Raw genomic sequence first — 72,089 nt, 5'->3', positions numbered from 1 at the left:
AGAAATTCTCGCAAAATATGGAACAACTTACTGGGTGTATTGTGGAAGGTTTTTCTATGCTTCGCCAAGTAATGCTGCATCCTCAACCATTACCTCCCCAATTTGCAACTCCGCTTACTGGTTACAACAGCAACTGGGACAGACCACAGGCTGCACAACCCATGAATGTAAACAGTTGGAATAGACCACAGGCTGCACAACCCATGAATGTAGAAAATAGCACATTGCACTTTAGTCAGTTTACAAATGAAAATTTTGTAAATAGTGAGATAGTAAAATAGTGAGATGAAAATAGTTTGGGTTAAAATAAAAAATAGGTTTTGTTAAATCATTGTTCATTGAAGTTTTGGTTTGTCTATGGATCAAAGTACCTTGTCAATATCCTTCTGATTTTTTTACCTTCAGCTTCATTACAGTCAGTTCTGAATTTATTGTTGGCAATAACTGGCTGAAATTGTTTGTCATACTCGACAGAAGCAGTGACCTTTTCTTCTGCAATTCTTTCACCACTAATTTCACAAAATTATGTAGTACAAAGCATGCATACACCACAAAAGGTAGCTCATCAAGATTAATATCCATTGGACGCTTTAAAGCTGCAAAACGAGCTTTGAGTCTACCAAAAGCACATTCAATGACCATCCTTGATTGGCACAAAGTCATACCGAAATACTGTTCCTGCTGATTAGACCCACCATTTGAATACTCCTTCATCAAGTACGGCATTAATGGATATGCAGGGTCGCCTAATATAAAAATAGGAACTGGATCTTCATCAGTTAAAATCTTGCGTTGACATGGTGATATCTTGCCATTCTTCAACAATTGGTTTAGGCTGGAATTTGAAAAAACCCTCGCATCATGCACACTTCCAGGCTATTTCACAACCACATCCATAAAACAGTATTTATGGTCACATATAGCTTGCACATTCAAACTGTAAGTACCTTTTCGGTTAATATAGTCAGTAGGATTTTCTCGTGGCTGCTTTATTGGAATGTGTGTTCCATCAATTGCACCCAAGCACTGTGGAAAACCATGTGCTCTGTAAAATTGTTCACTTCTTGCACATTCTCTTCAGTAAATGGCAATGTTACATACTTTGGTCCAAGGTGTATTGTTATTGCCTTGCATACCTTTCTCACAATTTTGGAAACGGTCTGTCGAGAAATTCCAAACGCATTTGCAGTCTTTCTCATACGACCTTCATCACTGAGATAATATAGTGTGATAGCAACTTGGGTCAACACATCAACAGGAGATCTCATGATAGTTTTTTCCCCTTGGATGTAGGGTCTTAATTCTTCGGCTAGTCTGTCAATGGAAACTCGAGACATTCTAAAATTTTCTCACCATTCTTCTGGGACTACTAGTTCACGTATAAAACCGTTCCACCAAGCATTTGTTCTTCCAGGTCGAATCCAAAATCTTCGTTTTTTCCTTTGACTCTTCTTGCCTAACCGCTTGACAATCCCCCTTCCGGTGCAAGCAACGAAAGCTGACGAATAATATTCATACGATTTCGAATATATTCTCCGTGAGAATTCAACACCGCATTATAAAGCTGGACGCATGATATTATGCTTGAAATAAGGCAAATCAATATCGCAACAACCTTTCGTGTTTCCGCCATGTTTGACCAAATAATAGTTATACGTCATCGTTTCTGTATTTTTACGGTTTCACCCGTCCACACGAGACTAATTTTTTTCCGTTTTCCAAAAATTCCACTCTGGACAGCGTTTTCAAAAGTATACGGTTTGTGTGGGCGTTTTATCCGGATACGTGTGGACGGAACGTACATCCGTAAAAAAAGTTTTGCGTTTCCAAATTTATCCGGATACGTGTAGACAGGGCCTTAGTCGTCCACTCCACAAATTTTCCCACCAGCGATCTGTTCTGCCAGGATTAACCCATCTACGACGTCTTCTCCGAATAGTTCTTTTCTTTAAGTGCTTTAACAGGCGTACACTTTTCATCGTATCAAATAAAAGCATGTTTTGAGAAGCAGCTATTTGCTGCTGCTGAAGAATAATGAATTATAACATGACCCCATACATTCTTACTATAGCTGACAGCAGAAGTAAAACAACAAAGGTGGATATTATTATTTTTTTCCGTCGCTCATTTGGATCCATGCTGTGATTGTTTTCCTCCTTGATCAATCTCGCTTCGCGCCAAATAAATATGAAAAAATAAGCATAAATTACAGCATCAACCCGGGTTGGCTAAAATTGTCCTCAACCCGGGTCCATGTAAACGCACTCGTAAAATCATTCCCTCTTGCGCATTGACCCGGGTTGCTTGTCAACCCAGGCTCGTGTAAATGGCGCCTTAGTAGATGGGTTGACGAGCTAGCCCGGGTCAACAGTCAACCCGGGCTCGTGTAAATGGCACCTTAGAGGCAACCTTCAAACAAGTATTTTCACGTCGGTGCGGAGGCCCGACGGCGTAAACAAAATACATAAAACGCAGAACGGAAATAAAAACAACTTCCTCTTGCCGTTATACTGGAAACAACATATCAAATTTCCGGACGTGTTTTGCATTAGTTACTAGGCCTCAATCGGAATCAGCCCATCCCTTTTTCTCCTCATCATTATTGTGGATTGTGTGGCTTGGTTGATCGTGGGTTGTTAGATTGTACAAGTAAAATCGGGAAAACACAACAGTGTAGGTTACAAGAAATCATACTGTGTCAAAGACGTTCAATGAGAAACAAGTCCACATCATTGTGAGAAGCGATGGGCTTCTTTTGAAAGCAACAGATGAGGTAAATTCATCAAAATGTATCGAGCACATGGTAAGGCAAAAGGCCAAAGCAGATATTACTTCGAAGGAATGTTAGAAAACGACAATGCTTGACGATAACTGCTTATAGATCCAAAGCTGTATTAATTTTTTAATCGTTATAAACAGAAATAGACGAATACGATTATGCGAGTATCCAAGCCATTTGGAAAAGTAAATACTAGCGTTCATCAAAAGATGGCGCCCAAAATATCTCAATTACTCTATAATTGTATGTTTCAAAGTGTATGTTTGACTTGAAATAGCGACAAAACTTTAGGAAAGTAAGCAAGTTACCAGAGAACAAATTCTCTTCAATTATCTTCATGAATTGTGTATTTCGTGCAATATATTTTAAAATAAAATGATATTCGATTGTAATTGCTATTAGTGTAGTTAAGTAGTACACATGTACAAAAATATGTTACAATATTTGTAATTTTGGTGTTTCAATAGTTTTGAAAGTGGCAAGCAAATTAGGGAAAGTAGGCGGCATATTGCCATCTATTAGAGGTGGAAATACACAACTATAAAACTTCCTATTTAAAGTAAGAATTTTAATAAGCATATTGGAGATTTCCCTGACATGTGTGTGAAATTTACACTGGAATTCTATTGTTATTCTCAGCTTTAAGTATTAGCAATAATTAAGACCTTACAATTATTTATTGTGCCCAAGGATAACTTTATCTAAAAGCAAATGCTTTTAAACGTTTTCACTATTCTTTTCTGAGGTACAAAAGCAAATGTGTATGACATGCAAAACTTAATGTTTCCTAGGGCCTTTTTGACCAGTGCCACACTTGGTGAACATTGATAAGGCAAAGTAGTGAAAAATACATGAAATGGTAAATAAAAGACATATTAGCATACATAATAACACATGCAGGTAGCATGAAAGTGTTACTGTGCAGGCACAGTTTCTGAGAATTGCCCATTACGGTAATATTGAAAGCATTTTACAACAATTGCCAGTTGCTGGCCTTTCATGGAACTCCAATGCTGTCGTAATTTGTCATGTGTTTTTAAAGTTGTACTTGAAAGCCCACTGTATTATAGTATCATATTATTTATACTTAAAGACTGTTTAGTACAGCCACATACTGCACTTAGTTGGCTATAAATTTGTTATAAGAGATTGATCATGAAATCATCCGTTTCCACATTTATTTTTTGTACATATGCATAGTGATATTTTTGATTTTGTGAAGTCTGATTGGCTGGCACAGCAGGCAGCTTTATAAAATATCTTGATTGTGGTCCAATACTGTTATTTTTTTGCAATAAATTTGTTTGCAAGTTGAAATTAAAATTTGTACAATTGATTTAAAAGCCATGTAAATTGTTCAAAGAGCTTTCTCAAAGGGTCCTTACTGAAAAATTTTCCTTGGCCTTCATCCTAAAGTGGCTTTTGAAACCTAAAATTTTTTTTTAAACAGACCTCCCAAGTAGTAGATAACATATCAATGTTTTTTTAATATTAATTCGAGCTTATGGAATTGATTTGAACAAAATTGAAGTCTATCTGTTTATGTGCACAGCAAATTTTTCATGTTCTTCATAAAATTTGTTATTTTCATGTTGTTCAGAGTGTAATGTTTGAAAACAGAAAAACCTGATTTAGTCTAAGAAGGAAACGCACATTTAAATTAAAAATTGCTGGAAAAAAGCTTGTGGACGAATTCGACTTTAGCAACCTGTTTGTTTGGCGATGACCAAATCTTATGTGGCAAATTTGAAATGAATTTTTATTTGTATAAGATTAACATACCACACCAACTAAACGGTTATCTTGAACAACCTCCCTTGCTTCACAAATCTAGTTTAGAATGTCATTAACATATATATAACATTGACGTTTTGTAGGAGTAGTCTAATTCAAACACTTTTAAATTAGTTTCAAGTAAATTGGAAGTAGAGTAAATCATTTCCATAGCAGCAAGTACACTATTCAAACAAAGTTTGAACGGCAATTAAACAAGGTAACAATATTACCTAGACAAAGGATTTAATTAAGTTAACACTTTCTGAATAATCCACAAGAAAATGAAGAATAAATATTCGTTTAACTTATGCACACAATATTAAATTAAAAATTTCTTTTTTAATGATCCAATTCCTTCATAGCCCTCATTAACAATAATCAAGCAATATAGAAACAAGAACTTGTAAAATTTTATGTCAATTTGCTACATATACTGATTTTCATAATTATTTTTATTGGTTTGTATAAGTTGATGTGGGGTGAGTTGGTAGTGATGTGAGACAAAGTATGGTTTAGATTTTAGAAATGTCAGACCGTATACTGAGGTATAACAGAGAGTTGAAAAGAAACTATCCCAGTACATTTCATGTAGACAAAAATTTCACCAACAAAGATTACACTCGCAACAATTGGCCATATTGCAACCACAAATGAATATATTTTAGTATTATCTTATTTAGTACTTAGTACATTGCTGCATTATCATCCAAATATTTTCATGTTTGATTAACAGCTACAGCCATTGTGGATTTATTAGCAGTTATCTTTTTTCAAGTTATTTCTTCATTGACTTTTCCAGGTTGAAAGAAAAATACATGGAAGCAAAAGAACCAGTAAAGCATAACAAACGTCTACTCTATAATGTGAACTTCAGTCGCCATTTTGACCATATCAACGACTAATTATTGATGATAATCACAATGCTATTTACTTAAAGTTTCAAGCCACTTAGTTCTTTCAAAACGAGGAAACAAGCAAACACGTTAATTATGAAGAGTCGCGAAGACAAAATAGAATAAATAAATTGGTGAGTGGTTAGTAGAAATAATTTATCTAGCTTTGTGTTTGAGGCATGATGATCATCTAATAAAGTTTGTATCTCCATTTGGTCTTTTTATGTAATAAATGTTTTGGTAATCATCAAGAATGTATTACATACGAAAGCTTTATTAATTGGTTTTCCCAAGAAATTAATCTGTGATATGTGCCTATTGTTTTGCAGAAAAAATGGTTGATATCATCGTCAGAGAACGATAGCAGCTTTCCAAAATGAAATGGCAGATCTTTCCGGGGTTTCTTCAGATGTCATTATTTAGAGATGTTTGGTACCCCTGCTACGTTATTAACCGTCGTTACGTGGAGTGGCATTTCCATGCTGCGCAAGAATTTATCTATGTCATATTTTCCTAAAATTGTTTTTTCCTCAAGACCTATTTGAGATTTGATGATGAGTAATTGCATTTGTCTTCATGCATCATTCAACAAAACTGGTTGTATGCCATTGATTCGGGCGGAAGAAGTAAACACTGGAAAACAAGCAACTTAACTGGCGTTAAAAGATCTTTAGCATTTTGTATGAACGTGAGTTAATCCCCGTACATATTCATGCAAGGTATTACTGCAAATTTTAAATTTTCCAGTGGCTTTTTATTTTCTAATTGTATTATTCCTGTTTTGTATTTCATAGGATTAGTATCTGATCCTGCTCAATAGTCTATTCCATTAGCTACGTACGTCGAAGTTGCGCGGAACAACAAATTTAGATACAAGAAGGCATAAAATCTTTCCGCCTATTCACAATGTTTTAGAAATTAGAAAAATTAGGAAGCGGGAGAAAAAACTAAGAAGGTAATGAGGCACTTTGTGGAATTTTAAAATTTTCGTTGAGTTTTTAGTTCATGCTTGCTCAAGAGATATCCTACACATATATTGAGCTATGGTTGGGCAGTTGGTTCTTTTCTTTTTTGGTGCGATTATGAGCTTCCTATAATGTTGCATTAAATTTTGTAGAATGCAAAAGTGGAAATGGGGAATATTTCAAAACGTATCTTGGTCGTGCAGAACTTCTCGCTGGCTGGCAGGGAAGGTAGGATTCGAAGTTAGATGCACCTGTTATATATTTTCCCTTTCTATGGTTTTGACAAAGCGGGTCAATTTATTCTTTCGCCATTTGTTGTTATCGTCATGTATTTAGTATTGTTGTAAATACACAACAAAGATTGCCGAAGGTAGCGAGAATTAACTTTGCCGTTTTTCCGGTTTATGGGTGATTGTTCGTAGCTAAGTAGCTATAATTGTTAAAACATGCTTTGACCATGTTCTGATTTGAAATTTCGATGAAGTATTTGTATTTCAAATATTTCCAAGCTAGATTCTAAGAAACAAAAGTTTGTTTTTTGTGTGCAATATTTATGCATGCTTATTAAATTAAAAATCACTCCAACAACGGTTGGTGATAGGCTCTTTTTTGAGTTTCAATCAAAAGTTCATCGTCAGAATCGTTCACTGCATAAGGGAATAGACTGAAATTGAATTTGACAAAAAAAAACGTTTATAACCGTGGAGCTCTAACGTCGGTGTTTCATTTCACGATCCAAGCTGTAGATTTAAATAATATAACTAAAGCTTGCGGAGCAACTGAAAGTGCTGAAGTGATAATACTATTTTAATATGTGTCTCTTCTTATAAACTGCTTATCTGTCAAATATGACGATGTGCGCTCCGATTAGCGAAACTCGTTCCTCGACACTTTAATTTGAGTTTTTGTTTCTTTATCTTCCTTTGTATTGGTAAATGTTGGTATTTTTCTTAGAATTGCAATTAATATTTCAAACTTTACTTTTCAATCGTATACAAAGAAATCCAGCTTCTAGAGCTAAAACTTGTCATTTACATCAACAGTTATCAATTGTTTTTGATTAGACATATTAGAAAACCTTGACTCGTCATTAGCCATAAAACACTGTCGTTTTTCCTGTCATATCTTAGGGTAAGCTGGAGCAAAGTGGGACACTTTTTCATTCATTACAATATAGCCGCCCAACGAAAAACATTGTTCATTCAGGTGTGTGATCCTTAGGTGTCTCATTTTGTTACCAATTGGAAATTAAACGAGACTTACTTTAAGTCGAAGTTTAATTATAATTCTATTAGTCATTAGCGAGGAGTGGAGGAACTGTAGGAGAGAGAGTACTGTGCATGAATTAACCAGTATTTAGAGCACGAGTATTGGTACAATGGCTAGAGTGGAGGAGAGGGGATGGGGAAAATATGGGTTGGCCTACACGTCGAAGCTTGTATGACAGCTCTAAAATTTACATGCACTAATAAGGTAACGGCATCAAAGAGCGTAGTCTTAATGGCGCAAAAGTCCGGCAAGACTTCGTCTCTCAGCATTTTAATTGGTCATCGACAGTAACTGAGAAAGGACTTGCCACACCCACACTAGAATCTTGTAGAACTGCAGTGCGCAAATCTCGCTGACATGGAAATTTTTAAGGCTTGACTATATAAGCTCATTGAGTTTGGGCACAGTAAGTTTGTCGCAATTTTGCGGTGGCTAAGATTTCTCAATTATTTTTCTGCGCTCTTCAAGCCCAATATTTGAAGAAAATTTTTCATTAGTAATCTAAGCGAATTTGGGATGAATCGCTGAGCCGCATGCATGGGAAGGTCTTAACTAACGTCAATTTCTTGCAGAAACTCGTCATTCTTCGAATCAATATTATTAAAATGATTTCCACCAAACAAACTAACAATATCGTCATAATTATGCTGCATATCAATGACGTCAGTGGCTGAATTATCTAAAACGTCCTCTGAGTTTGGCGCACTTGTTTCCTCTGAAGTTGGTGTGTTGCCTTCTTCTGAGGCTGGCATTTAGTCTTCTGACTCGACATAGAAACATTTTTGTTTTGCTGCAAAGGTTGTAAAGCACTAAGTAATTTATTGGTTTCTGCCATGGTATTTTGTATGGCAGAGAACATACTAAAGCGAGACACCTTAGTAACTGGCATCTTATGTTGAGAACGCACCACAGTCAGTTGTATCAAAGAACAAGAAATTTATTAAAAATTCTGTATATCATCTTTACTAAATAAACCTTTTCCTCATCGCTCATCGTACTCATAAAAACACCAAGGTAATTTGTGCTTAAAGGAGTAGTCAGACCTTAACACAATTTTCACTCATATGGAAGTGTATATTGTTCTTACTAGTCCGGCAGATGGCGGCAAAAAACTCACCATATCGCGGGGCAATTCCATTTTGCTTTAAAATTGTCCGAGTACGGATATAGAACACAAATCCAGATGTTGGCCTTGGTAATTTTTCTTGTGAAATCAAGCCAACACGTTTTTTTGCGCTAACTCGATGACTTTTGTGTTATGATGAAAATTGAGTCGGAGAAGAAATAAGCCCGCGATATTTCGACCATCGCATATGTAATTTGGCGGTACTTCAAATAATTTCATTTGTTGTGTAGCATGCATAACATCAAAATTATTCTATCACACAATTTAATTTTTGAATTTTTGCGATTATGCTAGTAGTTCATTGTTTGCAAACTAATAATGATTTCAAATAGAGAATATATTCTTACTCCACGTCACTGTCAAATGAAGTGTATGTGTCAAGATCATCTTCATCTTGTGATTGGTTTGTGCACGTGGTGCAATTACATAAGTCGGTACATTTCAAGACGTTTGCAATGCATATACATCGGTTGTTTTGGCATCTTGATTTTTTGCAGCTGCAGGATAAGAACTCCACTAAGGAATCTGGCGCAGGTTTTTGATTCATCTATTTAGGTTCCAATATTCCATTAACCTTTTGCCAACCGTGTCCTTCAGGTGTGGGAGCATAACAGTTAGGGGTCAGACCTAACTTCCAAATGCATGTCACATAGTTTGCGCGCTGACAATGAAGGAGCAGACGGTGGGCAGCAACTGTGTGGCTCAGGGATCTTATTTTTGGTACAAAATTTTTGATACCGTGCTTTGTTGATACTTGTACAGCGTTTGATGCCATAGTACTCACCAATCATCTCTTGAATTACGGGAAAGAGAGCTTCATTGAACTCGAACGTTTCTCCCATTTTTGATAATGCTTCTTGGAACCGTTTGCAGATCTTTACGATCTTGTATGCCTTCTGTTTGCCTATACCAAAAAACGCACTAGTTGAATCGCAACCAGTTAATGCATATAGAGCAGGAAGAGCGACAGCCAGTTGTTCACCAATGCAGTCAAAAATCTTCGAAATTGCAAGGATTCTTTTGTTCCCCTTTATTCCTATCTGAACAAACAAATTGCATGGTATTTGTGCTTTGTAATACACGGCTAAGATAGCAACATCGCTGTCAACATTCGATACACAAATATTTGGATGTGGAATGAGCTGAGTTGCATGGTTGCAACAGAGAAACATTTCGGTATCTGCTTCTTCTTGGTTAGAGCAAAGGTCTTCTTCTAACGTCTACTTTGTTGTCCACGACTCTAAGCTGATAACGTCGACTTTCTAATGTGAAGAATATAAGTGTATCTCCGATAGTAGATTTGAATCGCTCGGGATCTGACCAATCGTTTAAAAAACTTTACAAGATCGATTTTGTTTACACCATAACAAAGAAACTTTTTAAATTGCTTCGGCCGTTTCTGTTCTCTTCTGGTCAGTTGAACACGAATACAGCCAGCAGCTGCACGTCTTTGCCACTCGCTACCTTTTAACGATTGGTCATGGTATTGGTCTGTGACAAAATAAACTATACGTGCTGCGTGAGATGTAATACGCTTTAAAACGTACTCGGACATTTCACCAAATGTTTCCAAACTGAGAGATGGGAGCTGCTGAATGATGACCATACCATCAAAACTTGTACACAATTTTCTGAAAAGTATCAAGCAAAGGATCCGGAACATCTTTTTCTAAAGAATCAAGCAATTTAGACTTTACAGTTTTAACCAAACCACCATCGGTTGTCGCTAAGGACCATGGAATAGGGCCCAAAGAGTAGGCGAGTACTTCTTGTAATGATACATCGCGCTTACCACGTATCACCAGCAATCGAGCAAATATATCTCGGTCAGCTTTCAAAGTAACACTTTTATCTTTAATCTTACAAGACTTCTTCGCCTTCATCGCTTGAAAAGTCTTGAGCTTCATTTTTGGAATAGGATCGAACAAATGGACATCACTGGACTCGATACGTTTTGCAAAGTTATGAAGAGCTTCTTTCCCTCTACTTTCAGCGTTTACCATGTCAGCTTGAACTTCAGGACTACATTGCAATCCAGAGCTGAGATGCACGAGATAGCTATTTTCTTTGAAAGGTGTTCCCCATTCTTTAATAAGGTTGTAGCCGCGAGTGACGCATTCCTCGTCGAATAACACTCTCTTTCTTCCCATGTCTTTCGTCACATTCTTAACATCAGAGATTCCAAGGAACTCTTCCATTCTTGACTGACATTTTGCTGCAACATGAGATGTAAGTGCCCATCTTTGTACGGTTCCTTCAGACGTACAGAAGCCGACAATGCCACCAGCACACTTTTGTTCCCTATTGATAGTTTGTTCAATAGCTTGGTCTGATGCTATTTTATTAAATTTGCCATTCTGTCTTCGTACAGAAAAATGGCCTGCTTCAAACTGTTCATAAACTGCTGGATGCGTTTCGGGTAATTTTTGCATATTGACTAAGTAATATGTCAGGAAACGTGCATAATTTGGACGGTCGTAGCCAAATAGCCAAGGGAGCATGTTTTCCGTAGACTGCAGATGCATTTTCCAATCACCGAGTTTGATAGATCGCGTGAAATCGAGCAATATTTGTACCATTTGCAAAAATGATGACCAAACTGAAGCTGTTGGACCAAGTGATCCTTTTAAAAGATCTCTTTGATACTTGTGTATTTTATCAATAGTCTCTTTATGAACTTCACTGAGTGTAGACAACGATTCATTTGTGTGAGATGACATAAAAGTTTGCATTTCCACGGAGTTAACTAATTCATCGTACCTTCGAGATTTTTCAGGTTGATCATCGAGCCATTCTATAAAACTGTCAAGCATGAGCCTCTTGACCGCGTCGTAAAGATACTTCAGTGCTCTCATTGCATTGTTGAAATGTTTACCTTTGAGCATTTGATCAACAGACGATTCGCCAAGTATGTTTGATTCGATTATAATATCGCGAAGACCAGCATCTGCAAATCTCTTTCCAATGACAGAGATAAAATACACATAGCATGGAAACCACCAAGACGCAGGACAATGAACTTTTTAAGATCAATATGTTTAGGATTCATCATGATTTCAACTGCTTTAGAGTAGATCGCCATGTCGAGAACGACATCCGTTTCATTTAAACCAAGTTTTGTGCTTTAAGTTTCGATTGAGTTAGCAGCTCTAAAACAGTATCATGAGAAGTCGGAGATTGGTTGATAGATGGCAGGTATCCAATTTTGTCATAATTATTGCTGTCATTCTCACACACCATAAAGTTAAATCCTGTCCAATTAGGTGTTTTCTGTTCGAAATTCTTCTTACTTGCTTGACTTCTAGCAATGACCCATATAGTATCAATCACGTGCGAGCGTTGGACTTCCTCTTGGTATAAATCAAGATTAACTGTAATACTTTCCTCTGTATTCTTTCGCTTTACCTTTACATAAGATGGTATCTCGTTAGGTAGCGCATGAAACTTCTTACGTTTGGTAGTTGTCTTTGAGACTAATGACACAGTTGTAAAAGATGGCTCGGGCGTATTAAAGAAAACGTTAGAGGATTGTATCACAATACCATTAGTGCAGTGCAAGCTAAGTCCTTTGAGACTCTCGGGATTAATGTCGTTGTTATCCCACACAAACGTTACAAATCGAAATGGTTGTATTATAGATGGAGTAAAGGATCTGTGGATCTGATTCTTGGCATGTTCCATCGCTAAATTTGTCTCGATCATCAGGACATCGTCGTATGATACTCCGTGACCAAACTTGTTTATCCAATTTATGACATCCTTGGAACCGGTTTTCCTTTTAATTGTAAAAGGAAAACAGATATGTTTTGATGTTTTCTTGGTCCCGTTATTAGCGTGGTATATCAAATCTTGGCCAATAGAAGAAATCAAACGCGAAACTTTTGCAGACTTTTATGCTTTTTCCTAAGTATTTCCTCCAAAGGCATGTTGTTAAGAATGGAACACTCGTGTCTTTTGAAAGGAGCTCACTCTTCGATGGTGGCCAACTGCTGAATGTGCTGGTACTTTCCAACAATTCCTTACGTATTTCACGCCCAACTTCTTTTGTTTTCTTCTAATGTCATTTCCCATCGACTGTTACCAAGTTTTGCCCTGACTGCTACTTCGATCAACTGCCCTTTTCAATGCTGTTGTTATATACATAATCGCTACCATACTTCGGAGACCAGAATCCAACTTTTGAGCCGAAAAATTTACGAATATTTTCTTTCAGTCGATGAGGTGCTGGCGAACCAATCTCGTAGTTTTCTCCAAACAAACGAATTTTGATTTCCGAATGCATTCTCAGTAAATCGCACATCCGAAAAACTTTGCTAACTGTGATCACCCTGTTTTCGATAACAGTGCAAAGCTCGTTAAAGATTTTCTCACTATCGCTTGGAAGTACATTCTTTACATCCCGTTTTCTGCTTATCATTCTGTAACATGTCCTATGGTAGAAGAATTCTTTTGCAAGTATTACCTGCCATTCGCACTCACCAACCATGGCCTGCAAATGAGGGTAATTCAACGAGAAGGAAGCTCCTTGTAAAGTTCGTGCTCCATGTTCTGTTTCACATTTTTCTAAGATCTCATATCCGCTTCCACTTCTTGCTGTTTTGTTTTTACCACATACACAGCATTCATTGTCTGCTAGTATTTTTCCTAAGTAACAACATAAATATCATGAAATAATGTTCCCTTGTACAAATATAAATATGGCATGATAAAAGTAATTTTTCAGTTGTGTATATCATCAATGAAGTTTCTGGAAATTATTACCATTATTTTTTGAAAGTTTTTGCTTCATACCTTTCCGATTTTTCCGTTTCGATGTAGCACGAAGACTCTTCGCTTCATTGATGTTTGATGTAGCCGATTCTGACACGCTCAATTTTCTTAGGGCTTTACCATGCGTATAGCTTTGATAGCATTTTCTGTGGTATCCTTTTTCTGCTGAAGGCAAATCATCTCGAAAGGAGTCGATGATCGAAATAACTTTTTGGTCATTACGAATTTTCGCCGCGTTGTACACTGACTTTATGGATGTTTCGCTAAACTTTGTTATTGGTTCAGCACTTTTTTCGGTACAGTTTAAGATACAATTACTTATTTCAGCCGTCTTTGGCTTTTTCGGAGGTGAAATATTCACATTGACTTCAAAAGATGATAATTTTTTTGGCTTTTTTGACATTTCAGACAAAATGTGTGGCAGTTTTATTGTTTTTCTCTCAATTATCGTATTTGAAGTATACCATTCACCGCTACCCAAAAGACTGTTGGCTCAATTCCTCCCGCAAAATTTTCAAAACAAAATGGCGAAAACTTAAGAGTATTCGAAGCTGGTTGACAACATCCTTTTATGGCTTTCACAAGAAAATACACACTGGCAACAACTGGAAAAGGACTAAAAAGATGGTGTTCTACAATTATAGCATAAAATCAAATTGCCCCACGATATGTTGAGCTTTCTATCATTTTTGAACCACTATCTGCCGGACTATACCCCTCTCGCGAAATCCTAGGTTTTCAATTCAAATTTAACTCGAGAAATAATGCTTAAATGTGTGTATTTTTGCCTCTTGTTCCATCGCCATTGTGTACATGCAAGCGAAGCCGCAGTCCAGCAGCGTTTTTTCGTCGTTACGTCACGATGATCGTTGTCAACATTTAACAATATATATATATATAGGAAGTTTACATTTGATGATTTTCCGTATAAAACAGTGCTCGATGCCCGAGAGCAGAGCGTAAATATGTGTAGTGGTGTTGAGAAAAATCACAAAACTACAGATTCATATATATATATATATATATATATTTAATCTTTATATAATAGCACACAGTAAGGTATAAACGCACCCATGAATTACAAACTTACATCAAAAATCGGCGAACAGCTACATCAACACCTGCGTCCGATACACTACATGAATGAAGAGTAAAAATCAATGGAATGAAACGCAACCGGAGATTAAAATATCTTTAAAGGCATACAAACCCGCAAATTTTGCACTTGAATTTTTCCCGTGACTCCATTAACAGGGACAGATGTACTGTGTGGCCACATTTAGCCGTGATATAGAAATCACGACAACGATTACATTTTTCTGAAAATTAGGAGATAGATTCTGTTGAAGATAAAAAACATTCGCTAATTTGAAATAAACAGAAAGAACTCGCACTTACTAATTTCGGGGTATTCGCTTGATGTTGGCTTCGGTGTTGCCATTCTTCCAGACTTTGCAACTTGCGTGTCTTGATTTTTTGCAGAGTTTTTATCGTCTTAACACATACAAAACACTTTTAGTATTTCAAGTGGTTGAAGTACACAGCGCATGCGTTGTGAATAGAAAATTACCATTGAACAGTGTGCCTTGAATATTGTGTTGTGGTTTCATCTGGTCTTTCCCCCCAAAAGCTTTATGAATGTTTAAAAGTGTAGTTTGTGGAAACTTGTATTTGCAAGTGTATGAATGCGTATGTGCAATTCGAAAGGCCGAAAGCTCATGATTTCTCTCCTTTTAAAGTATCCGAACTTATCCAGATACTTTCATTTAATGGCATGTTAATTAAAACACTGTATGTATACTTTCCGACGATGGTCTAAGTAGATAAGGTGCAGCTTTGTCACACTTTTGTCACAGAGGTCTTATCCGTGCCAGTTAGTATCCAGTCCCCTAAAGTTGAAAGGTGCGCGCGCATGTCAACCAAAAATAGGGTTTAATAAACATGGCATGGCATTGGATGGCGTGAAAATCGGAAATACGACAAAGCTGGAAGCTGCATGCTATTGACAAAGTAACATTAGATCCGTTTCGTTTTCACAATCGAAGGTAAAACGGTAGAAAACGAGGTAATTGCATTTTATAGCTCATACTTTATCGAAAGGTTTACATTTTATCTCTTGAAACAAATGGAATTGAATGTAGACATTGATCAGGCATTAAGAATGAACAAATTGCCTTTGGAGTCAGAAAAGAATGAAATAACTGTACGTCAAAGTTTGTTAGAAAATAAACTTTTAGACTGCTATGCTGAAGAAATTGTTGCAATGATAAACGCTAAAGTAAATAAGAACTGCAATGGATGCATGATTGATCACCCCTCTCAACGCGAGCATGACTGTCTCATGATGGAGCATGACGAGCGTATGATGTTGCATTTTGATGATGCCTTGGAAAATGTGTCCGAAGAGATTGTGATCAAAGATTTTATGAAAAGCATTGAAGATGTCAAGTCCCCCTTTAAAGGACTTGAGATACTAAAATACACTTGTAACGACTGGCGTAAAATATTTGTTTCGGATAGATAGATAGATGATTTATTTCTTAAAAACTGGCAGCCATATTGCTGAAATACGTTTAAGATTACATATAATACATACATAAATAAATTAACTAAATTACATCTTCAATGAGTTAAAAGTTATAAAACTATTTCTAAAACGTTTGGTATTAAAGTTAGTATTGAATGAAGATTGAGTCCTAAGTTCCATAGTTGAACGTTCTAAACGAGGAGGCAAAAGGTCATGAAGCTTATGTGAGGAATCTGCTACTATCTTCTGAAACAACGCTGTTGTTATATCATTCCTCCTTTCGCTAAGGCGTTGTAAATTAGTAAACTGCAGAGCGTTTTCATATTCTTGATGAGGCAGGATTATTTTTAATGCTCGCTTTTGGACTGACTCTAGGTTATCTGACAGATACAATGTCAGACTATTGTGGAACACTGGGCAAGCATACTCCAAGACAGGTCTTATACACGTTTTGTAAAATTGGAGCAATTCCTTGACTTCGATATTTGCTCGTTTTAGTTGAATAAGATAATAGAGGCGTTTACGGCATTTCTTAATTATTTCATTTACGTGGATGTTCCACTTAAGGTTACTGGCTATAACCAATCCCAAAACTTTCGCGTGTTGGACAATATCCAGTGTAATGTTATTGATGGTAATTGGTTGAAGGTCATTGGTATTAGATCCAAAACAAATTCGCATCTCTTTACATTTGGTTTCATTTAACTGGAACTTATCACGCGAGATGCTGTTCGCTAATGTGTCCATTTGGTTTTGTAAGTTACTTGTTTGATCTTTCTCAATTACTTCACTAACAGTGGTATCGTCCACGAATTTCCACATTTCATTATTTGGTAACTTGAGATCGTTAATCATTATCAAAAATAGCCAAGGTCCCAATTTTGTGCCCTGCGGAACGCCTGCAGGTACGAGTTCCCACTCTGAAAAGCAATCGAATTTCAGCTTTACTCTTTGTTTCCTGAAGGAGAGGAAATCCGTAATCCAGTGTAGAACCCATTTCGGTATATCAAATGAACGTAGTTTTTCAACCAATAAGTTATGATCAATCAGATCAAAAGCTTTCTTGAAATCCAATAACAACACACGAACGGCCGCCCCGTTACCATCAGTTGCTTTATTCCACGGCTGTAACATACTAAGTAAAGCTATAGTTGTGCTTGAATTTGGAATTGCCCCATACTGATTAGAGTCTATCTTCTTAAGTACAGCTGGCTTGACATAATTTTCAACAACAAACTCCTCGGCTACTTTTGATACAATCGCTGTAAGTGATATAGGCCTTAAGTGTTTATTAATATCTCGTACAGGTTTCTGCTTTGGAATCGGTGTAATATTTGCTTTTTTCCATGATTCTGGTAACCGGGCCTCTTTAAAGGAGCTGTTTATAATATCTGCCACGGGAGCGGCCAATAAATCAGCATTCTCTTTTAAAACCCAGGCGGGAATACCGTCTGGGCCAGTTGCTTTCCTTGCGTTAAGAGCTGACAACATCTTGGATAAAAAGAACAAACTTGAAACGCGAGTCGTTAAGCTTTTGTAAATATATATTTTTATTTATTCCTGTTCGATTCGTAAGGTCAAACCATTACACATTGTTCTAAAAGAAATATAAGAAACATGTATGAATTTACTGCTTACATGTTAGCACTTCTGTATACATATACGTAAGCGATGTAATATTACATAGAAAAAAAAACATTTTACGACAACTACAAACGAATTAAAACTTACTCGATAAGGTCTTTTATTAGACGATCCATCTCTGAATCCGTAATTCTATAAGAACAAAAAAAAGTTAAATGACTTTAATTGTAATGAATTAATTTTACCTTGAAAAAAATCTTTATAGATGTACATACCCGCAAACGAGACATTAAAACTGAATGTCCGTCTTGTTGAACATATTTTCGATCACAGCGGCAAGGTGGCTTACATGCCCACACGAGGGCTTAACAAAGTAATCTTCACAGTGATCACAATTTTCTAAAAAAATAAAATCGACGTCTCTGTTGAAGTTAATACAAACACCGTAAGGAACAGAAAAAAGACAAACGGTACTATAAAACGACGATTGTGGCGAGGTCATCCTTCGCTTTGCGTGTTTGGATTTTTTTTTTTGCAGAGTTTTTATGGTGTTGTATCTCCACAAGCGCTTTCAATTTCGTAAGTGGTTGAGATGCACTGCACATGCGCCTGAGATGCGACACATCACTGTCATTTAGAAACTCCGCATTTGATTGTCGTTCGGAAAAGACTTTTATCTTTATCGGAGTCGGTTATCATTAAATCAATCGACTCGCTAATTTCGTCTCTGTCCATGCCATTTTCTTGCACAATTTGATGGAAACAAAATATCATCTGTCACCACATCGTGTAAGGGAAAAGTCTGACGATGTGAACTTTAAGTGTCGGAAATCAATGATAGCCACAAGGAATGGTATCGGCACCTTCGTCTATTTTTATTTGTTATTCAGAGACAACTTGATATTTTTTCATTTGATTTCTATTTACAAGTTTGCGCGACCATTTTTCTCAGACTATTTTATATTCTTCTATTTCTACAGTTGATGGTTTTTCTACATAGTGTTACGAACGTCCCGACTAATAATAAAATGGCCGCTTTTGGTTCAATTGCTCGTAACAAAAGGAGTAAAACCTTGTGGAGAAGTTGTTGTCAATTCTTAAAATATTTATTTAATATACTAATAGTTTTAATATAAACGTTATAATATAAATGTTAAATGTTCAAACTTATCTAAGACAACTGCTTTCAGACTTTCAGTGACTCTTTCGTTGATGGATTGGATATATATCGGGATTCTTTGGTTATCTTCGTAAATAGTTCGTTTTCTTTTACATGAGGCTTTCTTCTGATGTGGACTTCTACTAAGCACCAACATAACTACAGCTTTCGATTCTCGGCTTATATGTGATTGCACAATGACGTACGATTAACCGCTTGTGCGTAAACTGTGGTCAATTGATTAACCATGTATCCTGTACGTTGTCTGTGGTCAGTAGGTTGACCACGTCCTATACGTAAGCTTTTCCTGTTATTGTGGTTAACATACACATGCATGTATGAGTAAGGCATTTTATAAAAATCACTAACTAGTTAACTAATAATATATTTAAGTATATAATAATAAGTATAATTTACATGATTATGTATTATGTAACAATAGTTATAAATCATTTCTTTTAACGAATCAAAGTTTAAAAGCTCCTTTCCTCTTGTAGTCATTCAGTTAAACCTTTCTTTTTTTCTTAATGATCTCGCTATTCGTAGTTACCCTCCGCCAATGGAAAAAGCTACATTTTTCTTCGTCGGCGATGGATTGACATCGAAAATATGGCCTTTCAGGACTATTACTCGATTGGGAGACCTTGAGACTGCCTGGATAACTACATTCACACAAGGGGAACTTGTTAAGTTTGAATTCTTTCACGACTTTCGTTTCGTAGGCATCCATTATGATATGGTACCTTTCTTCGAGGCAGAACAATGTGCATCCTTCACCTCTACATTTAACATATCGTCCTTCTTAGATAGGATTCTCTCGAGGCCTGCACCGCAGAAACATGGGTATTTCTCAATCGAAACCATGATGCTCAGATTATTTGCTCTCTTATCACAGATTTAACTCGTTTATGAAGCACTGTTAAAGCTAAAGTGCAACAAGAACATTTTCCCCCTTTTTTTAAAGTGTTGGCCTTCACATGAATAATCATTTACAAACGCATGATTTTCTTTGAAGAAAAATAGGTCTCATTCATACTTCGAGTAAAGAATTAAATAGAATCACATTCAAATGTAAGACCCATGCTTGTTCAAATCAGTAACCCCTTTCGGTACATTGTTTGATATCTTTCCAGAAGGAGCCCATCATTCATTAACTGCATCGCTTCCCTCTATGATACTGCCTACACCATAGGATCTTATCTTCCCAACATGATTTTACTTTTTAATTTCTCTTCAATATTGAGTCATGATCAATATTGACTCACCGATACTTTATTCACATTGTCAGGCATCTTTCATGGGAATCATTTACTGCATCATGCCGGTCGGTAGGTCTTTGAAGGCTCTTTTCATTTCCCTTCAATATAGACTTATGTTCATCCCACTCCTTTATTAGCATTGTTAGATATCTTGCCAGAGCGTTCTTATCATTTACTGCATCATTTCCCTCACAACCGGCATTGAACTTTCATTTCACAGACACGTGGATCCAACAAATATAATGCCAATGCAGGTAAATTAAAGTTACATACATGTATTGTGCACATTTTTAACAAAAAAATAAAAAATGATGAATAGTTAAACAGTTTTTAATCAATGACAAGCAAACTAACAAACAAATATACATATTTTTAGACTGATGTTTTTGACACATTTCTACACGGGACAACACCAACAATGATTGAACACGATACGCAGTCATTTCTATGTGATTGGTATGTACAGATGAGAAACAGCGACGACAATTGTGAACTATGCAATACATCAACATTATAAAAACAAATATTAAAACTATCGTAGAATAAACTAACACATAAAAGTTGACAGTTTTTTCTTTCGCTCGTCGAACAAAATACATAAACGAATAAGACAATACCATTGATTCTGACGATGATGGTGATAACTGTAAAGACCAAGACGATAGCTGCGATTGTAACGGTTCTGATGCTGGTGATGAGGGTGGTGGTAATAATGGTGATAACGACAACAGAGGTGATGACTTTGACGTTGAGAATGATATCGCTGATTGTGGAGAAGTTGATGACGAAGTTGCGACAACAGCAAAGATGTAGACGATAATAACAGTGACTGTGATGAGATTGAAATTGAAGTAGACATGTTAAAAATCACCAAGGGATGAACGTAAAACTTTGGGGGGGGACGGAACGTGAGATGATTTACGTAGGGTGGACATAACCAACGACGATGGAAGAAGAGAAAAACTGACGGACGACCGAGGTAAACGATTTCTTGTGGCTGAAGAAAAGTGGTGTCACAGACGAAAATGAGTTCACAGGCATCAAATATAAATCTTTTTTTCTGGTTGGACACGGATCATACAGCACATTTAACATTGAGAAATTAACAGGACATGACAGAGGGTTAGTAGATATCATGCAGCTTTGTCACACTTTTGTCACGGAGCTCTTACCCGTGCCAGTTAGTTTCCACTCCCCCTGAAGTTGATCGGTGCGCGCGCATGTCAACCGGAAATAGGGTTTAGTAAACATGGCATGGCATTGGACGGCGTGAAAATCGGAAATACGACAAAGCTGGAAGTTGCATGCTATTGACAAAGTAACATTAGATCCGTTTCCTTTTCTCAATCGAAGGTAAAAACGGTAGAAAACGAGGTAATTGCATTTTATAGCTTATACTTTATCGAAAGGTTTACATTCTATCTCTTGAAACAAATGGAATTGAATGTAGACATTGATCTGGCATTAAGAATGAACAAATTGCTTTTGGAGTCCGAAAAGAATGAAATAACTGTACGTCAAAGTTTGTTAGAAAATAAACTTTTAGACTGCTATGCTGAAGAAATTGCTGCAATGATAAACGCTGAAGTAAATAAGAACTGCAATGGATGCATGATCGATCACCCCTCTCAGCGTGAGCATGACTGTCTCATGATGGAGCATGACGAGCGTATGTTGTTGCATTTTGATGATGCCTCGGAAAATGTGTCCGATGAGATTGTGATCAAAGATTTTATGAAGAGCATTGAAGGTGTCGACCCACCCGTTAACGGACTTGAGATACTAAAATACACTTGTAACGACTGGCTTAAAATATTTCTTTCAGATAAAATGAACAAACTTAAAAAACGAGTCATTCAACATTTGTAAATCTTTATTCATGTTGTTACATTAAATCTTTGTTGCATTAAATCTGAACGTCAATCATGATGCCCTCTGTACACAGTTTTCTGAATGAATGAAATAAGAACCACTATATAAAATTGCTGCTTCCGTATGACAGTTTATATATAAACGCACCCATGAATTACAAACTTACATCACAAATTGACGGACAGCGGCATCAACACTTGCGTCCGATACACTACATGAATGAAGACTAAAAATCAATGACATGAAACGCAACCTGAGATTAAAATATCTTTAAAGGCATACAAACCCGCAAATTCTACACTTGAATTTTCCCCGTGACTCCACTAACGGGGACAAATGGACAGTATGTCCACATTTAGCCGTGATGAAAAAATCACGACAGTGATTACATTTTTCTGAAAATGAGGAGATAGATTCTGTTGAAGATAAAAAACATTCTCTAATTTGAAATAAACAGAAAGAGCTCGCACTTACTAATTTCAGGGTATTCTGTCTGCTGCATCGATGCCATTCTGCAAAATTTTCTGATTTGCGTGTCTTGATTTTTTGCAGAGTTTTTATCGTCTTAACACATACAAAACACTTTTAGTATTTCAAGTGGTTGAAGCACAGCATGCGCTTGAGATGTGACCTTCGCTGCCATCTCGCACGTGTAAATTTCAAGTGGTTGAAGTACACAGCGCATGCGTTTGAGATGTGACCTTCGCTGCCATCTCGCGCGTGTAAATTAAAAATTACCATTGAATAGTATGACCTTGAATAATGAGGCGTGGGTAAGATTTGTGCAGAATCGTTAAGACGAAGCTTGCTTTCTGAAATGAAGTGTCACTATCGACTTCCCTCGTTCAAATGCGATGGGGTTTCCTAACTCGTCCCTTAAGAGAATTTCGATGTCCTCAAAAGATTTTGTTTGCACGGGTATGTATTGGATATTAGTGAATGTTCTTGAAACAATGTCTCCATATTTTCCTTGAATGGTAACTGCCTTTAGTAATTTTACATTGACGTCTCCAACAACTTGCGGTTGTACAATGTTGCAATATACATACATCATGACGGATCCGTGCAAATCAGAAGCATAAGGGCTTTCGGTTGTTTTTATAATCTCTACGTCTTTTCCGCCAAAACCGAGTAAGACCGACATTCGTTGATTAAATGATATTCTGTAACCCTGGCTTACATGCACTTTAATTTTTTCCGTTCGAGGGTCAAAGCTCAATTTGATATTGTCTTTTACTTCTCTGTCAAGAGTCTCATTAACTGATTTTACTAGGTCGAAGGCTTTTTCATACAGGCCATAGTCGACAAATACCGGAGTAGGTAGACCTGTTTTGTGAGTTACATATATATGTGTATCCAAACCTTTTTTCAACGTGTACCATGTATGAGGATATGTAATTGAATACAATCCTACCTCCCAATTACCATTTAAATTCACAACGTGAGGTAATTTTACGCGATAACCCGAAATCTTATTCTCAGGAAATACAGAGAGAGATGCGTTACTAGGTAATGTCAGATAGAAGTGTGTCCCGCTCATCTTTAAGGTATAATGTGAAATGAAAAAAATCATGAAAACGGTTACGTTTTATATATGTATTTCCGATGCTGGTACCCATGAATTAAATTTGTTAGGGTAACCTGACCACTTTACAAAATATTGTACATTGCCCCCTCTACCACGTTTCTTAAGTATTTTTTCAATCTCATAAACATCGTCTTTCTTGATGACTTTTTGAAGTTCTTTTTCATAAAATGTTCCTTGAAGTTCGTCCCCTTCATGATCTTTCAGTCTGTATACAGGAGGATTGCGCGGTATTTTTTGACTTACAGTGAAAATTTCTTTTGAAAAATTCGGTAAATACCCCTTCTCAAACCTTCGTTTTATTTTACTTATTCGTACTTGGTCACCTATATCAAACTTATATTTTACATGTGTATGTTTATTTAATTTGCTATGACCATATAAATTTTGACGAATTCTATCTTCATTTTCACTTGTAACGTTGATCGGTTTTTCCTTAATGCTGCGATGCATGCTATGATTATAAGAATACAGTAGATCAGGAAGCATGTCAATGTATCTCATGGTTTTGTTTGCTGTGAAGTAGCGCCACATTTTAGTTTTCAGTGTACGTATCAAACGTTCAACGATGGATGCCTTCGTCTCGTTAAATGTATTAAACAAGGTAACGTTTTCTTCTTCCAAAAGTTTCTTAAAGTCTCGATTAAAAAACTCCGAGCCTTGATCCGTTTGAATGTGTGTTGGTTTACGTCCTGATGACAAAATCTTTTTAAAAGCTTCTACCAGTGACGATCCTGTTTTCTTTTTTAATGGAACAGCCCATGCATATTTGGAAAAAACATCAATACAGATAAGAAGATAGCGATAACCATCGTTATACTTTTGCAAAGATTGCATGTCTGCAAGATCCAATTGCCACTGGTCGTCAATACCACTCACTACGACACGATTTCTTTCAAACTTTCTTCGAATAGGTTTATGCAAAGAGTATGCGTCTTGTTGCATGAGCCATTCTTTAATTCTTTCACGACTAATGTCATATATTCCTTCTGCCTTTACATCGCGGTACAAACGTTCAACACCTCCGTAGCTTCCTGGGCGTTTTGGATTGAAGTATACACCGGCTAAGTACTGGTCAACGTTACTCATGACAATGTTCTCGTGATAATAATTTTGCAATTAAATGTCAATTTCTTTTAACTACTCATTATCGACGGGTTCAATGTTTTCAGTTACAGGTAGTGTTTCTTCCATCGCATTATCTGTTGGAAGTTTAATTGTGGCGGGTCCGTAATTTTTAACAGTTTTACTTGTGTATCCTGCTTGCAAATGACCCTCAAGATTGAGTTCGTTGCGTCCGAAACTTATACCCAAGCGAAACATTTTCTGACGATTATGATTTTTATCCCTTTTTGCATTTCTATTTTCACGTTTGCTGCTACCGATCCCCATTTTCACAATGACATGGTCATAAAACAACTGAAGACAAAATGCAATAACATTGAAATTTATATTTTATTTTTTTGTCAAAGCAATTACATAGTTGACCTGTATTTCAATTTACAACTACAATCAGCATAGTCAAAGAGATGTTGATAAAAAGGAGGACGTTTTGTCTCCGTGTACATTAACATTAGTTCTACCCAAGTAACACTAAACAGTTTGTCAAAATATGTCTTGTGAGAGTTCGAAGGTCCACTGTACTTTAGAAACTTAAAGGCTTCACATATTCCATTCCAAACATGTTCGCGATTGATTGTTTCGACTGCACGAGCTGCAAAATTGAACCACCGATCTTCCTCAGCCATCATTTCTAAAACGTTTTAATACTCCGTCCAAGGGTCTGCTTTACTTTCATCCTTTTCAGCTCTTCGTAGCTCTTGAATCTTTTTACTTATAAAATCGACGAAAATCAAATTGATAAGATCGCTGTGACTAACTTCTTCAAACTCAACAGTGTCTGCATATATCTGATTAAACATGTGTGCCATATTTTTTGTCTTTTTTCAAAACGTCCAAAAGCAATGCAATAATAAACAACGCAAATAACATTTTTTAAGACGATAGTTCGACTATATAGTTTGAAGAATGAATACACAATGACATAAATCCGGTTTATTGACCAATAAAACATAAGGCGGATCTAATGTTACTTTGTCAATAGCATGCAACTTCCAGCTTTGTCGTATTTCCGATTTTCACGCCGTCCAATGCCATGCCATGTTTATTAAACCCTATTTCCGGTTGACATGCGCGCGCACCGATCAACTTCAAGGGGACTGGAAACTAACTGGCACGGGTAAGAGCTCCGTGACAAAAGTGTGACAAAGCTGCATGATATCTACTAGGGTTTTTGCGTAAATCAATGCACATAAGTCTCTGGTACGCACGAATAACATCCAGTTCATTAGCAGCTTTAATATTGTTTTGTCTGAACGACAAAATCCTTGTCCGCGTATCTTTTGCTTTTCTGACAGGAACATGTTTCAAGTTCATGTTAGAACAATGGCCAGGTACATGCCAGGTAGTATGTCTAAGTCACTTTATAATTTGAGGAATGATATATCCCCTTCATTGAATTTAAGTGCAGCCAAGTAGCTTGAAAGTGCTACAATTTCCTGTTCCACGTATGTGGACATTGGACATCTTTCCCATGTTACCCGTTCAGACACTCATTCACATTTTGCTTCAAACCGTGTGTACACATTTCCAACAAGGCCATATTTTCGAATGATGAAAAGGTATCGATATACTTTGATGATGCAGTATCAGAAATTGATAAGGAAGAAGTCATGAAATCCTTCTTTGATAGTTTACAAGACATTACTCCGATAGTAAATGGGCTAGAAATTATCAAGTACACTTGCAATGATTGGAGAAAAATATTTTTGACCGAAAAAAAGAACAAATTAGAACATGAGACGTTGATATTCTTAAATACATTTTATTGACATATAATATTTTTAATTAAAAAAACTAGCAATGACCACTCTGAAATAAAAAGAAATCAATCTTACTGACTGTTATTATGTATCAATTTTCAAAAGATAAAGAATTATAAAAATACATACTGAAAAAATCTTCTAAGAAGCGATCAACTTCTTCGTCAAAACATCTAGAGTATAAAGCAATGGACATTACATAAAAAAACGACTACAACATATAGCAAGCATATAAATTATTTGACTTACAAGCAAATAGGACATTTGAATGGCAAGCATTCAATCAGTCTTTCCTTCACCTCAGAGAGGTGGACTTTGTGCCCACAGCTTGGTGGGCAAATCACCCATAAGTGACAGTGTTCACACTGGCCTAAAACAATGAACAAAATCACAACTTAAATTTTCTAAAGTCATATCTAACATTGAAATTGTATTCCAATTCAACTTACTCAAAATCGGTCTAATGGTGTTTTGTGTAGCCATTGTAGCTGTTGGTTTTCTTTGCTGATGCCTTCGCCGTTTACTGATGACTTTGCCTGAGACTTTGACGTGAGTGCTTTTACATAAACAATAAACATACCAAATTGATTTCGAAATTTCTTATATTAATTATTTTGAAAAAACTATCACCACGCAGATTTTGTTTATGCGTTTTTTTTTTCACCCAGCGCGTAAGGCAATCGTTAAACTACTTTTCTTACATTAGCAGTTACCAGTGAAATTAATTGGCGTTCTTGAGATTGGTTTCTTTACGCAATAAGTACTGAATTTAGTACTTTTATTTTATGCTTGTACTGTTTTTATTTTTCCATAAAGGTTTAACACACATATGATTTGGTTTATGTAAACTGCCAGTGAAAATAATTGGCGTTCTTGAAATTGGTTTCTTTACGCAATAAGTACTGAATTTAGTACTTTTATTTTATGCTTCTACTGTTTTTATTTTTCCATAAAGGTTTAACACACATATGATTTGGTGTATGTAAACTGTAAGAATGATTTCATAAGAAAAATACTGATTACGTTCCATTTCATATACAGCGATCTTGTACATTGTTTTATCCCCGGTTAAATGTTTTAAATGTAAATGAATGTAAAATTTTAAAGCGACTATGAGGAAAGACTTGTTAAATTGTACAAGAAATTTGCTTTATTTAACAAAGTAGGTATGGTCTTCTCTATCGTCTTGACTCTGCAGCGTCGTGATTCACTCGATGCCGTACTTGCTGATGTGTTCGCGAGTTCCTCAGTTCTCCTATTCGACTCTAACACGCTCAGTGCTTCGTTGATTTCGGCCAACGCATCCCAGACTTCGCAGCTGTATTCCGATGACCCGTCAATATCTGCCTCAATATCTTCATCTTTTTCCAGTAGTCCCTGAATCTCCTCATCTCACTTCGAAATGGTCTCTAACTTTTGTACCAGTACGAGTCGCATTTGTTCCAACTCTACCTTTCTTACTGGTAGATCCCCGTTCACCATACCTCGAACCTTAATTTGTTCGTTAATTTGATTCTCCATTACACCTCTACGAGGATCGTAAATAAAAGAATCGAATTTGAACTCTGGCATAAATCTCGCTGCATACGATAGAAACTTACTCACATCTCTTATCCCTAAATTTTGTATCATGCGTTGCAATTCCCCTGGATTTTTATTAGCAACATGCACCCACCAGTCATCTTCTCCATACTTACTATCACCACCACCTCTTTTACGCTTACAGCCGTCATCTCGCCTCACAATACGTTCCTCCATCCCTTTCTTTACGTCTTGCTTATTAGCGTGTGGCAGCCGCTCGGATATCTGATCATCACCAAAAATCGAAGTAATGTAACACGTCCTTCACATTGTATTTACGACTCTATACTTTGAGGTTTGATAATCTGCTGACTCGACCAAGCAATTTCTTTTTCTTTCTTCATTTTACTCCATACTCTGTTAGTGTTTGAATCAGTGAACTTGCCGTCGCTGTAATACACCAACATATGGAAATGATCTTTAGCTTTATTGGCAAATAGATTTTGACAAACAGCTTTTTCGTGCTTCATCACCACCACCATTTGTACACTCGCAGTACCCTTTCGCACGAGTACCATAAACTGGTTGAATGCTTGCACCATTTTCTCGGACTCTTCGAAAACGAATCCATGCACTTTACAATCGTCTAATTTAAACCGCCGACGATTTCTTATGAATGCAGGCTGTTTTACGCATTGAATTCCATCCCAATTTGCTTCATGACCTCGTCCGTCTGAAAATGAGGAGATGCCTTGAAAAGCGTGTCTAAGGAGACTGTTATGAAAGATTTTATGAAAAGCATTGAAGATGTCGACCCACACGTTAACAGACTTGAGATACTAAAATATACTTGTAAAGATTGGCTTAAAATATTTGTTTCAGATAAAATAAACAAACTTAAAAAACGAGTCATTCAACATTTGTAAATTTTTATTGATATTGTTACATTAAATCTTCGTTGTCAATGTTGAACGTCAAACATGATGCCCTCTGTACACAGTTTTCTGAATGAATGAAATAAGAACCACTATATAAAATTGCTGCTTCCGTATGACAGTTTATACCTCAAACATATATATATATTTAATCTTTATATAATAGCACACAGTAAGGTATAAACACACCCATGAATTACAAACTTACATCAAAAATCGGCGAACAGCTACATAGACACCTGCGTCCGATACACTACATGAATGAAGAGTAAAAATCAATGACATGAAACGCAACCTGAGATTAAAATATCTTTAAAGGCATACAAACCCGCAAATTTTGCATTGGAATTTTCCCCGTGACTCCATCAACGGGGACAGATGGACAGTATGACCACATTTTGCTGGCGTGTAAAAGTCACGACAGCGATTACATTTTTCTTAAAATGAGGAGATAGATTCTGTTGAAGATAGAAAACATTCGCTAATTTGAAATAAACAGAAAGAACTCGCACTTACTAATTTCGGGGTATTCGCTTGATGTTGGCTGCGACGATGCCATTCTTCCAGACTTTACGACTTGCGTGTCTTGATTTTTTGCAGAGTTTTTATCGTCATAACACATACAAAACACTTTTAGTGTTTCAAGTGGTTGAAGTACACAGCGCATGCGTTGTGAAAAGAAAATTACCATTGAACAGTGTGCCTTGAATATTGTGTTGTGGTTTCATCTGGTCTTTTCCCCCAAAAGCTTTATGAATGTTTAAAAGTGTAGTTTTTGTGGCCAAATCCTTTAAAGATTCCATACCGCTTGGAAACTTGTACCTGCAAGTGTATGAATGCGTATGTGCAATTCGAAAGGCCGAAAGCTCATGATTTCTCTCCTTTTAAAGTATCGGACACTTGATGAATTGAAATTTGCATAAGATTAAATTCTATTCAGACCACGTGTAAGTTGGGACGCGTTTATTGTGTGGTTTCCACGCAAAAAAAACGTATGCTTTTGATGGTTCGGTTTTTGGCAGTTTTTCATAAAGCTGAACAAGTTATAATTTTACGACATTCTATATTTTTTAGAGTTTAGACGATGGTCCATAACGGCTATTTTGCATATGGATTAATCATACCATACAGAAACGATTGGAACTTATCCAAATACTTTCATTTAATGGCATGTTAATTGAAACACTGTATGTATACCTTCCGACGATTGTCTATGATGTGCAATGATTGGAGAAAAATATTTTTTGCAGAAAAAAGAACAAATTAGAACATGAGACGTTGATATTCTTAAATACATTTTATTGAAATAAACATTTTATTTAAAGAAACTAGCAATGACCACTCTGAAATAAAAAGAAATCTTACTGACTGTTATACTGTATCAATTTTCAAAAGATAAAGAATTATAAAAATACATACTGAAAAAATCTCCTAAGAAGCGATCTACTTCTTCGTCAAAACATCTAGAGTATAAAGCAATGGACATTACATAAAAAAAACGACTACAACATATAGCAAGCATATAAATTATTTGACTTACAAGCAAATAGGACATTTGAATGGCAAGCATTCATTCAGTCTTTCCTTCACCTCAGAGAGGTGGACTTTTTATGCCCACAGCTTGGTGGGCAAATCACCCATAAGTGACAGTGTTCACACTGGCCTAAAACAATGAACAAAATCACAACTTAAATTTTCTAAAGTCATATCTAACATTGAAATTGTATTCCAATTCAACTTACTCAAAATCGGTCTAATGGTGTTTTGTGTAGCCATTTTAGCTGTTGGTTTTCTTTGCTGATGCCTTCGCCGTTTACTGATGACTTTGCCTGAGACTTTGACGTGAGTGCTTTTACATAAACAATAAACATACCAAATTTATTTCGAAATTTCTTATATTAATTATTTTGAAAAAACTATCACCACGCAGATTTTGTTTATGCGTTTTTTTTTTCACCCAGCGCGTAAGGCAATCGTTAAACTACTTTTCTTACATTAGCAGTTTCCAGTGAAATTAATTGGCGTTCTTGAGATTGGTTTCTTTACGCAATAAGTACTGAATTTATTACTTTTATTTTATGCTTGTACTGTTTTTATTTTTCCATAAAGGTTTAACACACATATGATTTGGTGTATGTAAACTGCCAGTGAAATTAATTGGCGTTCTTGAAATTGGTTTCTTTACGCAATAAGTACTGAATTTAGTACTTTTATTTTATGCCTCTAGTGTTTTTATTTTTCCATAAAGGTTTAACACACATATGATTTGGTGTATGTAAACTGTAAGAATGATTTCATAAGAAAAATACTGATTACGTTCCATTTCATATACAGCGATCTTGTACATTGTTTTATCCCCGGTTAAATGTTTTAAATGTAAATGAATGTAAAATTTTAAAGCGACTATGAGGAAAGACTTGTTAAATTGTACAAGAAATTTGCTTTTGTTAACAAAGTAGGTATCGTCTTCTGTCTTCAGCACTTTCCGTCGATCCCGAACGTTTAGCTTTATCTTTAAATGCTAAAGCCTACATCAACGTGCCATTATCCATGCGAAAAAATTTCATAAATTGAAGATTGTCCTAATGTTATCACACCCATACTCAAAAGAAATCGAAGAAAAGTGTTCTTGATCCTGCAAAACTAATTCTCGCTACATATCCGGCAATTTTTGTGTTGTTTTTTTGATGATACTAAAATGAGTAGCGCAGCAACTTAAGCTAAGTTCTAAAATAATAATGTGACCCGATTTTGCCAAAACTTTAAAAAAATAATTTGTGCATTTACTTTCGAATCTTACCCTGCTTCAATCCAGCAGGTTACCTAAGGACCGAAATACTTTTCGAACATTTGCGTTTCGAATTTTGTGAAATGTTATAGAAGTCTCTTGTGTTCGAAGAAATCACACTGTAAGAAATGTGAAAACCATGTTGCATAAATAGTTACAGCTACTTCCACATCAATTTAAGTTTCTTGCTAAAGTTATGGATATTAAAACACAACAACAAACCATATAGGCACGTGCATCTAAAATGTACGTAAATTTTATTTAGTGTATAGTTATAGTTAACCGGGCCGTTGCGAAGGACAGGGTGTGCGGGCGTGTGACACACTCAAGTAATATTTTCGTTGAAACATGTACGTAAGCGTGAAAAAAAACTAAATCTTATTTGTGTTGAATAACCATGTGGGTTTTGTTCTTTTCAGAAGACCACGCCGTATAAGCACACCCATTTTCGAAAACTTTGATTTTCAACTCTTCGACACGGCCTTTGGTTAAGTCATACTCAAGCGCTTTCGTATTTCATAATTAATCTAAACTTTGGTTTCTCAATCCCAGGCTTTATATCGAAAACAAAATGCCTTTGTTTCTTTCTTTCGCTTATTTTTTATTTGAAATCAGAGTTATTACTGTTTAGTTAAAGTGTGTGTTTTATTGTTTTCATTTTGTTTTGAAATTTCATGTTTCATATAAATAATATGTGTTTGTCTATAGTGTTATTAGATATTGTAAATGTAAATGTCATCATCTCTTACACTTGCATTGAAAGTTTCCAATAATGGGAAAGTGTAAATTTTCAATCTTTATTTTGTCTTGCTTTTTTTGTAAAAATAGGCTGCCAGCGTGGATTCGATAAGCTGCGTGATTTTACCCCTTTCGGCATTTGCTTTGTTGTACGACATTGATAAAGTAGGTCAGGTTAATATTTTTGTCAGGTAAAGTAATCAGTGTAATGGACGGTTAACCCCTTCAACAAATAAAAATGTTTTAGACAGTTGATACCGAAGCGAATCCACGTTTGAAGTCCAGCATTGTAACACTGTAGATAAAGTACTGTTTTTCAAAAAATATATGTTTACAAAAATACATTTCATTGCTTGACTTGGATCGTGATCCAGCACTCTTTTCCTTAACATTTTGTCTTATGATGATTTTGATCATACACATGCAGCAACTAGTTATTGTTCGGAATTTGACATTTATCTGTTCTCATTGGATTACGCTCTCACACAACATTGACGAGCTACATACGATGGCCTTATTCATCTATAGAATGAATGGCACTATTTGTCACTATCACGACATACAACGACCCTTTTCATGCTATCGTATGGCACGAACAACGGCCTATATATGACTAGGCGTCGACTTGATTTATTAAATCAGTGGAACTTTGGGATAGTTGTTCAAATGTGTTCAATTTTCTTGAACAAATTCAAACAAATTGAATGTATCTTATGGAAAACGAAGACCTCGGTTAACTTTCAACTCATACGTTCAATTTTTTTTCAATGTAATCTCCACATTTTTTATGATGAATAACTAGCTTCAAAAGAGCAAGGTTATCTTTATGTGTTTTTGTACCATAACTTGCGTTCATGACAATGTTAATCTAAGCTATCCGCGTTTGTGTCTTTGTCAGTCTACTATTATATTTGCTTTGGTATGTTTTTGGTAATTCCTGTCATTCCATTTACTTTTTTTCTTTTTCGTTTTGATGCACAAGCTTTGATATTTGTTTGTTTCTCTCTAATAATCCACAAATATCAAAAAGATGAATGTGTGTATATAATTCTTTGCTTTGTTGTGATACTTACTTGTTCTTTGCTTTTCTTTTTGATTCATAGAGCAAAAATGAAACAAACTGTATCATTTTTTTCATCCTTTTAATTTGTTCTTTAGCCTTTTCCTTTAGATGCAGAGTAAGTGGTATGTGTTTGTTTGTAATATCACCTTTGTAGTAACAATATGAGAGTTATATTGTTTAAGGAAGGTGTTGTTCATCACGAGAGAGTTATGAGAAAGTTACATTGTAAAAGGTAACAAGTAAAAAGAGTTGGCTTAATTATAATTCAAGAAGGCAGAAGTTATTCGAACCTTTGTAGTATCCTTGGATGTTCTAGTTTGTTCTATGAGATAAACAAAAAGATAAAATTCGAAGCAAAAAAACCCCGTTTTCGGTCCATGCTTGCCGATACCCTCTTAAGCGTAAGGCACTAGAACGCCGCATGTTAACGTTTCGGTAGGAGATTTTAGCCCCTCCACGCTATCCTACTTGGGACATGCCAATAGCAAGCTTCCGCCCATCAGACCCCGAGATCACCTGCGATCGGCTTAGCTCGGGGTACGCAGGGAGAGTGCAGTCGCCACCGAAGTGTGGGCTACTAAGCCCTAAGCATACCTTATCGCACCCAGCTTCCACTGCTAGTTGGCATCTACTATGAGAAGTTTTAGCTTTATATATATATACATAAATTCAAAGGCTTACAAAAGTTGTCGTATAATTGACATCAATACTGCGCATGCCCAGATGATTTCTTTGATAATTTGCGACTAAATGAGTTAATTGCCACAAATGTAAGTGCAAGTACATATAGTAAGTCGTTGCCATGACTATGAACAATTAGTCGAGTAGACTGCTCGTGCGCATGCGCAGATAATTTTTCTATTAAATTGTTATTTACTTCAAAATAGATTCTGGTAGATACAGTTGGTCGTTGCCGTGACCACGAACTGGGCAGGCGGTCAAAGCGACTAAACATGCTCAAGATGACTGCGCATGCGCAGATAAATTGTCTGAAATTTTTTTACTGAGCGAGCTAATTACTCCATAATCGGTACTAGTACATACAGTTGGTGGTTTCCATGACGATGAACTTGGCGAGTTGGTGGAGTTGACTAGGCATGCCCAGATTTGTTCTCAATTAATTTGTGACGGAGCGAGCTCTGAAATTGGTGCTTGTATATACGCTTCGCAAATTTTCAATCATATACTTTTGGCATGCTCTTTGCCTTTTTAAGCTTGTTTTGACAAATGCATATCAAACTCATCACTTTTTTACGCCACTCGTGACAATGTTAGAGATGTTTTTATTATTCTCTATAAGTTTGTATCTGCATATTTTGTGCATAAGCAATGCTCTAATATCTATGGCAGATTTATAATTCGTGGATTGAGGTAGAAGAAATACTTGACAATGAAACTTCCAACAGTGAAACAAAATCAAGCATGAAAGTGGAAAAACAAAGACGCCAGGTTGAAGATAGCTTTATGAAATTGAGCATAGTTGAAGCACCTAGCGTACGCTCGAGACTTTTGGATGAGGACTCGTGGACCAATGAAAACACGAATGATTGCAAGCATTTTGACGACGATAAAAGCTCTAGCGAGGACGAGGTTCCAATACAAAAACAATCGATGGCGGATCAATCTTTGCTGTAAAGAAATCCCGCAAACACAACGCTTACAAAGCAAAATGAAATTTTAGTAAAAGTTATGCTACATTACTTACGCGTACAATTTACATACATGTCGAGCGAGCATGCATCGCCGCATCCGAGCATGTATACCGAATCTTATGACTGTTTAGTTGGTTGATTAAGTTTAATTTTTCCTTTTAATCAAGTTCTCTATAATTGTCAATTAATGTTATTTATTTAAGCTGGGTTGGATGACAATTCAAATATTCAAATTAATGTACATACTTTTTGTTTTAACATACAGATATTTTTGCACATGATGGTATGCATATTATTTTTTAATCTTTCTGATTTCAGGACAATCTGAATTTCAGCCGGCCATGGGAGAAAGGGCACCGCGCTGAAAATATTTCACGGGCCCCACGAAAGGTTAATCAGCACTGAATGGGAGTTTTGAGTGCGCACCCGAGGTATAGGATGCGCTATTTTGAGAAAACAATTCTTTTTATGCGCGCACATATCGAATCTCGGGTGCGCAGTTTACAAACTTTCTAGTTTGGTGAATGAATATGCCTCTATATTACCAATCTTTGTATCACACCATATGCTCTCCAAGATCTATTGAACTTTTGTTTACTCGTCATTGTGTGCGCGGCGAAAGAAAAAGGAATGATATATAATAGACTGTTGTTAAATATTTCAATGATAGGTGAGTGAAAACTTACCTTTAAAATCTTTCCCACTGGGTTTGTATAAACGATTATTATTTAGTCTTTTCATAATCAAAATGGATGCAATAACCATTAAACACAAGAGCGCTAATACAACCAAGTATTTTCTCATTGTTTATACGCAATAAGACTAATGTCTTTGACACTCTAACTCAATCGTCGCGCCACATATCTACAGTGTCCTCTCATTATGGTACGGTACGGATTGATTGTAAATTACTGAAGTCGTTGCTCGTGATTCAAAACTTTGTTATGATCGTATTAATTCACGACATTCTACACTGAATGTAACGATGTTTGAACCATAGTGCATACCTTATTTCCTTTTTTTAACCCCCCGGTGATTTACCTTTATACTATTTTGAGAGGAGGAGACTGGATGCTAAATACGTATTCAAGCAAATTTGCTTGCGTAATACTAATCACGTAGCACATGCTTCAAAATTTGATTTCTATTCATTAAAATACCCAATCCAGTAAGTGCATAACTCCATTTTGAAAAAAGCACATGAATAGAATTTTGTTTGAAATTTTGACACAAAGCAAGTTACTATTTTCATTTTTACGCTTGTTATTCTATTATTCTGTATTATTTTTATTACTTTCAGGTAAATATTTATTTGACAGAGAGACAGAGAAGTGGTTGAGTGTTATATTTGAAACGTTTCAAGTGGAACTGACGTTAGGTACTAAATGATTGAAATGATAATGGCGGAAATGAATATAAAAAAAGGTAGACAAAAAAAATAGAAAAACGCAAAGGCAGACACAAGAGTAGAGATAAAGGTGGACATAAAGGTGGCCATAAAGGTGGCCATAAAGGTAGACATTAAGGTAAACATAAAGGTAGACATAAATGTGGACATAAAGGTGGACATAAAGATAAAAATAAAGGTAGACATAAAGGTGGACATAAAGATAGACATAAAGGAAGAGATAAAGGTAGACTTATAGTAAACATAAAGGTAGACAAAAAGGTAGACATAAAGGTAGACATTAAGGTATACTGTATGTTTTGCAATCAAGAAGTAAACAATTGTGTTAGACAAAAAACGACCATATCAAAACAGAAAAAGTTTACCGTTATGTCTATCTATGTGTCTATGTTAATGTCTACCTTTCTGTCTATCGTTATGTCTACCGTTACGTCTACCATAGTATATACCTTTGTGTCTATTACGAAAAGAAGGACATTACCGTTGTGGACAACGGGAAAATCGTTGGTGAGAAGGGAATTGAACTAAATCTGGATGAAGTACAAGATGTTTGAGAATGGGAAAATGAAGATGACGGAGTCCTTAGAAGAAAGGTTAGTTCAAATTTGTTATGAAAAATAATTAGCAATTGTTAGAATTCATCATTCATGACGATAGGAATGATCCCTAATTTTCAATGAAGTGAATAACGAAGAGAAAAGATTTTATCAAAAAACAAAAGTTTAATCTATGTTTAGCCTTAAATCTATCATTGAATGCCTGATATCCTAAAGGAAAAAAGAGTATCGTGAAAAAGATGAATTATTGTATTACAAGATGTCAAGCTTTCCTAAATTCTTTATAAACAGTTCGTGTTTTAACATTATAATGTATATAAAAAATCCCCACTGTCATTTTAAAATTCATTGACTATCTTCTTATATATAGTCGCCACTTGATGTGTAAGGACCAATAATAAATGGTGGAGTTAATGTATTGCTATATATAACGTGGTCTTGATGATTATAAATATTAGATTGTGCACGTATTGGACATATAAAGGTTCGTTTATGTTTTACTATGTGATCACGTGGCTATTTATTGCGTCATGGAGAAAATTGATTTTGTCTCTTCTAAGCTAACGATAATTTTACAAGTGTGTTTGTAGTTCTAAGATATAAGACATCACAAAACATAATTAAATAAACGACGCTTACAAGTTAGTTACTATTATTAAAGTTGCGTGTTCGTTTGCTTTGCAGGTGGAAGTTTATAATTTATTATTGTATGGTTTTTCGTTTGATAAAATACTATTCTTACATGCAAGGCACTTTAACAACTTTGTGCAATAAGGCCATGGCTGTATTGCATTTTAGATGTATGGACCGAAAAACTGAAACAGTTTAACTTCGTTTGGAAGAAAAGAAATGCACGACAAAATTAAATAATGTAATCATGTAATCCATTACAATTGTACTTCATTAATTTTTTATATCGATCAATGTAATCGTATAATCGATTAGAAGGCAATTAAGTAAAAAAATTGTTATTTCAAACCAGACAAACTTCTCCTTTCTTTTTCTCTTACTAAACAACTCACTTGCTTTCTTATTATTCCTTGCTCAACATTCCACTTAGTTGATCTTGACATTATTTAATCTAAACAAATTAATCTTCAACCTACTTGCTCATCCCCAAATTAATCCTTGGGACGATTCTTACTCACTCACCAATGAAATGAACGTACCATCACAATGTTAATCCACTGCGCGCTTGACCACTCAAGAGTCATTGAGTACTATCAATTTCTTACACGACCTAATAATCAATTACATTGTAATCGATTACACGATTACATTAAACAATTTAAACATTTTCAAATGTCGTTCATGTCGTCTGCATTGAAAAAAATACATTTTAATGTGTCGTATATGTCGTCTTCTATGAGAAAAACAAATTTTCGTTCACGTTTGAAAGGAGTCTGAGTTTCACACTAAATTGGTTTTACAGTGTGCAAGTTGGTGCAAATACGTCATGACAACCAAGTCGGACAATTTTGACAAAGATTTTCCTCATGTACTATGCAAATGTTATCCAATACAACGAATATTTTATTATTCTTCGCTCCCAGGGGAGTGGTTGCACACCATCTATAATATGGCTAAATCAAATAAGTACAGTTTTCAAGATAGCTTACTCATCGCACTATATGCAATACATATTTTACCATGAAGAAACAAGAGGAATAAAGTATGTCCAATGGCATCCATTGACATGTGGTGAATTTGGGACATGACGCGCATGTCCTTAATCAATTTTTTCTATTCAAGTGTATCGTAAAAAGACTATTTTCAAAGATATTTTTTCCTTACCTTTCCCGTTTTTTTCCTTACCTTTTCCTCGATTTAAATGATTGTCTTTTCGGCTTGTAATCGATCGGATTTAATGTAATCAAAGTAATCGTAGGTAGTCAATGTTATCAAAATATTGGAAAGCAATCAATGTAATCAAAGTAATCGAAGGTAGTCAATTCACGCATTGCCATGTGATAAATCAGGGCAGCGACGAACATGCCTTTGGTCATATTTTTCCGATGTAATGGCGTGGAGATCATTTGGCTTTATGTTTGTACTAACTGAACTATTTTTTATCATCACACACACCAACCATACTTTTTTTCACCGTCGATGTTTGTTGCACACAGGCAAAAGTTTAATAATTCAAAACAAGGTTAAAGAAACCTATGAAATGAGGTCTAAGTGTCGCATTCCATTGGCGAAAAACTAACAATAGAATTGACATTTGTACAACTTGTGTTAACTTGTAATCAGCCCATACATTCCTCTTGATATTCACGGCACTCGTTCATTGCAAGTCGTATGCTCACCACACCAAGCCCAACAACAACCGACTGACCCTCGAAGGATTCGAACGCCACATCACAACCTGAGAAACCTCACTCTACACACTCGACCAGTGAGTGCGTTGGAAACAGATGGAAAATTTAGTCTATTTACGACTATAGATCCTTGAAGTTTAATAAAAAAAATTATTTCGTAAAGTAACAATCAAGAAAACAAACCACACATTTGTAGCATCGACTTTCAAACATCAACATTTTCACAACAACACTAGAGATAAATCAAAAAGCATTTCGTTGTAGGACACAGTCATTTAGTGTCAGACTGGTGACACGACAGCAATACATTAATATAGTTTCTAACCATGGGATCTATTGTCTCGTTAGACGTCGAAGAAAGTATGTCTGCATAATTTTGTTCTCTGTGCAATATTTCACCAAGGTTAGCCGGTACAAATTTGTTTCAGGAGCTGCACAATACCTGTTGAGAATACAATATATCACTCAAAACTGGATGTAGATGGAAACTGTAAATTTTCGACATTATTTCAAAGCAATTCACCGAATAGACGTTGACCAATTTGGCATTTTGGGCAGATATGGTCAAGCACACAAACGATTACATTTCTCTTTTTTTCGACGGCATAATTTACGGTAGTCTTTATCCACTGTACTCCACCATGGCTTCTCGATATTCATTTATTATATTCATATTCTTCTCTAAATACTGTCCTTGTGGAGCAAATTAAACTGTTCTTTGAGAATACTTTGTACAGTCATGATGGTGTTTTACAGTAACTGGTCGATGTGATAACTTCAACATAAACAGCATGCCTTTTATATGCTTGAATATGGTGCGGTATATCCAGTGACAAATAGCTTCATTGGTGGACGTCGTTGTAGCTCTGCATTGATAGCTTGCAGTGTAAAGTAGAGTTTCGTTGAGAATCACTTCCAAACTTGACATAATAGTCGTTCTACAAGCGGTTTCTCGTAAATATCGGTAAATATTTCAGCTTGATCACGACTGCTTCATCTCCAAAATTATCGTTTCAAAGTAATGTTAAAGCGCCATTCAATTTTTCCCTTTCTTCTTGTGTGTTTCTATTTCTCACTTTTTCAGCCATTGCAATTGCTGCTCTTCTGTTAATTCATAAATCTGAATTCAGTGGTACTTTTATAGTTTTTGTTGTTAATTATTTAGACATAACCCAACACATAAGTTCATGGCATAAGAGATATCTTGAAAACTGTACTTCTTTTGATTTAGCCATATTATAGATGGTGTGCAACCACTCCCCTGGGAGCGAAAGAACAATAAAATATTCGTTGTGATGGATAACATTTGCATAGTACATGAGGAAAGTCTTTGTCAAAATCGTCCAACTTGGCGGTCATGACGTATTTGCACCAACTTGCACACTGTAAAACCAATTTAGTGCGAAACTCAGACTCCTTTCAAACGTGAACAAAAACGTATTTTTCTCATTGAAGACGACATGAACGACATTTGAAAATGTTTAAATTGTTTAATGTAATCGTGTAATCAATTACAATGTAATTGATTATTAGGTCGTGTAAGAAGATTCTTACTGGTCAAGCGCGCAGTGTATTAACATTGTGATGGTAGGTTCATTTCATTGGTGGGTCAGTAAGAATCGTCACAAGGATTATTTTGGGGATGAGCAAGTTATCAAATGTAAAGTTTTGCCTCCTTCTATGTGGAAAGTTCTCAAATTTTCACCTACAAGTTGAAAGATATTTATGTGCACGATCTAAGCCAAGGTTCGCCTATATTGACGGACGAGGCATTACATATAACAATAAATTGGAGAATGACATGGTTTATAACTAGTGACGTCACCTTTGATGAAACATCTTCTAAACAGTTTGTTATTTCTTGCGTTAATGAACTCGTCCAAAACTGCAACTTATAAAAATTACTAAAAGGGAAAGAAATATAGAGGAAGAAATAATTTCAGTTGATTGTAGAAAATCTTAGTTCACATTGAACTCAGTATAACTTTTAAGGGTACCACAATTTTTCTAGTGAAGATTTCTCTGTCAATCTTAAAGTAGTATAGTTATAAACATATAAATAATACCTAGAAGTCAAAAATATTTAGAGAGATACGAATGTTTTAAAATACAGTTCTTTAGTTGGATCTTTCGCTTGTTTTAAGAGCAGTTCCTACGATGAAGAGGAAGAAAAATGTTCATTCCATATAATTGTTAACTTTACTGTTTTGAACTTGCAAATCTTTCATTGTCATCACCAATTTCTTCTCATTCTACATGACATGTCTAAATCTTCAAATACTAAAAAACGAAACTTTAAAGTAACTAACATAAAACGAGTTATTTTCTGATTTAGTTTGCAAGAATGCAAAGCAAAATTATGATTTAGCAACAAAACTTTACATTTGAACACATGTTCTCTGTAAGCCTTCAGATCTAATCTCTGAGTGACCACAAATGAGCCTTGCTTTACAAATCCATTCTGTGAACATTACGACATCCAACTATTGAACAATTAAAGCGTTGGCATTTTAAGCAAAAGGCCAATAAGATATCGTGTTTGTTTTTAGAAAATTTTAGAAAATATGAAAGCAGAAGTCTTTTTTCCTGTCTATTCGGCATTATCCTCAAAATAATCAAAACTTTGTGATTCACCTGACGTTGACTCTGAAGATGACTTCCGCTAAGGTTGTCGAAACGTCAGTCAACAACAACAAAAACAGCCTTCTCAGAATTATACCAACCTGGACGATCTACATTTATAAACATGTAACGATACTCCCGGGTTCAAACCATTTACCTTAATTGTGTTATTGATGTACGATGAGTCGCTTGTAATGTTTTTTGACCTACCCGATAGATTCGTTCTCCGCCTTCAAGAATCAAATATAAAATGTGATATTTATTACAAGAATATTTACCTTGTGAAAACTTCGAAATATCTAAGAATTGTTATCCAACTTAATATGGTCGGAGCATGTTCAACTTATCTAAAGTAAATTTAACCAGAGGCTGCGTATTATTCGACGATATAAAGGTATTTTTACGCTTTAATTGGTTCACTTTGTATAAAACATTATTTGAAAGAAGATACATTTATCGGCGTAAATTAAATGAATTGCTGATTACCATATCACGTTTGAAGCACAACAAAATTGTTGGAATAAAGAAAAGTTAAACTATCAAAAAATTTTGAAATTGAGGCAGATGAATGCTTCTTTGTCAAGCAGTTGATGAATGTATAAGCTAAATAATAATATTAAAGATTCTAGTTACATTATTTCCGAGTTTTAAACAAAGACTTTTTTATTTGAGTATCCTCAGTAAATTGATAGCAACAATATTTAAATGTCAAGGTGTCTTAATTGTTATAGTAATAATGATGTCTTGAGTTTCACTTTTGAAAACTTAAATTGGGCACAATTGTCAAACTTTTTTAATTGTTTTGTCTCGTTTTTTTTTTAACAGCGTAATCACACGTTGGAAAGAATGGTCAACAGCTGTGAAGTAGCTGTATCAGTACACAAAAAGAACACGGAATATGACGTCGAACTTCACTGTTTCACTTTTCTTTTCAATTCTACAAAACTGCATTGTTGTCGGCATGAATATTAATTGAACTGAAGAAAGGTCTTTTATATTATTGAAACATCATTTTCTTAAAACCATGACAAAGTGAAAGTGGGTTTGACGAGAAGTGGATTTGAAGCGAAAGTTCATTTTAAGTTCAAAGTTCATTACGGAAAAATTCAATTCATCCAGGTTAGTTAAACTGTATATTATTTTTGTCATGTTATCAAATCGAATTTGAAAATTCCAGCCTGCTGTCTGAAAATACCAAAACATATTACAAAATTTAATCACCATTTAACGGTCTGATGCGTCTATGACAAATCTTACACTTTATATCATTTTAGATTCTTTCATTTATGTAGTTGTAGTAAATGTAGGCCTTTTGTCAATAACTTAATATGTTTATAAGAAGATATCTCTAATGTCAAGCGTGGCACCTGGAAAAGCTAAGTCTATTTATCAAACTTTTGTATTTAAGTTTCACTTTGGTGAATTCCCTCCGTCTTTGTTGTCATACAGAACCTTTCGTTGTTTAAAAGGCAATCGATGAACGACAATTAATGTTTCATTATTTCATTAAAACTGAATGCAAGTTTGCCCAAAACGGCACGCTACGATGTTAAGTTTGTTGTAAAAATTTACTTTCAATGAAAATTGTTGTCAAAACTTTTCCAGACAATCATTTTCCAGAAATGAATGTTTACAACATATAACATATATTGTTTTAACCTCCATCATTGAATGTGTTCATTTAACTGTATTTGTATGCAAACAAAACAAAAAATTTATTTAATGTTCTTAAGGCATGTCGAATTTGTGTATTTTATATGACTTTGATCAACGTTTCTGACTTTCTCGAGTTTACCCGTTAAAAATTATAAGAGTTACCACGACAAAACAATAATTCCTATCGCTCTCTTCCATATCAAATGGATAATGGCACGAATGCTAAAAAATTGTTTCCATTTCTCCTTCAAGATTCCTCATAACTTATAATCAAGATCCCATTACAAATATTGTCTGAGGTTATTTTTTTTCCTTGCTTCCTCTTTTAAAAAAATAAGTACATTTAATTACAATAAAAGAGGGAGGGGAAATCTTTATTAAAGAAGACTTTCCGTCACTCACAAATTTAAGAAATGAATCGGCCCATTTAAATGACATGGAGCATTAATGCTTTTCTCTTTATTTGTTGCCAACATATCTTTTTTACCTCGTTTTTCATCACGAAGAAAAAAGACTAAAGTGCAGCCTCCAGTTCAAAAGGCAAGCAGTGAGCTCTACCGATGATAATGTCAGGACTTTCTTGAAGAAATAATCCACGTAAAGTGAGAGTGCAAGAGAGAGTGCAAGTGTAAGTTTTTCTTTAAGCAGTAAAAATTTATTTCATGAAAATAAGCTCTGTGAGGATTACTAGTAAACATATTTCCCTTATTTTATTTAAACGACTTCATGCTTCTCACATTTTGTTTAACGAATACGTTTTTCCCCAATTCATCAAAACGTTTTTGAAAACAGCCTTCCGTTTCTGAGTCCAATGTTTTGCATTAACCTGTTTTCAAATGTATTCCAGACGCGTATGGCGTACCATGTAAATATTATCGCATGAAATGCTGTCAGAAGTGGAGAGCGAGGATCTCACTACTGCACTTTCCCCTCAGTGGCTTATATATCAGGGGAAAACTTACAAACTTGATGCCCTAAGTTAAATTAGGTTTCGCAAAGTTTAGAGAAGACGAGAGATACTTAAATTTGCAAGCATTTGAATTTCCTCTCCGATATTTTTCATGACCAAAATTAGAAAACGACTTTGCCATCTTCAGTGCAGAGAGCAAGAAGCCTGTTCCGTTTGAATAGTGACGATGATGTTAGGATTTTCTTGAGGCGCAATAGACGTAAAGTAAGTATGCAAGCAATACGTTTCAGCTTTAACAGTAAACATTAATTTCAACATTCCCGGAATAAGCTTTCTGACAATTGCTGATAAACATATTTACCTTATTTTATAAATAAACTAATGCTTCTATGCTCTGTTCGATGACTTTTTTATTCTATTCATCAAAACTTTTCTGGATCTGCCATCACTCTCTGAATCTCCCTTTACATTATTTACCTGTTTCACATTTTATGCAAACTATGTAAGTTGATATGCATGCATTTTCTTGTAAAAACACAAATTATTTTAGTTTAAGTTCTCAATGTTGTTTATTTCACAATGTGTAACGTCGTGAATATTGCAGTGATTTCGTGGATAGTGTTTATAGCAGGATGAAAAGTATTGGCTGCTGACAAGTCATAACTTTTTTAAATTGAGATATCATTTGACTTCTTCTAGATTGGCACATCTGATGAAATTCAAACGTTTCCTCAAACTCCTCCATCTCCTCCACCTCATTCTGCAGGTAAAAGAACAAAAAATTCCTGAAACTTGTGACAAGAAAAACACAACGGTTATATACTAGAAAGCCAGTTCAGCAAAATAAAGCACATACACAACTTCACTGTTTTACAGATTTTTGTTCACCTATTCCCCCACCTCGGAATCAATCTCTCCGAAAGAAGATCAATCCTTTAAATAATGGTAATGATCTACTTGATAGTCGTAAAAGAAGTCATCTGCTGAGCAATGTAATATCATATTAGTAAAAATACCCGAAGGACGTGTTTGGTCCATTGCAAATGGTAGTAGCATAAAAGATGTAATAGCCTTTGAAATGAGAGTTCTATCTTTACTAATGTTATATTAATATTTTACACTGCGCAAGACCACTTGAAAAGTTTTCTTGGCAGGGTGCTAATAAATATTTTGGGGGGAGTGTACACACACCCTGCACTCCCCAAAAAAATCCACCCCTGGTGTGAACTACAAAGATTAAAAACCATAAACCTTTTGAATCATCTCTGAGACATTCTTTACGACTATTGAATACTTTTCTCACTTACGACTATTGAATACTTTGCACACTTACGTCTATTGAATACTTTGCACACTTACGACTATTGAATACTTTGCACACTTACGACTATTGAATACTTTGCACACTTACGTCTATTGAATACTTTGCACACTTACGACTATTGAATACTTTTCTCACAGGCTGATATTTTGGTCAACTCAGCTGTCTCAGATCTGAGTCAGCAAACAATGCTTGGACAAGCATTAAGTAATGTTGCTGGATCTTCATATATCGCTGAGTGTCGTCAACATCCTCATGTTAACCAATGGAATATAGCTACGATAAAAAGGAGGAAATCTTTCATGCATCTACGTCATTCATGCCGTTTGTTGTGATTGGACGACTGAAGGAAAGTCTATAGAAGTAAGGATTGACCGTTAAAATATATTTATCCAATCGTTGTTTTTGATTGTAATATTTCCAACTATCGTGGTTTTTCACAGAAACATTAAAAACTGTCAAAATGGCTTACACCTATTGAAAATCCAAAATTTTAATTTTTGATGAGGAAAAACTTCACTTTGTTTTTATCTTTTCAGTTGTTAGGTGGACTTTGGTGGAAAATTCTTATGAAATGCAACCGTCTAGATGCTAAATCTGTAGCAATGCCGTTACTTAAAACTGGGAAACAAAATTTTCCCAAAATTATTGTTTTACGAATAAAGAAAGAAGAATTCGAAAGATTTAGTTCTATATTTCATTAAAGTTCACTGAAGAAATCAAATTGGGGATACATGATCCGGTTGAGAAAAGACAAAAGAACTTGACGGGTATGTTGAACTTAGAGTTTAAAGTTTATTAAAATACTCACATTGTAATCAATATTTTTTAGATCAGTTATAATTTTCTCAATATATAGACGCTATTTCAGCCAAAAAAAACGGACGCTCTGTTCTTTTTTTGCTTGGCTGTGGCGAAGAATCCATAACACTTCAAATTTTTGGCCTTTCCGATGGAGAAATCTTCTCTGCTTTACAAAAAATTGACAAGTTTATCAATCAAACTATTATAAAGAAGAAATTACGTAGTGAAAATCTTTACAATGTCATCCTAAAAAATAAGGATGAAATAAAACAGATTGCAACTGATGCTCGCTTAAGAATGAAATGTGAGGATGAACAGACGATTTCTTTAATAGGTTTGCACAACAAAGTTTATCAAACAAGCATAGTTCTCAAAGAGCTCATTAACGAGTTTACTGAAGAAGAGAAAAGACTTCAACAACTGAAATACTTGTCAGAAAATGTTCAATGGAATTACTATGATGTACATAATAACTTTATCTATTGTAGTGAATAGTTAAGCAAAGTACTCGAGATTTCTCATGTGAATGGTATACAAACAATGGATTTACCAGACCCAGGAAGACAATTGCTTGAATTTAAAGTGGATTTCTCACAAATAACAGCTTCCAATACTAAAAGGGGCGAAAGTAAGAAATTGTTACGGAAGATTATCGGCTTAAATTCTGGTTTGTACTTTTTATTATTGATAGGTGATTAAATGTGATATCCTAAAACAGATCATCTTCGAAAATTTTTTTGAGAAAACTTGATCTCAATAGCTATTTTTTAATTCTGATGATTATTTCATTTTATTTGATTATTTTGTGCTTTGAGCAGAAGTGGTATTTTTTTGAAAATAAATTTCAATGGAAGGAGAAGAATGCAAAATGTCTCCCCTTGCTTTCAGAAACAATACATATGTTATTTATTGAGAAGACTCATTTGATTGACTGCTTAGAAATGTGTTTGAAACTATCGTTGATGACATGAGAATATTTCTATTAAATTTCTCAGTTCCATTATGTTGGTTTCCCCAACCTTCCGATCAAGATGTAATCTTGTCGGACTGACACAATCATCCTCTGAATACATCGAGATTGAAGATTACTTTGTGGCTCGAGGAGGAAGATCTGATAAAATTTATGAGATTCAGATCATACAGAACCCTCAGTTGTATTCTCGGTACCTGGCTTTTAAAAGTTCCATGCTTGGTGATGTGAATGAAAAGCGTCTCTTTCACAGCACTAATCTAGACAGCGTTCATTTAATAAACTCAAATAACTTCAGCCGAGGCTTTGCAGGAGTAAATGGTAAAAGTTAAATATTTCTTAAACGCAAAACGATCTTAAAGCTATCTTTTTATGACACTTCATAAAATTTTTCACTGTAGTATATGACGTTTTAAGACAACAGAAATAGATTTTCATCGGGATATTTTATTACAAATATGTGTTCTGTTTATAGCTGTAAAATATGGAAACGGAGTATGTTTTGCAAAAGATACATCGTATTCTCTCAGTGTACTCTCTTCATCAGTGTTATGGATCACAACCAAAGATGTACATCGCCAAAGTTCTTGTTGGGAAGTACACTTGGGGAAAGAAAGGTTTAAAGGCACCACCATCGAGAAATGATCCGATTAATCCAGGTTTACTCTATGATTCTGTTCGTGGATAACACAAGCAATCCAACAATTTTCTTCATTTTTCAAGATAACCAGTGCTTTCCTGATTATCTTATAACATTAAACAAACATTAAAATAATTTTAAATTGTGTTTCATTACGAAGTAAATCAGTTCTGCAATTCTTATTTTACTAATGATCAGTTTTAGTCAGTATATTTCTTTCACCAGCAAGATACTTTTTTACACTTCTTTAATAACCACAAGTTCATGTTATGCACTCTACGTAAACATTTCTCGTTGATATTTTCTCCTGAAATCAGCAATGTGATTATGGCTGATCTCATTAAATCTTCTGTTGAGATCATAATGACACTGAACAAAAATTTGTATTTTTTAAAGTATTGAATGTAAATAGGGGGTTGACATTTGGTGAGAAGTGAATCTATATTCCTTCTAATTTTCTGTACCCATCGTTATAAGTAATTTGAGGAAGGTTGGTAGACGCTGTCTCGTCAGTAAATATCTAACCGCCAAAAATTTGGTTAATAATAAACTTGACTTGGTTGCTTTTAATATGACAAGCTTGTAAATGATTCATTGGTCCCTCCTCCAAATTAGAATACTCATAATCAAAATCACCAACCCTGATAAATAAATAATAATTTTAACAAAAGAAAAGAATATGATTACAATGGTATAACACTAAAGACTGTTGACCAATACGATCCGACTACTCCACACAGTCAGTGTTTGACTTTTAGAAGATCTGCATTACATAGCTAAAATACTACAGAAATCATAAAAATGTCTTTGTTTGTTCCTCCCATTTTTTACCAAACTCACCGAAATGCTTGTAGAATAATCATCGTAGCTATTAAGACGGATGAGGGGCGTTATAATCTGCAAAAAGCAATAATTATCATGCTGACGAGCAATCTTGAGTAGCGAAGTTTCCACCGTCTAACAACTACAGCCATTAATTTGGAATGGGAAGTTGTCAATCAAAGCTCTTGAATTATTTTTGACGATCAAGGTGAGTAAAAAATGAAGGTTTAAAAATAGAGAATAATTTCGAAAAATTGTTGTCGAGACTTCATTAAGTAATCTGACATTGAATACAACGATTAAAACCCAGGATGGTGAACTTTCACCGAATCAATCAGAACTGTTCGATCACGATGAATCTAAGTTAACACAGAAGAAAAGGCAAATTTCAGCAAAATGCCAATGGAAATGTGAGTGATGAATGAAATGTTGAGTAATCCTCAAAATTAGCAAGAACCCATAAAATGGTTATTAGCCAATCATAAATTAGTATCTTGGCATGATATCTCAATCCTCGATGCTGTCTTCCACACCTCACACCTAAATGGAAATTTATATATAGTAAAGCAGCAGCATTGTTTTTTTGTTCTTCAAAAATTTTCTACTATATAGAGCTCAAATTTTTTATGTGACAACAGCTCAAGTAAAAGCTACCAAGACGACTTTTGATGAACTTTGCAAATTTTAATGGTCATCATTGTCACATTATCCTCATCTTAGTCTTTCAAAGAAGTTCACAAACTCACAAAGGGCCCAATTTCAACAACAATAACTACATGAACAATATGATGTAAAATGCGAGAAAATAAAAACTTAGTGAAAGATGTATACAGTTCCATTTTATTTGTTAGATCAATTCGATAACAAGAAAAAACTGTAGGCCGCTTAAACAGCATTATTATTTCATGTTGTGATCAACAGTTGTCTTAGATTTCTAACAAAAGCTTTAAATCAAACTGCTGTTTGTAATGCTTTCGTAAATAGCTAAGACGGTCAAGCATTACAAAGTATTTTCATGATCACAAGCTTAATAAATATGCATGGGACAATTACATAGTTTTGTATTAATAAAAAGGAAAGTGACTGAAAGAAGACTTGAAAGCAGATGAATCATGCATGCTTACTTTCAAATACACTGATCACTCTTTCTAATTTTCATTTTAATTGTTATCCTAAATAAAGCTGTTATGAGTTAGATTGGTCAATTCAAATCGATGAAACAATTGCATATATTTACGAATACAAGCATATAATTTTATGTCAAAGGAAACGCTTAGAAGAAAATTTGTTTGGAAATTGATCACTGCAGCCAGTAGTCCGTTATGTCGTACATTTTCTTCAAATAAATAATGTTTATCTGAAACCTGATGACTTTGGAAATACCACAACCAATCTTTTGAACGCCAAACACCACCAATGGTGGTGTTACTTGACTAACTTGATGAGGAAAGGGGGGGATGGTGCAGCATCTCTGGTTTTACTGATATGCACGTGATTGAGTCTGTTTATATTACGATATTTATATTTAATTGTCTTGGTCGGTCATTTAAAATCTTACATTAAATTTAGATTTAAAACAGAAAGAATAGAAATTTTTAGTCATGATCATGACAGAAGACTAATGGTCATCAAATTTTTTACAAGTGAATGTAATTGACTTTGAAGAGAAAATTCTTCGAGGAGCAACTTTTATTTCAATAGCTATCTCTACAACATGTTAATAAAAAAATGAAATGTAACTAAGCAAACTTAGATTTATAGTTTCTGTGGCTTTAATCAAACTTGAAGAGCAAATTACAGTAAAAAGTAAAAAATGCCTGTAGTGCAGAGTACAATTGATCAATAATAAATAAGTACAAAATGTTGAAGACTGATTGTTTTCTTTTTAAATGAAAAAGCTCTTGAGATTGTTCCAGAGGCATCGCCAGGCTATTCGAGATAGGTGGGGCTTGGCATACCCTTATAAAAATTGTGAACTTAAGAGATCTCTAAAATGCAACTTCCCTTGATTTCAGGAAAGTTTTAAGATAATATGAAAGACACGCGTTGACAAATTAAGTTAAAAGCTGGGGAAACTTTTTATAGTTGGCTAATCTAAATATGTCAACAATGGAATTCAACTCAATCTTATCTGCAGTGTCACTTTTTATGCAAATGTAAACGAAATGTTTAAGTTATTCATCCTATGATATCATTTAACTATAATGGAAATACTCAGTAACTTATTGAAGCGTTCTGAAATTGAAATCAGTGCACACACCCTGTCCTTTTTCTTCAAACTTTGAATTCAGAAAATGAAAAAATTAGTCTTTTTGAATAATTGGGACAACATGTCACCCATTTCTATCTCTGGCTACGCCCCTGAATTACTCTATTACTTATTTAATGTTATAAGATACTCAGGATAACACTGACTATCTTGGAAAATTACAAAAATTGTTGGATTGTTCACGTCATCCACAACAGAATCATAAAGCAGACCTGGATTACTGGAATCATTTCTCGATGGTGGTGCCTTTAGTCCCTGCATGCCAGATGTGTACTCTCCAACTAGAACCTTGGCAACGAACATCTTTGGTTGGGATCCGGCAGAACATTGACGAAGAGAGTACTCCAGTGAGTACGATGCAACTCCTGCAAAGTATACTCCGTTGCCATACATTACTCCTGTAAATTGAATACACACGTTTGGGAAAAATCTTCCTGTATAGTGGGGAAAATATTTATTTGTGCATTCTTTAGTTTGGTCTTAGCAGGTCTTCAAAAAACCTCAAAAATTTTCTCAGAAAAGCAGCCAAAGCACTTTCAGTTGTGTTTAATATTTTTTATGCTTCTCTTTCAAATTATTATGAAAAGAATTTATTACCAAAGAAACTTTTCAAAATATTCTCAAGGTGAAACTGAAGCTATCATGAAATCTTACCATTGATTCCTGTATAGCTTCGGCTAAAGTTATTCGAGTTTATTGCTTCAACATTCGCTGAATTAGTGCCATGAAAAAGACGCATTTCATTCACATCTCCACGCATGGATTTTTTAAAGGTCTGGTACCGAGAATAAAGCCCAGGGTTCTGTATTCTTTGAATCTCGTAAATTTGATCAGATCTTCCTCCTCGAGCCACAAAGTAATCTTCAATCTCGATATATTCAGACGAAGATTGTGTCAGTCCGACAACATTGACAATTTGATCGGAAGGTTGGGGTGACCAACTTGGTGGAACTGAGAAATTATAAGAAGTATAAAGTATTTGCCACTCAAATAGTTTCTAACTTACAAAGATAACAACAAAACCTCGAAAATTCATACGAGTTTCCAGGTAATAAAACGCTCAAATGTATTTTCTGTTCCTTCAAAGTGTAGAGAAGATTGAAAATAAAATGATCAAAACTCTACCTTTAATTGACAAAATTTCGTCGTTGGTTAGCTCACTAAGATGATTTTTGAGTAAACTGCTTTCTTTCCTCACTTCATTGCTCGAGCCAGTAAAAGAAATCGTTTTCTCATCCTCAAACTCCATTCTAACGTTATTCGGGACTATCCACAATTTATCTGCCAAAAGTTTTAGAACTAGATCATAGAGTTTTTCATAACTTATTTTTATTGTGGTGATATTTTCATTGACGAACTTTTCGAGATTTTGCAATGCTGAAGAAATTTCGTAATCAGAACGTCCAATAATCTGAAGCGTTATGATCTCTTTACCACAACCAAATGCAAAGGGAACATGACTCGGCTTCAAATTAGAGGAGCTGCTATCTAAAGGGAAAAGTTGGTTCAAAACGCAGATTAAATATAGTTCAGACAAGGTTCCTTTTTAACACTGTCGTAACTATATTTTTTTGTTACTTTAATCTTCTTCTAACAAATCCATTTTCTTCATTTAATGTTTCATAGTCATTATATTCTCAATAAAAACTCACTATTTGTAGTCTGTCTTTGTGTTCCATCCGAATCGTATCTTATCAATCTGATTTCCTTCAGTGAAGTTTGTGGAGACGTGGAACTAAATCGTATGAATTCCTCTCTCATCATAAGCAAGACAGCGTATACAGGAAAGTTGTGTTGACCCGTTCCCATCATTGGCAACGCCACCGATTTGGCGGAACGTTGGTTGCATTCCTCAAGAATTTTTTTCAGAAGATTTCGGAACAGCTTGAATTAATAAACGATAATTTTTTAGAAATTTTGTAGCATAAGGAAATGAATGTGACTTGGCTTCTTAAACAATTATTATGTGATTCAATCCTTACTTCTTCAGCGTTACCTCCTGGTGTCCAATCACAACAAACGGCATGAATGACAAATTGACAAGAAAGATTTCCTGCATTTGTTGTTGCTATATCCCCATAGGAAATGTGAGTATGGCTACCACATTCTTCGACATATGAATTTCCGCCAATCTCATTAAATGCTTGTCCTACCATAGTTTTATGACCAAGATTTGGGAGCGCTGAGTTGACCAAAACATCAGCCTTTAATTAAAATAAGAATGGTGTTTTCATTTACTTATCAACAAAATCTATGTTTTTTTCTTAAATATGATACAAAAAAAATATTATAAAAAAGAGCAAAACTTGCCACCCTCCCTTTATGCTTTGTTTGCCGACAAGAACATGGTGAAAATCGATACAAGAATGTATAATACTCACCTTTTCTTTGGCGAGATCACCATATTTCCATGAAACCTCTAGACCTTCTTTAGTTGTAAAATTGCATACATTAAATGGTTCGACATTTTCTTCATGTTTGTCTATCACTATTGCCATGACTTTCGTATTTTCTTTGAGAACAAGATTTAAGTATTTTTGTCCAATGTCACTTGAAAATAACTTCAAAGCTCCAGGTAATGTGTATGGTATTATTTTCGTTCTTATTTCTTTTTTTAACTCTATTATGCGTGTTTTTGCCTCTTTGATTCCTTTCTCTGTACCAGAATATTTCAGTGATCTTTCACATATTGTAATTTCAACATTCTCCTCTTTAAGTCCAGCTTTAATTGCCTCAAATTCATTCTTTAGTCTTTCTTTCATGAAACGAGCGATCTCAGGCTCCTCGTCGACAGAGAGATGTTTTATCTTTTGAATACGAAAAATAATTTTGAATTTTGTTTTAAAATAATTAATTACTTCTGATGGGCTAATAGTCTTTTGTGAAAGTTGTCATGCCCATCGAAAGACGTAATAAGTTTAGGATACGACTATTTTTCTATGCTATTACGTCATTCCTGAATGAAGAATTTGTAAAACACGTTGTTATACCCTGATGAAAGATATGGTAAAAAATGCAGCATAGATGGCTTATTCATACAAAGTTGCGTCACGATTTTTGAATTAGGTTTTTACTTAATACGAAAAATATACAAAGCTTAAGTTTTCTTATATGAAACTTTTGAAACTATCTACCTCATAAAATTTATTTCGTCAGTTTAGATTTGACATTTTATTTTTGTGGTTTAATGACATAATGTAAGTTTTCTTTTAGTAAAACTTTGACTTACTACTTTTTCGTTCAGTGAGGAATCTTGGTATCTTGAGAATGTTGATTAATCACGGTATTTTGCATTTTGTTTTTGATTTCTTTTTGCATTTTCCCTTTTGCTAGTTGACGTTTGTGACGAGGAAATTGATGACTATATATTTCACAAAGTAGATAAAAACTCAGTTTTCAAATAAAATATCCAGTTGTAAGTAACAAGTGTTTTGGTTATGGGCTATCAACAATATTTACAATTTCACAGAGCTATAACCTATTGTAAAGTAATAATAAACATCGATATCTTACATTAGATTCTCCTCGACGATGCCGTTTGGTAAACAAACGCCACATTCCTATTCCAAAATGTATGCCTTAAAGAGAGCTGTCCAGTCTATTTTCAACAAAGTTGTGCTATGAAGGGGTTGCAAATACGGCAATAATTAGTATGTATTCGTGAATACTTCATAAATTTTGATGAAGGCCTTCTACATTTAAGAGAAAAGCATTCTAAAATTTCAAAAGCAACACGATGACGTTCTTAATTATTACGCTTCAAGCCGCCAAAAGGCGATAAAATTTTCGTACAGTTTTCTTTTTTGACAACACTTTCTACAACAACAACTGCCAGCGAATAATTAAACTAATCTTACCTTTTTCAATTCAGATTGATTGCAGTTAATATCTCAAATTGATGCCTCTCATAAACGTTAACGAATATAAGAAGCTCTTTTAAACAACTTAACGCAACTTATAACAGCAGGTACATCATGCATATACATAAATATTACCCCCAACCCAGTCCTATTTATCATTCCTGCCAAAGTCCAAATGTAAGATGTTTGGTATTTCTAAATAAGAGCAAGAACGAAAGGAAACTTAAAGAGACTGTGAACATCGACTTCATGTAGTCTAACCCAACTTGGTTCATGTCCTTTTTTTGACTCACAGATATTCTCTAGGTGTATTTGTGAGTCATTGCTATCACTATCAAACATTCTCAGTTTGTGTTTCAACAAAGACTTTATTATTTGAATAGCCTTAGTAAATTGATAACAATTGTATTTAAATGTCAAGGTGTCTGACATAGTAATAATGATTATCGTGTGTTTCATTTTTGACAGCTTAAATTGGGCACAGTAGTGAAACATTTTTCATTGTTTTTTGTATAGTTTTTTTAACAGCATAATTACAGGTTGGTCAACAGCCGTGATATATTTCAGTATGCAAGGAGAACGCGGAATTTGACATCGAATTTCTCTGTTTCACTTTTATTTTCATTTTTACAAAACTGCATTGTTTTTTTGCATGAATAATAATTAAGGTGGTAAAAGGCCTTTTAGATTATTTAAATATCGTTTTCTTAAAAGCATGACAAAGTGAAAGTGGGTTTAAGGAGAAAATGGGTTTGAAGCGAAAGTTCATTTCAAGTTCAAAGTTCATTACGGAAGTTTTCAATTCATCCAGGTTAGTTAAACTGTATATGATCTTTTTTCATGTTATCAAATAGATTTTGAAAACCCAGCCTTTTGTCGCAAAATACCAAACCATATTACAAACTTTGATCGATATTAAACGGTCTGATGCGTATTTAACGAATCTTTCACTTTCCATAATTTTATATACTTCTTTCATTCAAGAAATAAGTGTTGTAAATGTTGGTCTTTTGTCAATAGCTTGGAGTGTTTAAAAGATATCTTTAATGTCAAGCCATTTCACCTGAAAGTGTATTAGTCAAACTTTTATTTTTAAGTTTCACTTTGTTGAATTCCCTCCAGCTTTGTTGTCATACAGATTTTTACGTTGTCTAAAAGACAATCGAGAAACGACAATTAAAAATTTAATTGTGTTTTATTTCATTAAAAATAAACGCAAATTTGGCCATAACGGGTTCACTACAATATTAGGTTTACGGGAAAAATATTGCAGTTTCATGTGAAAACGACTATTTGAGACTTTATTTGGTTACTTCTTTGGTGTTATTTACATCGATGCATAAGCATACATAGTTAACTGTAGATTTTTCCATTTATTTCGAGTTCACAAATGACAATTTTCTGGTGGAGAACATCGTACAGTCACGCAAATCATCTCACTGATTAATATCAATTCTCAGGTCAGATGGAAAGGAAGAAAAATGGGTGCACTATATTTTAATTGTTTGTCAACTTATGCATGCATGGCCTCCCTTTTTACAAACTATTTCTGAACTTGTATTATTATTGTTAGTGGACCATTTAAGATTTACTTTCAATTATCTTCGTTCTCAAAAGTCTATTTCAACCAGCATTTATTGAATCGGGCGTTTCCAGTTCGACTATTTTTATTCCTTTGTCATTGAATGTGTTCATTTAACTGTATTTTCATGCAAACAAAACAAAGAATTCACTTACGTTTTCGGCATGTCGATATTGAGGATTATATATGATTTTGGTAGACACTTAGGACTTTCTCGAAATCCATCAGTGGGTAATCTGACTCGTTAAAGACAATAAGATGTACCACGACAAGACATCAAATTCCCATTGCTCTCTTCCCAATGAAATAGATAATGGCATAAATACGCTAAAAATTGTTTCCGTTTCTCTTCCAAGATTCCTCATAACATTTAACCAAGGTCCCATTACAAACATTGCTTGAGGTTATTTCATCCTGTTCCTAGCTTTATCATTTGGAAAATAAGCACATTTAATTACAATAATGGGGGAGGGCAACGTCTTCATTAATGAGGACTTTACGTCATTCAACAATTTAAGAAATGGATCGATCAATTTGAATGACAAATAACATTCATAAAAGAGAGACTTTGTCGTGGTGACAAACTTAGAGATGGATTTCAAAATAGCGAATACCATGGTGAATGGTGATAATAACAATGTAATAGTTCTTAAAAGAACTGTTTTAACCAGAACACTAACTCAACAATTCAAAGGAACCGTTATTTACAGCTAGAAAGAGACACTATGCATTTCGGCAGACTACTCGTCAGGTGTCAACGTCTGCTAAATGAGAACCTCCAAACCATGCTATATTTATAACGTTACAAAAGGTCAATGTCATCCATGTTTTTAGAGATGACACTTAAAACAGAGACAGATTAAGCACGTAATCATTTTGTCGGCAAAGGACAGGATTAGTCATTTTAATTAAACCGACTACAGTTTAATCAATTTAATTAATAAACTTTTCATCAGAAAACTTTAAAATTATTAAAAAATGTCACTCATTATTCCAGCTACGCGTCATCTCTAAAAATAGGGATGACATTGCCTTTTGTAACATTATAAATATAGCATGATTTGGAGGTTCTCATTTAGCAGACGTTGACACCTGACGAGTAGTTTGCCAAAATGCATAGTGTCAATTTCTAGCTGTAAATAACGGTTCCTTTGAATTGATGGGTTAGTGTTCTGGTTAAAACAGTTCTTTTAAGAAGTATTACATTATTATTATCACCATTCACCATGGTACTTGCTATTTTGAAACCCATATTTAAATAACATTCATGTTTTTCTCTTTACATGTTGACAACAGATCTTTTTTGTCTCGTATTCCATCACGAAGACCAAAAATCAATTTGCTGCATGCAGTGCAGAAGGCAAGCAGTGAGTTTTGTTTAAGTAATGATGATGAGATCAAAGCTTTCTTGAGGAACATTCCGCGTAAGGTAAGAAAGCAGCAGTACATTTTAGTTTCAACAGTAAACATTTATGTCATGGAAATAAGTGTTTCTTATTTTTACTTCACATTGTGTAACGTGGTGAATATTGCAGTGATTTCGTGGATAGTGTTTATAGCAGGATGAAAAGTATTGGTTGCTGACAAGTCGAAACTTTTTTAAAATGAGATATCATTTGACTTCTTCTAGATTTGCACATCTGATGACATTCCAACGTTTCGTCAAACTCCTCCATCTCCTCCACCTCATTCTGCAGGTAAAAGAACAAAAAATTCCTGAAACTTTTTACAAGAAAAACACAACAGTTATATACTCGAAAGCCAGTTTAGCAAAATGAAGCACATACACAACTTCACTGTTTTACAGATTTTTGTTCACCTATTCCACCACCTCGGAATCAATCTCTCCGAAAGAAGATCAATCCTTTAATTAATGGTAATGATCTAATTGATAGTGGGAAAAGAAGTCCTCTCCTGAGCAATGTAAGTGAGGTGAAACATACAATGCGTGTTAATGTCTACGTTTCAATTTAAAGAAAAAGAAAATTTCAGCAATGAGCTGAAAAGTTGAAAACCTCCAATTCTAAAACAAGCTGCTTGTCGCCACTTGATAGTATTGTTGAAAAAACTTTGAAGCCTGTAAAAAACAAACAAAAGTTAGTCAGGCCCGCAGACTGGAATCTCTTTCCTCATATTTCTCCATCATGAGATCAGAGGACAAATATTCTGTCTCCAATGTGAGAGAAGCAGCAAGCACATTTATTCAAACTTTGTTAAATGAATCATGTACGATTTTCAGTCAAAGTAAACCACATACATATGAAGAGGCTTTGACTAAAATATGGGTATAAAAGTTATTGCCAAAGATATTTATTCCGGATGAAGTCTCATTCTTATATTATCGAGCTTTGTAAGCACATATTTATGAAAAAAATTGGCCTTTCTTAATCAATTAGATACTTTAATGTATGAAAATGCATATTTTTTTAAAGGAAGAAGATAAGACTGTGAAAGAATTCATGAAGTCTGTGTCAGTTAAGAAAGATCACATTGACTTTATTCAACGCCATAATTTCTTGGAAGAATTATTGAAAATGTGTCCTGGGCTAACCAGCGTTACTTTGACTGAAAGCAATCAAAAAATTAGCTTTGAAGGGTCTAGGAAAGATGTTGTAAAAGCTGAACAACAGTATAACAACTTTCTTAAGAAGATTACGGTTGTTTCTCTTTGTCTTTGTCAAGAAATGATTACATTTTTGACGAAAAAAGTAGGATTGAAATTTTTTGAAAGTTGTTTATCTCAAGAAAATATTGTGGCCGTGCTATTTGTGGAGTCTGAATCTATTATAAAGGTGGTAATGCAATCAGGAGATTTTGACGCAGTGATAAATTGTTTAGGAAATAACATTCTAAAGAAAGAGATATCATTGCCACTAGACGACAAGCACATTTGGAATTCGAGATGGTTTGAAATACTCGAGGCAATCAAATCGGAAGACACGATCGATTACTATACAAATCCTGGCTCTGTAAAAGGTTGCATCGTTCTTTATGGCACTGCACCTTTCGTTGAAAAATATGGCAACGACGTCAGAAGTTTTCTTGATAGATTCCAAGATGTACTTTTCCTCGTTGATATTGACGACAAAACATCACGTTTTATGAAAGAAAAACTAAAGAAAGAATTTGAGAATATTGAAGTTTCACTCAAAGATGAGCATGTTAAGATTGAAATCCATGTAGGATTACTGAGATACACTGGGACAAAACAAGGAATTGATGAGGCAAACACTCGCGTGATGAAGTTGAAGAATGAAATAAAGACGAAAACAAAATCTTTATCTTCTGTCGGAGTCCTTGAGTTATTCGTTAACGAGCATGGTCTGAGAAACTTAAAAGGTATTGAAATTGAAACAAATGTCAAAATTGACATAACGGATAGCTACCAAGAAAATCAGGAGGTTGTCAGTATTCAAAAAAATATTGTAGAACCTTATGATGAATGTAATTTCATGACAAAGGAATCTATAAAGATTTCATGGAAATACGGTAACCTGGTCGATGAATGTGTGAGTTTGAAATTAAGTATTCATCATACTTTACAACTTGACAAATGTTTCAGTTAAAATTTTTATAAATGGTGACGTAGTCTGCCCGAAATTTTGGTCCTGTTAGGTAAACATCGGGGTGCGGTTGTACGAAGCCTGGATAGCGTTATCCATTGGATAGCAATTTCTTTAAAATTTTTAAAAAACCTTTTAAAAAGCAAAAGATATAAGATTTGAACTGAGCAATCACTGAAAAAAAATATTGTTTCGAAGTTTACAAAATTTCTTTGTCGTAAGAAAATTATAAACACTTTTTTACAAGTTTGAAAATTTTCGCTATGAATAACGCTATCCAAGCTTCGTGCAACCGCCTTCAGATGATTAACATTATTTATTTCTTTAGACATCTATTATGTTTACAGTGATTGAACCCAGAAAATATGCATAACGTGACAAAATTTGCAAGATGGCTACACAACTGCCTGCCAATATGAAACATTTACCCAGTTTTTTTAACGTAAATACTGAAGTTTTTTGAGAAAATGTATTGAAACTGCTTTTGTGGAAAGCACTATTTAGTAATTTTAAATTGTTTTTGCATAGAAATCGAGAAATTCCATCGTAAAATTTTGTGTAATAAACACTTTATTAGTCTTCTCTAAAATAAATAAGAGCAGATTCAAATTGATTGTGAATCAGGGACGGATCAATGCTCAGTTGACAAGAAGATTGCAAATTTTCCATCGGGGCTGCATCCTTATCTTAGCTTAAGTCACAAAGTCTGTTGTGAATTTTTAGAAATGAGTGAACCTTGCGAAACGAAAGTACCAACTCATTTTCAGAATGGTAACAACTGAAAATCGTTGAAAACAAGCATCAGCAAACGTCGATACTGGATTCATCCTATTGATTAAGGAATTACGAGAGTCGAACAATGTAAATAGACACATAGAATACTTGCGAATGACGACGGCAAATTTTGACTACATTTTGGATTTAATTAGACCTCCCATCACTAAAGTTGGCACACATCTTAGAAAGTCTATTAGCCCTGATTTATCAAAATCTCTTGACACTCCGCCATGTTTGACTACAAAATCTGATATTATTAGCCAATAGTATGCGTATTCGTTAACAAAAAGGTCAAAAAGTGCGAAGATCATATCTTCATTTAATTTAAAAAGGTCAAAAGTTCAACTGTTCTAATAATCACGTAAACGAAATTTTCGTCGAGTTTTCGTTCAAACTTTTCGTTGCGGCAGTTTTTGTTCTAATTTTCGTCGATATGGACGATAGTGTGGCCTAGGCTTAAGGGTTTACCGTTAAATTATATCTATCCAATCTTTATTTTTGATTGTCATATTTCCAAATATCGTGGCTTTTCACAGAAACATTTAAAACTGTAAAATGCCTTACACCTATTGGAAATCCAAAATTTTAATTTTTGTGAGAAAAAACTTCACATTGTTTCTTTCTTTTTAGTTGTTACGTGGACTTTTGTGGAAAATTCTTAAGGAATGCAACCGTCTTGATGCTAAATCTGTAGCAACGCCGTTATTGGGGACAGAAAAACATAATTTTCCCAAAAATATTTTGTTTTACGTCTAATGAAAGAAGAGTTCGAAAGATTTAGTTCTATATTTCAACAAAGTTCACTGAAAGAAATCAAATTGGTGATATGTGATCCGGTTAAGAGAAGACAAAAGAACTCCACCGGTATGTTGAACTTAGAGTTTAAAATTTATCTAAATATTCACAATGTAATCAATATTTTTTAGGTCAGTTATAATTTTCTCAATATTTAGACGCTATTTCAGCCAATGAAAACGGACGCTCTGTTCTTTTTTGCTTGGCTGTGGCGAAGAATCCATAAAACTTTAAATTTTTGGCCTTTCCGATGGAGAAATCTCCTCTGTGTTACAAAAAATTGACAAGTTTATCAATCAAACTATTATAAAGAAGAAATTACGTAGTGAAAATCTTTACGATGTCATCCTAAAAAATAAGGATGAAATAAAACAGATTGCAACTGATGCTCTTTTAAGAATGAGATGTGAGGATGAACAGACGATTTCTTTAACAGGTTTGCACAACAAAGTTAATAAAACAAGCATAGTTCTCGAAGAGCTCATTAACAAGTTTATTAAAGAAGAGAAAAGACTCAAACAACTGAGATACTTGTCAGAAAATGTTCAATGGAATTACTATGATGTACATAATAACTTTATCCACTGTAGTGAATAGTTAAGCAAAGTTCTCGAGATTTCTCATGTGAATGGTATACAAACAATGGATTTACCAGACCCAAAAGGACAATTGCTTGAATTTAAAGTGGATCTGTCACAAATAACAGCTACCAATACTAAAACGGGCGAAATAAAGAAATTTTTACGGAAGATTATCGGCTTAAATCCTGGTTTGCACTCTTTATTATTGATAGGTGATTAAATGTGATATCCTAAAACAGATCATCTTCGAAAATTTTTTTGAGAAAACATGATCTCAACAACTACTATTATTTGTGATAATTATCTCGTTTATTTGATTATTTTGTGCTTTGAGCAGTAGTGGTATTTTTTTGAAAATAAATTTCAATGGAAGGAGAAGAAGGCAAAAGGTCTCCCTTTGTTTTGAGAAACAATAAATATGTTATTTATTTACTCATTTGATTGACTGCTTAGAAATGTGTGTAAAACTATCCTTGATGCCCTGAGAATATTTCTTTTAAATTTCTCTGCTCCATCATGTTGGTCACCCCAACCTTCTGATTAAGTTGTAATCTTGTCGGACTGATACAATCATCCGCTAAATACATCGAGATTGAAGATTATTTTGTTCCTCAAGGAGGAAGATCTGATCAAATTTATAAGATTCAGAGAATACAGAACCCTCAGTTGTATTCTCGGCACCAAGCCTTTAAAAGTTCCATGCGTGGTGATGTGAATGAAAGGCGTCTCTTTCACGGCACTAATCCAGATAACGTTCATTCAATAAACTTAAATAACTTCAGCCGATGCTTTGCAGGAGGAAATGGTAAAAGTTACATATTTCTCAAACGCAAAACGATCTTAACGCTATCTTTCTAAGAAACTTCATAAAATTTTTCACTGAAGTATATGTTTTTTTAAGACAGCAGAAATAGATTTTTATCGGGAAATTTTATTTCAAATATGTCTTCTGCTTATAGCTGTAATGTATAGAAACGGTGTATATTTTGCAAGAGATGCATTGTATTCACTCAGGTACTGGCTTCAAAAGTGTTCTGGATCACAACCAAAGATGTACATCGCTAAAGTTCTTGTTGGGAAGTATACTTGGGAAAGAAAGAGCTAAAGGCACCACCATCGAGAAATGATCCGAATAATCCAGGTTTACTTTATGATTCTGTTCGTGGATAACACAAGCAATCCAACAACATTTGTCATTTTCCAAGACAACCAGTGCTATCCCGAGTATCTTATAACATTAAACAAACATTAAAACAGTTTTAATTTGTGTTTCATTACGAAGTATATCAGTTCTGCAATTCTTATTTTAGTAATGATCAGTTTTAGTCAGTATATTTCTTTCACCAGCACGATACTTTTTTATACTTTTCTTTAACGACAAGTTCGTGTTATGCACTCTACGTAAAAATTTCTCTTTGATATTTTCTCCTGAAATCAATGATGTGAATATGACTGATCTCATTTCTTGTTTTGACTACATGTCGTAGATATTTGTCCTTTTTAATCAGGTTTACAGTTAATTACACACACTTCTACGAAAATCTAACATCAAATCTTCTGATGAGATCATGATGAGACAGAGAAAAAAGTTGTATCCATTAAAGTATTGAATGTAAATAGGGGGTTGACATTTGGTAAGGGGTGGATCTATATTCCTTCTAATTTTCTGTACCCATTGTTATAGCTAATCTAAGGGAGTTTGGTAGATGTTGTCTTGTCAATAAATATCCAACCGCCAAAAATTTGGTAAATAATAAACTTGACTTGGTTGCTTTTATTATGATACGCTTGTAAATGATTAATTGGTTCCTCCTCCATATTAGAATACTCACAATCAAAATCACCAACACTGATAAATGAATAATAATTTCAGCAAAAGAAAAGAATATGATTACAATGGTATAAATCTAAAGACTGTTCACCAATACCCTCAGACTACTCCACACAATCAAAGTGTTTGGTTTTTAGAAGATCTGCATTACATAGCTAAAATACTACCATAAAAATGTCTTTTTTCATTCTTCTCATTTTTTACCAAACTCACCGAAATGCTTGTAGAATAATCATCATGGCTATTATAACAAATAATCATCGTTATAATCTGCAGAAAGCAATTATCATTATGCCGACGACGACACTGAGACGAGCAATCTTGAGTAGCGAAGTTTCGACCACCTAACAACTACAGCCATTAATTTGGAATGGGAAGTTGTCAATCAAAGCTCTTGAATTATTTTTGACGATCAAGGTGAGTAAAAAATGAAGGTTTAAAAATACAGAATAGTTTCGAAAAATTGTTGTCGAGACTTCATTAAGTAATCTGACATTGAATACAACGATTAAAACCCAGGATGGTGAACTTTCACCGAATCAATCAGAACTGTTCGATCACGATGAATCTAAGTTAACACAGAAGAAAAGGCAAATTTCAGCAAAATGCCAATGGAAATGTGAGTGATGAATGAAATGTTGAGTAATCCTAAAAATTAGCAAGAACCCATAAAATAGTTATTAGCCAATCATAAATTAGTATCTTGGCATGATATCTCAATCCTCGATGCTGTCTTCCACACCTCACACCTAAATGGAAATTTATATATAGTAAAGCAGCAGCATTGTTTTTTTGTTCTTCAAAAATTTTCTACTATATAGAGCTCAAATTTTTTATGTGACAACAGCTCAAGTAAAAGCTACCAAGACGACTTTTGATGAACTTTGCAAATTTTAATGGTCATCATTGTCACATTATCCTCATCTTAGTCTTTCAAAGAAGTTCACAAACTCACAAAGGGCCCAATTTCAACCACAATAACTACATGAACAATATGATGTAAAATGCGAGAAAATAAAAACTTAGTGAAAGATGTATACAGTTCCATTTTATTTGTTAGATCAATTCGATAACAAGAAAAAACAATGAAAAAGCTCTTGAGATTGTTCCAGAGGCATTGCTAGGTTAATCGCGATGGGTGGGGTTTAGCATACTCTTATAAAAATTGTGAACTTAAGAGATCTCTACAACGCAACTTCCCTTGATTTCAGAAAAGTTTTGTGATAATATGAAAGACATGCGTTGGCAAATTAAGTTAAAAGATAGGAAAACTTTCTATAGTTGACTAATCCAAATATGTCAACAATGGAATTCAACTTAATCTTATCTGCAGTGTCACTTTTTATGCAAATGTAATCTAAATGTTTAAGTTATTCATCCTATGATATCATTTAAGTATAATGGAATACTCTGTAACTTATTGAAGCGTTCTGAAATTGAAATCAGTTCACACACCCTGTCCTTTTTCTTCAAATTTCGAATTCAGAAAATGAAGAAATTAGACTTTAGAATAATTGGGACAACATGTCGCCCATATCTATCTCTGGCTACGCCCCTGAATTACTCTATTACTTATTTAATGTTATAAGATACTCAGGATAACACTGATTATCTTGGAAAATTACAAAAAATTTTGGGTTGTTTACGTTATTGACAACAGAATCATAAAGTAGACCTGGATTACTAGAATCATTTCTTGAAGGTGGTGCCTTTAGTCCATGCATGCCAGATGTGTACTTTCCAACAAGAACTTTGGCAATGAACATCTTTGGTTGGGATCCAGCAGAACACTGACGAAGAGAGTAATCGAGTGAGTACGATGAATCTCTTGCAAAGTATACTCCGTTGCCATACAATACTCCTGTAAATTGGATACACATATTTGGGAAAAAATCTTTCTGTATTGTGGAAAAATTTTTATTTGTGCATTCTTTAGTTTGGTTTTAGCAGGTCGCCATAAACTTGGAAAAACTTCAAAAATTTTCTCAGAAAAACAGCCAAAGCACTTTCAGTTTATGATTCTCTTTCTAATTATTATAAAAAGAATTTATTACCAAAGGAACTTTTCAAAAAATTCTCATGGTGAAACTGAAGCTATCTGGAATTCTTACCATTGACTCCTGAATAGTTTCGGCTAAAGTTATTCGAGTTTATTGCTTCAACGTTCGCTGAATTAGTGCCATGAAAAAGACGCATTTCATTCACATCTCCACGCATGGATTTTTTAAAGGTCTGGTACCGAGAATAAAGCCCAGGGTTCTGTATTCTTTGAATCTCGTAAATTTGATCAGATCTTCCTCCTCGAGCCACAAAGTAATCTTTAATCTCGATGTATTCGGACGAAGATTGTGTCAGTCCGACAACATTGACAACTTGATCGGAGGGTTGGGGTGACCAACTTGGTGGAACTGAGAAATCTTAAGAAGTATAAAGTATTTGCCACTCAAATAGTTTCTAACTTACAAGGATAACAACAAAACCTCGAAAATTCATACGAGTTTCCAGGTAATAAAACGCTCAAATGTATTTTCTGTTCCTTGAAAGTGTAGAGAAGATTAAAAATAAAAGGATCAAAACTCTACCTTTAATTGACAAAATTTCGTCGTTGGTTAGCTCACTAAGATGATTTTTGAGTAAACTGCTTTCTTTCCTCACTTCATTGCTCAAGCCAGTGAAAGAAATCGTTTTCTCATCCTCAAACTCCATTCTCACGTTATTCGGGACTGTCCACAATTTATCTGCGAAATGGTTTAGAACTAGATAATAGAGTTTTTCATAACTTATTTTTATTGTGGTGATATTTTCATAGACGAACTTTTCGAGATTTTGCAATGCAGAAGAAATTTCGTCATCAGAACGTCCAATAATCTTAAGCGTTATGATCTCTTTACCACAACCAAATGCAAAGGGAACATGGCTCGGCTTCAAATTAGAGGAGCTGCTATCTAAAGGGAAAAGTTGGTTCAAAACGCTGATTAAATATAGTTCAGACAAGGTTCCTTTTTAACACTGTCGTAACTATATTTTTTTGTTACTTCAATCTTTTTCTGACAAATCCATTTTCTTCATTTAATATATTCATAGTCATTATATTCTCAATAAAAACTCACTATTTGTAGTCTGTCTTTGTGCTCCATCCGAATCGTATCTTATCAATCTGATTTCTTTCAGTAAAGTTTGTGGAAACGTTGAACTAAATCGTATGAATTCCTCTCTCATCATAAGCAAGACAGCGTATACAGGAAAGTTGTGTTTACCCGTTCCCATCATTGGCAACGCCACTAATTTGGCGGAGCGTTGGTTGCATTCCTCGAGAATTTTTTTTAGAAGATTTCGGAACAGCTTAAATTAATAAACCATAATTTTTTAGAAATATTCTAGCATAAGGTAATGAATGTGACTTGGCTTCTTAAACAATTATTATGTCATTCAATCCTTACTTCTTCAGCGTTACCTCCTGGTGTCCAATCACAACAAACGGCATGAATGACAAATTGACAAGAAAGATTTCCTGCATTTGTTGTGGCTATATCCCCATAGGAAATGTGAGTATGGCTACTACATTCTTCGACGTATGAATTTCCGCCAATCTTATTAAATGCTTTTCCTACCATGGTTGTATGACCAAGATTTGGGAGCGCTGAGTTGACCAAAACATCAGCCTTTAATTAAAATAAGAATGGTGTTTTCATTTACTTATCAACAAAATCTATGTTTTTTTCTTAAATATGATACAAAAAAAAATATTATAAAAAAGAGCAAAACTTGCGACCCTCCCTTTATGCTTTGTTTGCCGACAAGAACATGGTAACAAATCGAAACAAGAATGTATAATACTCACCTTTTCTTTGGCGAGATCACCATATTTCCATGAAACCTCTAGACCTTCTTTAGTTGTAAAATTGCATACATTAAATGGTTGGACATGTTCTTCATGTTTGTCTATTACTATTGCCATGACTTTCGTATTTTGTTTGAGAACAAGATTTAAGTATTTTTGTCCAATGTCACTTGAAAATAACTTCAAAACTCCAGGTAATGAGTATGGTATTATTTTCGTTCTTATTTCTTTTTTTAGCTCTATTATGCGTGCTTCTGCCTCTTTGATTCCTTTCTCTGTACCAGAATATTTCAGGGATCTTTCACCTATTGTAATTTCAACATTCTCCTCTTTAAGTCCAGCTTCAATTGCCTCAAATTCGTTCTTTAGTCTTTCTTTCATGAAACGAGCGATCTCACGATCCTCGTCGACAGAGAGATGTTTTATCTTTTGAATACGAAAAATGATTTTTAATTATGTTTTAAAATAATTAATGACTTCTGATGGGCTAATAGTCTTTTGTGAAAGTTGTCATGCCCATCGAAAGACGTAATAAGTTTAGGATACGACTATTTTTTCAATGCTATTACGTCATTCCTGAATGAAGAATTTGTATATCACGTTGTTATACCCTGATGAAAGATATGGTAAAAAATGCAACATAGATGGCTTATTCATACAAAGTTGCGTCACGATTTTTGAATTAAGTTTTTACTTAATACGAAAAATATACAAAGCTTAAGTTTTCTTATATGAAACTTTTGAAACTATCTATCTCATAAAATTTATTTCATCAGTTTAGATTTGACAATTTGTGTTTGTGGTTTACTGACGTAATAAAAGTTCTCTTTTAGTAAAACTTTGACTTACTACATTTTCGTTCAGTGAGGAATCTTGGTTATCACGGTATATTACCTTTGATTTTCGTCGACGCAATCTGTGAAAGAAACTGAAGAAACCTCTTTTCTTCGGTTGAAATTTTCTTTGTGCACTTTCTCTTTCACTAATTGACGTTTGTAACTGTGAAATTGATGAATATATGTTTAAAAAAGTATATCAAAAACTCAAGTTTTTAAATAAAATATCCAGTTGTAAGCAGGGGCGGATCTAGGATTTTTCAAACATCAGTCATAAAACGTCGGAGGCGCACCGCACCTGGGGGGGGGTCTGAGGCATTCTCCCCTGACAAATTTTGAATTTCAGAGCCTTGAAAATGCCATTTTCAGCGTATTAGAGCAATACAAAATGTATTTTGTGGGCATCGTTTTTGCGTAAAAACAACACATTTTGCTTACGTTTTTTTAAAAAAATACTGAAGTGAACAATACTTGAATGTTTTGCCAAATATTTAGGCTCATTATCATGCCAAATATATGGCTCATTAGCATGTCTAGGAGCGTAAAATTTATTAAAAATTTCTTCCAAGTTGTCAGCCATAGACCCCCCCTAGAGACCCCATTCAAAGCTCTATGTAATAAGTTAAGTTAGAAATTTGGTACTACAAGGGACAGTTCATAGGTACAGAAAAGCTCAGACTTCAAACCATGCAAGTTTATTGTAACCCTTCACCCATCTCCACATACAGTGCCAGAAAATTCACCTTTTGAGAAAAAACTCAAAACTTTTTTCTGCCAAAGATTAAGAAAAAATTATCAGAGTGAAAATTTGCAATTAAGGCAGCTTAATGCCATTAATGTTTATTAGGCATTTCACTAGACTATTATCTTCTGTAAGTATATGGAAGGTGTGCTATATAGCAATCAATAGTAGCATTGTATTTGCAAATACAAACAGAATGTAACCAAAATGTCATTAATTATATAATTACATGAATGTTAAAATTGGTTCATGTGTCATGCTTACTGGTTATGATAAATATCTTTTCATATGATCAAAGCTCGTTTAAATGTAAATATGAAATAATTTAGTTTAGAAATTATAATGATCATCAGAAAAATTACCTAGTGATCATGAAAAATACTTTGCTGTTTTGCCAAATTTCAAGGTTTATCTGCATACATAGGAAGACGTTTTTACTTCATAGAAAATCCTTTTTATACATCAATAGCCCTTTGGAATTTATGGCAAACAATCTGGTATGAGCCGTAGATCAACACACCTTGACATCTCTACATAAGGTGTTCAGTTAGAAAAGGGGACAATATTTCACATACATTTCATAATTCCCAAAGCACTAAAGAAATCATAGCTAAAAGTTCTTCGGCAACAACAATTTTAGAAGAATCAATCTGCTTACCATACGCCATATTGACATAAATCGCATCACACACTCGCATAAATTGACTTTGATATATTACATTCATGCATAGACTTCACTTGTCCTTTACTTACGATTTTGAATGTAAATTCCTGCTGATAAAACTCACAACAATGTTGGCTTTCTTTTGAACATCAATGACTGAAATGTCGCTCGCGAGATCGTCTTTGCCAAGCATTTACAATTTATCCATCAATTTTTCACCCATTTGAAAAAATTCACAGTTTGGACAGAAGCATTCATGTCAATATATGAATTTGTAAAAGATTTCCATAAATTCCATCTTATTGTAGTTTAGTTTCTATCATGCTTAAAAAAATTACTATGAAACGATCAAACATTCAATTCAGACAGTGAGCTTGACTATATTAGTTCATTTGGCTATCAGTCGAAATCGGTCAAACCAATCACAGTAAGACAAAAATTTCAACGAACCAATTACACGATAGCAATTGGACTCCCTTTATCGGTCCGGCCACCCCGCTTATCGGTCGAGATTATTCCAGATCGTCTACTGATCTGGCTATTGACCAATGGAATGGCTTAAAGAAGCGTTCTTGAACTCCATTATCGGTCGAACCAGTCGAGCCACCCCGTTTACAGTCAACCAGTTAATATAATTCTAGATATGTTTCTATTTACTGATCTGCTTACTGAAGTGGGATTTGTATAAGTTTTCATACATAAAACTGAAATTTGACGATGAAATCCAAACGATTACAGAACGAAAATTCAATGAACAAAAAAATTGTAATCATGAAATTTAATAAACCATTTTTGAACTATAAACATATGTCGCGTGACTAATTTGACATACCCTAGATCCGTACCTGGTTGTAAGTAACAAGTGTTTTCGTTATGAGCTATCAAAAATATTCACAATTTCACAAAGCTATAACATATTGTAAAGTAATAACAAACATCAATATCTTACATTAGTTTCTCCTTGATGATACCGTTTGGGAATGAAACGCTGGAAAGCGCTATAAGAATAACAAACAGATCATAGGTACAAGGTTGGTGTTAAGAATTTAATAGTATACATCATATATCATACTTCCAACAATGTCCTGGTGTTTCCATTTTGTCAGTTGATGTTTGAGTGATTGTCACAACTCTTTCACGAATCTAAACTCTTCTTTTACAATTTAAATTTCAACTAAATTCGTTTATTGACACTGAATATAGATCTATGTAATCATTATACACATTAACAAACTTTCAAAAATCTGTCGACATTTTCAAAATTCATTGATCAATGACGTTCACAAACCTTTATCTCGTCAAAAAAATTCTAGCTAAAATATTTTAGAGTTACGTAAATGAAAAATAACTAACTTAGTTTCAAAATGAACGAAGTAGTAGCTTTGAAAAAAGTAGCTAAGTCAAAGCTTGTTTAAGATCAGGAAATCAAGGCTATTGTTGCTTTTTTTGGACAGTTCCTTCCTTACGAAACTTTTCCAAAATATATGCCTTATAGAAAACTCTCCGGTCTATTTTCAACAACGTTGGGCTGTGAAGGGGTTGCAAATACGGCAATAATTAGTATGTATTCGTGA

The 72,089-nt window shown here is 34.6% G+C and overlaps 2 protein-coding genes and 2 long non-coding RNA genes across 4 annotated transcripts; 1 reads left to right on the top strand and 3 right to left on the bottom strand.

Annotated features, from left to right (window-relative positions):
- Nucleotides 1-22,039: 22,039 nt before the first annotated feature.
- On the bottom strand, nt 22,040-22,355 carry LOC124437663. Its single transcript, XR_006945795.1, has 3 exons — nt 22,266-22,355; nt 22,146-22,190; nt 22,040-22,056 (listed from the first exon to the last, which is right to left on the bottom strand). It is a non-coding gene; the product is annotated as an uncharacterized LOC124437663 (long non-coding RNA).
- A 3,499-nt stretch (nt 22,356-25,854) lies between these two features.
- LOC124437662 lies at nt 25,855-32,770 on the top strand. Its single transcript, XR_006945794.1, has 2 exons — nt 25,855-27,262; nt 27,402-32,770. It is a non-coding gene; the product is annotated as an uncharacterized LOC124437662 (long non-coding RNA).
- Nucleotides 32,771-51,443: 18,673 nt separating this feature from the next.
- LOC124437235 (protein mono-ADP-ribosyltransferase PARP14-like) lies at nt 51,444-55,408 on the bottom strand. Its single transcript, XM_046987228.1, has 9 exons — nt 55,301-55,408; nt 54,957-55,061; nt 54,673-54,804; nt 53,825-54,250; nt 53,426-53,647; nt 53,096-53,327; nt 52,569-52,931; nt 52,098-52,394; nt 51,444-51,841 (listed from the first exon to the last, which is right to left on the bottom strand). Exons 4-9 carry the CDS (start codon nt 54,203-54,205, stop codon nt 51,549-51,551), a joined length of 1,788 nt encoding a protein of 595 aa, XP_046843184.1. The 5' UTR covers nt 54,206-54,250; nt 54,673-54,804; nt 54,957-55,061; nt 55,301-55,408; the 3' UTR covers nt 51,444-51,548.
- Nucleotides 55,409-66,000: 10,592 nt separating this feature from the next.
- Nucleotides 66,001-67,138, bottom strand: LOC124437233 (protein mono-ADP-ribosyltransferase PARP15-like). The gene is made up of 3 exons (XM_046987225.1): nt 67,015-67,138; nt 66,544-66,849; nt 66,001-66,293 (listed from the first exon to the last, which is right to left on the bottom strand). Exons 1-3 carry the CDS (start codon nt 67,136-67,138, stop codon nt 66,001-66,003), a joined length of 723 nt encoding a protein of 240 aa, XP_046843181.1.
- Nucleotides 67,139-72,089: the final 4,951 nt, after the last annotated feature.

This window comes from Xenia sp. Carnegie-2017, unplaced genomic scaffold (assembly GCF_021976095.1).
Source record: "Xenia sp. Carnegie-2017 unplaced genomic scaffold, XeniaSp_v1 HiC_scaffold_16, whole genome shotgun sequence".
Lineage (NCBI taxonomy): Eukaryota > Metazoa > Cnidaria > Anthozoa > Malacalcyonacea > Xeniidae > Xenia > Xenia sp. Carnegie-2017.
The sequence above is the reverse complement of the archived record's forward strand: the minus strand, read 5'-3'. Positions and strand labels throughout refer to the sequence as shown.

Excerpts from the sequence above, each read along its gene's own strand:
- LOC124437235 (XM_046987228.1), bottom strand. The coding sequence starts at position 54,205 with ATGAAAGAAAGACTAAAGAATGAATTTGAGGCAATTAAAGCTGGACTT. Across the intron at positions 52,932-53,095 it reads ACAAAGACAGACTACAAATA|ATAGCAGCTCCTCTAATTTG; the intron begins GTGAGTTTTTAT and ends TTTTCCCTTTAG. Across the intron at positions 52,395-52,568 it reads CGAAATTTTGTCAATTAAAG|TTCCACCAAGTTGGTCACCC; the intron begins GTAGAGTTTTGA and ends ATAATTTCTCAG.
- LOC124437233 (XM_046987225.1), bottom strand. The coding sequence starts at position 67,138 with ATGGAGTTTGAGGATGAGAAAACGATTTCTTTCACTGGCTTGAGCAAT. Across the intron at positions 66,850-67,014 it reads CGAAATTTTGTCAATTAAAG|ATTTCTCAGTTCCACCAAGT; the intron begins GTAGAGTTTTGA and ends ATACTTCTTAAG. Across the intron at positions 66,294-66,543 it reads AAACTATTCAGGAGTCAATG|GAGTATTGTATGGCAACGGA; the intron begins GTAAGAATTCCA and ends TCCAATTTACAG.